Source organism: Chaetodon trifascialis, chromosome 23 (genome assembly GCF_039877785.1).
Source record: "Chaetodon trifascialis isolate fChaTrf1 chromosome 23, fChaTrf1.hap1, whole genome shotgun sequence".
NCBI lineage: Eukaryota > Metazoa > Chordata > Actinopteri > Chaetodontiformes > Chaetodontidae > Chaetodon > Chaetodon trifascialis.
The window spans coordinates 18,463,076-18,518,920 of record NC_092078.1 but is presented as its reverse complement, the minus strand read 5'-3'; the positions used below and the strand labels follow the sequence as shown (position 1 = coordinate 18,518,920).

At 41.3% G+C, this 55,845-nt stretch overlaps 1 protein-coding gene across 1 annotated transcript; it reads right to left on the bottom strand.

The window, feature by feature from the left end:
- Positions 1 to 17,401: 17,401 nt before the first annotated feature.
- htra3b (HtrA serine peptidase 3b) lies at positions 17,402 to 50,794 on the bottom strand. The gene is made up of 10 exons (XM_070993146.1): positions 50,352 to 50,794; positions 29,420 to 29,519; positions 28,792 to 28,924; positions 27,454 to 27,543; positions 19,700 to 19,894; positions 19,469 to 19,501; positions 19,139 to 19,253; positions 19,002 to 19,059; positions 18,003 to 18,098; positions 17,402 to 17,868 (listed from the first exon to the last, which is right to left on the bottom strand). Exons 1-10 carry the CDS (start codon positions 50,764 to 50,766, stop codon positions 17,700 to 17,702), a joined length of 1,404 nt encoding a protein of 467 aa, XP_070849247.1. The 5' UTR covers positions 50,767 to 50,794; the 3' UTR covers positions 17,402 to 17,699.
- Positions 50,795 to 55,845: the final 5,051 nt, after the last annotated feature.

Genomic DNA, 55,845 nt, shown 5'->3' with positions numbered 1-55,845 from the left:
TTCCCAATTTGTGCTAGTGGTACTGTCTTGAGTAAGTACTCACTTAAAACACGATTTTTCACCTGACTTGAACAATTACTCTTTCCGTTAGTAAGGGAGAACAGAGAAGTGGTCATTTTAATGGCGGATTTGTGAACAAGAAGGCTGATTAGCCTATGAATTTGTGTAGGTGGGTGTCCTGGCAGTAGCCACTCAAGTATTAGTGCCTTGACTTTAATGCAAGCAGCTGCAGAGACCAAGTCGAACACAATCAAAAGTGTGTCATGACAAGCTAATAAGCTAAACATTACCTGCTAAACATCAGCACGTTAGCAGTGTCATTGTGAGCATATGAGCATGGTGACATTAGCATTGCTGCACCTAAGTACAGCTTCACAGAGCTGCTAGCATGGCTTGGTCTTGGTCTAAGCTAAATTACAGATTGGCTTGTGGCAGTTGACAAAATTAAGATGTTGCTTGCAGTAAGAGAGGAGGGAAAACAGATGTAGACAGAAGGGGGAATCAGAAAGGATGATAAAGGATGGGGAAAAGTAATGGGCATGTTGACAAATGTGAAGGGGGCGTCAGGGGTGAGGATAATGGCTGAGACAAAACACTAAAGATGATATGAATCACATTGTTGGCTGTGGCTGTGGCAACAAATCATTTATTGCTTCACAATACAAAGTGTCTTAACATCTTGTCATCATTCTGTGGTTTATAGATTTTTTGGAGGGATAGCAGAAAGACAGACCTGGATTTCAAGATGACAATTCCTGGTTGATGAACTTTAAAACATTTACTTTTTTTAATCTTTATGATTTACAACCGAATATCAGGGCTCATATGTGAGAACAAGTGTTGTGTCTTAAAGTCACTGAATCATGACAATAAAATCACTGCAGGAGTGAGGCCACAGACTGGGATGTACTCTATGAGCCCCACGGGGATGACATCAACTCGATGACTGACTGCATACCAAAGTACATTAACGCCTGTGTTGATAACATCATACCCTCAGACACTGTACTATCCTAGTAACAAGCCCTGGATCACCAGTGACCTGAAGGAGCTGCTGAATAGGAAGAAGAGAGCCCTCAGGGATGGGGACATGAATAGTCAGCTTCTCATTTCCCTCTGCCTCCTTTTAGGTTGTAAATCATAAAGATAAAAAAAATAAATGTTTAAAAATTCAACAACTAGGATTTGTCATCTTTAAATCCAGGCCTGTCTTTCTGCCAGCTCTCCAATAAATCTATAAACCACAATACCAGTATGATGAATGGATCTTGACTCACTTTACATTGTGAAGCAATAAGTGAAGAGAGCCACAGCCAACACTGTGGTTCATATAAGATTATTTAATGTGTTGTCTCAGCCAGAATTCTCCCCTTCCCCTTCCCCTTCCCCTTCCCCTTCCCCTTCCCCCAGCACACACACACACACACACACACACACACACACACACACACACACACACACACACACACACACACACACACACACAGTTTTAGTTATGACCGTCTACTGGAATTTCAATTTTGAATGATTGGTTTTGATAAAATATATCTTAGATTATCTGCATACCAAGTTGCTTTTAAAACAGACACCCATGTCTGCTTTCCCCATATTGAAGTTCTTGTCAGTGTTTGAAACTGTGTTTTTAGAAACAAACGTATAATGTCATCTCAAATTAAAGGACATTTACTCATGGAAACAGGGACACTCTTCACTGCTAGGGAAACAACAAAAATAGACTTTTGGACATGTCCATTGTTTATTCATCCAATGGTATCCGGAGATGTCCCTCAGACAGATGGAATATGAAGGAAGGAACCAGTGTGAAGGAACAGCAGCTCTCCTTCTGGATGTCCTACCACATCCTCCGGCTCGCTCTGGGTCCATATGGGAAAAACACCTCCAGTGTTTTTTGTTTTTTTTTGTTTAGATCTAATAATAGAAGCCCAGAATACCTCTATAGGGATGTGTCCTGGATGAATCTGATCAGATGCCTCAACACCTGAATTGGTGTCCGGACACTGTGAAGCAGCACTGGAACAACTCTAAGCTGAGATCCTCACCCTGTCCCTAAGAGTAAGCCAGACATAATGGATGCTAAATTCAGGCACTTGTACCCATGACTAATTTTGACCACAGGTGATGGTTGATTAGCTTGTGAACACCTCACCTTCAAAAGTTAAGTTTAGTCAATAGTGCAAAATAAACAGGGCAATCAATTGCATTCAGCAAAACATTTGATGATATAATATATCCAGAGAGAATGAGGACCATCACTGGCTTCAGGACGAATAGCAAAAGAGTTGAAGGCAGTGTTGACAGGGCCAATGAACTGAATCTGTTTTTTAATAGATTTGACACTTCAGGCCTGGCTCATCCCCCCTCTGACTCCTCTGCTGCCTGTCCTGGATAACCACTATCAACCACTCAAAGCCTGTGCCCCCCAGCTGTGTTCACCATGTCTTCAACATGAGCCTAAGTCTCCAGAGGGTCCCCATGCTGTGGACGACGTTGTGCCTCGTTCCTGTGCCAAAGACATCACGGCCCAGGGCCTCAAAGGACTACAGACCTGTGGCACTGACCTCCCACATTATGAAGACCCTGGAGAGACTCGTCCTGGAACAGCTCCGGCCCATGATCAAGCCACTCTTGGACCCCCTCCAGTTCACCTATCAGCCCAGACTTGGAGTTGAGGACGGCATCATCTACCTGCTCAACCGTGTCTACGCCCACCTGGACAAGCCGGTGAGCACTGTGAGGTGTTACGATTAGTGGTCGTCGAGCAAGAAAAAATAAGGTGTGAACCCAAAAGTGCAGGCTTGACAAAAGATGTTGAGCAAAAAGAGTTCAAAATGATTTATTAACAAAGAAGGCAACCAAAAATCCACCAGTTCAAAGAATTCAAAAACACAACAGGAAAGACCAGCAAAACCAAAATCCATATACCAAAATGGGAAAACAAGGACTAGGCCAGAATACTCACAGAACCTCAGGGACCAAGAAAACCACACGCAAGGGAATGATCCCACAAAGACAAAAGAAACACAAAGACTTAAATTAAGGAGGGAACTAAACAGACACAGGTGGACACAATCACAATAACGAAGGTGAGAAACACACAGGAAGCAAAGAAACCAAGACACACAAGGGAAGGCTACCAAAATTAAACAAGAACAAGGCTGCCAAAATAGAACAGGATCCTAACAGTGAGGGTTTTTTGACTTCTCCAGTGCATTTAACACCCTTCGTCCAGCTCTACTGGGTGTCATCTCTATTTTCTGAGGCGACTGAGGTCCTTCAACATCTGCCGGACTATGCTCAGGATTTTCTATGAGTCTGTGGTGGCTAGTGCTATTCTCTATGCTGTTGCGTGCTGGGGCAGCAGGCTGATGATGGTGGGAGGATGCTTTGTTTTGTGTATACTTATTGTTTCCCGGTATAAATATTTTGTTTTTATATTTTGTCCTTTATATTTTGTTTATATACACATATATATATTCAATTCCAATATTGTTCTTGTAAGGAGCACCTGCAACGAAAACAATTTCCCCTCGGGGATCAATAAAGGAATTCTGATTCTGATTCTGAGAAGGTAGATATGTTTCTCTTTGACTGGGCAGTCTTCAGAGAAACTCATTTGACCCACTACAGGGAGGGGAAGATGGCAGAAAGCAAGCCAGGAGCATTCAAAATAGCCATTGCATTCTTCCACTACAACAGTAGGAAGAAAAGGATATCTGGACACCTGGCTGTGAGCATCCAATAAACTTCACTGGATGATCATTGATTAGAACAGCCTCATCAAAGGCAGTTAAAGGATTGCATTATGTTATAATCTAAATTTATTGCAGCTATATGTGCACTCAGTTTTTCCTGTTGCTATACATTTGGCCATAATCTCTTGTAAAAGATTCAATGCTAAGAACAGGGTACTGAAGGCAATATTGGCTATGACTAAACAGCAAATGCTAGACTGAACTCTGTCATTGCAGTAATGCTATTTATCATGGTATAGTAATTTCTTTGAAATAACCATACTGTGCCATACTTCTTCACATTTTATTATTTTCTTCTTTTACTTGTAACTTCCATAGAAACAAAAACAACTGTCTTACAACAATTAACAACAATAAACAACAATTGTGTTTAAAAACAAAAGACTCAGAAACAGCAAGAAAAAGTAAAACTAATTTCTTTGAAAATGCAGGGTGCATCATCACCATCCACTTTCACTCTCAGGTCATGTGACAATGTATTAAGCAGTGTCGCTGCCAAAATCACAAGACCTTCTGAGGCAGCATTGCTACATTGATCTGCCCACAGAGACACTTAAGCTGTTGCCTAATATGAATTCCAGACAATGTCTGCAGATACCACAAAACCAGAATGACGAATAGATTTTTTACTCACTTTGCACTGTGAAGCAATAAGTGGCAGCTGCCATAGCTAACAATGGAACAATGCAACCTGTACTATGTCACTGATGACATGATGTTACATCTGCTGACAACAGCGACTGATCAAGTGAATGACATGATTTCTTGTCATATAGCTTGTTATCTAGCTGCTATACTTCAATAATGGACACAGTTTCACTGAATTTTATAACAAGTATTTACTTTTATCTAGCCAGTGCGAGAAAGGCTACTTATAATCTGAATCTAAATTTCTTGTCACATTGTAAGATAAATGCTCTCATCTGGTCAGAAGCCACTTCAATCTCTAATCACAATGTTAACTTCAGAGCTAAATTTTATTAACAGGTACACTGCGTAGTTTTAACAGAGTATGCAACTGCCAGACAAAATATGGAGATAGCCCCAATATGTAAGGACAGACAATGACTTCTACAGCTGTATCTGTATTTTTATTTTTTTTTTTAATTTAAACTAGGGTTCGGTACGGATAAAGCATTTTTGACGAGTACGAGCATGAACGAGGAAAAACTCGTCAATATCCATGCTCGTGCTGAAGGAAAACCCTCATTGGGTAACTGACTGTCTTCACGCTCTGTGATTGGCCAGTCTCACACAGCGCCCGCCCCTCCCTACACAGACATGTCTCTGCAGCTAGAACTGTGCCCCATTCTCGCACACACACAGACAGTAACTGATTTTTCTGTGCTTGGCTTGACTCTAGCCCACGTTGCTCTCTTCAGTACTCCTTAGGTTTTCTTGAGCTCGCCTCTGTTTCGGTTTGTACCATACCATATACCATATATATATATATATATATATATATATATATATATATACCATCTTAAGAATATAGCCAGGGTCCGCCCGTTCCTCTCTCAGGCCAGTACTGAGGTGCTGATGCATGCTTTTATCTCTTGTTGTTTAGATTACTGTAATGCCCTGCTCTCTGGTCTTCCCAAAAAGAGCATGCATAACTTACAATTATTACAAAACTCAGCCGCACGAGTGCTGACGAGGACCAGAGGGCGGGAGCATATTACACCTGTTTTAAAATCGCTGCATTGGCTCCCCGTGTGCTTCAGGATCGATTTTAAGGTTCTTTTACTTGTTTTTAAGTGTCTTAACGATCTTGGGCCTTCTTATTTATCTGCCTTACTTTTACCCTATCAACCCTCGCGGACCCTGAGGTCCTCCGGTGCTGGCCTTTTAACGATACCACAAGTTAGAACTAGAACACACGGGGAGGCGGCATTCAGTTATTATGGTCCCCGATTGTGGAACAGCCTCCCAGAAAGCCTCAGGGCCGCAGACAATGTTGATGTTTTTAAAAAGAGGCTCAAGACCCATCTTTTTAATCAGGCTTTTAACTGACTCATTTAACTATTTATAATTTCTTAAGCTGACTTCTATTCTTACATTTTTTATTATTATTTCATATAAATTTGTCTTTTTTCTTTTTATTTTTTATTGTGTTATGTCAATGTTTTATTTCAATTGTTTTAATCATTATTTATGGTCTTTTTTATACATTCTATTGTTTTATCCTCAGTTTTAGCTTCTATACCTTTTATCTTATTTTACTGTTCTAGCCCCTCGATTTTCCAGTGTTTCCTCCTGGGGGCCTACCACACCGGGATTTGATTCTGGTTCACCGATGGGAGTGCTGTTCCATGGATGGCCCTGGCCCGGGTAGCTAGAGAGCTTTACACCTTGATGTGGAGCCTCCTGTCTGCCTGGGCTGGGGTGGTCCCTGTGTTGGGACACCAGCGCCCCCCCATGACTGCGGGGGCGCTGGTGTGCATGGCCTCTCGGTGTGCATGGCCCCCAAAGGTAGCTTCTTCCTCACCTCAGATTTCGGTGCCCAGCCATGTCTCCTCAGCGACAGATAGTGTATGTATGTGGGTGTGTGTATGTTTGTGTGTGTGGGTATGTATGTCTGTCCATATGTCTATGTATGTGCGTGAGTGTGTATGTAATTGTGTATCTGTGTGTATATTGGGGGGGGGGGGGTTTCGGGTTCTCACAGTGTTTTGTATTGTTTTGTTTTTGTTTTTACCCTCTGTGAGGCACTTTGTGTTACTGCAATGTATGAAAAGTGCCATATAAGTAAAGTTGATTTGATTTGATTTGATTTGTATGATATTTAAAGTTACTTGGTGAACTTGTTTCGTAACGTACGCAGTGCATATGACAAGGCAGAGCTGAAAACGGCTCATGTCGCGCCGGTCACTGCCTCCTTTTTTGTTTTTTACCGTCTGCTTGCTCTTAGTTTGGCTGGTGATATAAAGTAAGTTGGAAAACTTTGCTCGTACTGAATGCGGTGCTTTTGAGAAGAATACAGTGAACAAGGCTGACATATTATTTCCCTGTTTGCCATCACTGGATGTTTGGATGAATCACCAAGTTCACACAGATCATTAAAAAAGAAACAGTCTTACAGACCACTTACACACATATTTTGTGATCAAAAACAAAAGATTTGAATCTCAATTTTGAGGCTGTTCTGTAAATAGTTTTCAAATAAACAATATATATAGCAACTTCTGATCAATCCATATCAATTTCAGACTTAAAATAATATACCGATTTAAGCCCCACCCATTTTAGGTCCCGCCGACTCCGAGTACAGATACAGTTACAGATAATTTAGATGGTTGAACAGATACAGATACAGATACAGATACAGATACAGATACAGATAGTGGTGTACTCGCCCATCCCTAGTTTAAACAGTAACCACAATGACACAAAAAATGCTGGCTACGCCCCTGTGTGAGAGTGCCCACTGTGTTAAAAATACGCTCATGATCTGTCAAGAGCTGGGAAGGAGAGAGTGTTTACAGCTAAAAATGATTACCCTTTGCAGTGACTTCACTGAACCCCAAAGAGAATTTCCTTTGTTTTTTTATCCTCTACATCCAGCGTAGAAGAATTATTTTCATTCAGGAATGTTTGTGACTGATCATGAGGAGAGTGCAGCCTCACTGCCGTACTGCATTACTGTGCTGAATACCTCCAAAATGTTTCCCACAAAAACGGCACATCCACACCATCAAGATATTATAGATGTAATAAACAAAGTCCTAAGTTTGTGAAAACTTTGTGGAAAAATTTGCTGGCTGATGTAGAGTACTGCTTTGTTGGCAACTTATATATAAACATTTGGTTTGGTCAATGCGATAAAAGCATGAGTCTATTCATACTAATAGCACAAACAGTTATGAATCAAAGCAGCAGTAGTGGTGAAACTAAAAATCTGCTTGTATTTTATGCTCTACATTCCAACAGAGTGCATTGTTTAAATTTATTCAAAACGCATGTGGATCACATTTAGTTATGGAAAGACAATTTACAATATCAGAATCAAGCCAACCATAAACCAGAGATACATGACAATACTGAACATCTGGTTAAACACAGATATGATCTTAATCTTAATCTTGTTGTGAGCCTGAGGAATAAAATTTGAGGGAAAAAAAACATTAAATTTGGAAATTGCCCTCAAATTATTTGGCACAATCAGCCCATTAAGAATCCACCTCCTGAATTTTTACCTTGGCATGTGCATATTTGAGGCTTTGCAGCTGTGGTGCAGTCTATCACCTGCATGTAGTGGTTATTTAATGATGCTGGTTAAAGGAAAGGTCTGATATAAGGGGAAATGCTTTCTATCCTTCTTATTACACCAAGCAAAAATGTTACAGTTACAGTGTTCCCTTTCTCTCAAAAACTCTTGAGAAAGCAGTTGCCAATCAGCTGTGCGACTTTCTAAACAACAACAAACAGTTTATTCGAGGATTTCCAGTCAGGATTTAGAGTGCATCATAGCACAGAGACAGCACTGGTTAAAGTTACAAATGACCTTCTAATTGCATCTGATAAAGGATTTGTCTCTGTACTAGTCTTACTGGATCTTAGTGCTGCATTTGACACCATTGACCATGGCATCCTATTGCAGACACTGGAACATTTCATTGGCATTAAGGGAACTGCGCTAAGCTGGTTTAAATCCTACTTGTCAGATCGCTCTCAGTTTGTACGCGTTAATGACGACTCCTCTGTGCTCACTAAAGTCAGCTATGGAGTTCCGCAGGGTTCTGTGCTTGGACCAATTCTATTCACCTTATATATGCTTCCTTTAGGTAAGATTATCAGGAAGCACTCAATAAATTTTCATTGCTATGCAGATGATACCCAGCTATATTTATCAATGAAACCGGAAGAAACCAGTCAGTTAACTAGACTACAAGCATGTCTTCATGACATAAAGACCTGGATGACCTGCAATTTTCTGATGCTAAACTTGGACAAAACTGAAGTTATAGTAGTAGGCCCTAAACATCTTAGAAAGTCACTTTCTGATGACATAGCAGTTATGGATGGCATTGCGCTGGCCTCCAGCACCACTGTAAAGAATCTGGGAGTCATCTTTGACCAAGACATGTCCTTTCACTCCCATGTAAAACAAATTTCAAGGACTGCCTTTTTTCACCTACGTAATATCGCAAAAATCAGGCATATTTTGTCTCAAAATGATGCAGAAAAACTAGTCCATGCATTCGTAACTTCCAGGCTGGATTATTGCAATTCTTTACTATCAGGCTGCCCAAATTCGTTGCTGAATATTCTCCAGTTGCTCCAGAACGCTGCAGCACGTGTTCTGACAAAAACCAGGAAGAGAGATCATATTTCTCCAATACTAGCCACTTTGCACTGGCTCCCTGTAAAGTTTAGAAAAGATTTGGCGCTATACAAATAAAATTGAATTGAATTGAATTACAGCTGTACCAATTAATATTTGCACAGTTAGAGGATCAAATGCCTGTAATGTAATTTTCTGTGACTGTCACTTCTAATGACCCTGTTCCACAGAAATCCACAGAGAATTATCACCACCTCTGCAGTTCACTTCTGCGCTAGTTTTGTGGCCTTTTTCAGCACATTGTTTTAGTTTTATTTATTTTTTAATGGAGCAGTATACAGTGCTTGTGTTAGAAAACAGCATCTCAGCAGCACGGTGGCACAAGTGGTAACACTGTCACCTCACAGCTAGAAGGTCCCTGGTTCGAATCCCACTGTGGGCGCTGGTGGTGTGTCCTCAACCATGCCTTCGGTGCCTGCTGCTCGAGGAAAAAACGGGGCCTTTCTGTATGGAGTTTGCAAGTTCTCCCCGTGTTCATCTGGGGTATCCTCCATAAAATACCCCCACTACATGCAAGAAGATCCCCACCACCTGACCAATGGTGACAAAAGGCCCACCGCTCCTGGTCTGCCACGGAGGAAGGACTTACCAGGATGGGTTAAATGCGGAGAAAGAATTTCACTTAAGCATGGCGTGTAGTGTGCACCTAACTCTGTATGATGTGATAATAAAAAGTACGTTTCTTCTTCTTCTTCTTCTTCTTCTTCTTCTTCTTAAAAGGGAAGGCCCTCCAATAGTCACTGAAGTGCTAGGTGAGGAAGCCCACTATATCATGCTCTATGTGTACTTAGACAATTGTGCACTTTGGAATAATGCCTTATAATGCCTCCAACACAAGTAAAGTATTGTATATTGCCCACTATTTTAAGGAGATGTCAACAAATCAGTCATATACAAATACAGCATGACACAAGAGGTATGTTTTTGGTATTAGTGGCGCCCCCCATGGACTGGACTCAAAATGCTGCAGTATGCCTCTTCCCAAACAGGGCATTAAGATATGTCGTGTATTGATGAGGTCATCAACCGGAGACGACTGTGTGTATACGAGAGTTCAACGGGCGGGGGCGCTATACGGATGTATTACAGAGCAGCAGTTCAATAAAAGTGATGGTTCACTATGAAGCTGGAGTAAATTTATTGACTCCTGTACAGTCAGTATCGAACAATGGCGATGAGGATGACGGCGGCCGACTTATAGTTAAATCTGAAGAGTATAGTTAGGTCGTCGATGGAGATGGACAACCTGTTGCCGAAGTTTGACTGTTACTCCGAGCCTGCCACACTGGGTCCGCGGTGGACAAGATGGCTAACTGCGTTCGAGCTGTATGCGGACGGGAAAGGCTTAATTCTGGGGGACGACGCGGGAGCTTCGGTGAGACAAAGACGACGGGCTTTGCGTCTACACCACGCCGGTACCGATGTACAAGATGTATTTGCAGTTCTGCCTGACACGGGAGGACCGACGGAGTATGGCGCTGCGGTCGCGGCACTGAACGCCTACTTCGTACCGCAAGTAAACACCGCCTTCGCTCGCCAATTCTTCTACCAGACAACGCAGAAACCGGGAGAAACGGTACAGCAGTTTGTAACCAGATTACGCCAGGCTGCTAGAGACTGTGCATTCGCTGCAGACATGGAGAACCAAATCAGAAATGCAGTGCTGAGCAGATGCACGTCGGATTATGTGAAGAGAAAGTTGCTGGAAGAAGCCAACCTGACGCTGGCCCGCGTCCTGGAGATAGCGGTGCAGTGTGAAGTGGAGATGCAGATGGCCGCGATGAAGGTGAACGACAACGTCGGCGCGGAGGGCGGTGAGACAGTGCACCGTGTTTACAAGAAAGGGGGAAAGTTCCATCGGAAAAAAATAAAAGATTGTGGAGATGAGACAGCGAAAAGGGAGAAAGTGTGCTTCAGATGTGGACACGGAGGTCACTTTGCCAAGGATCCTGCCTGCCCAGCTAAAGGACAAGCACGCAGGAAGTGCAACGGAAGAGACCACTTTGCCAAAATGTGCAAATCAAAAGGTAATGACAAAAAGACAGTGAGATGTGTTGAAACAGAGAAGCAGGACAGAGACTATACATTTGTAATGAGAGATCGCTCAAACACTGAGAGAGTGACATTTAATGTTGGTGGAGTAGATCTGCTCATGTTGATTGACTCAGGTGCATCAAGTAACATAGTGGATGAAAGCACATGGGAGATGTTAAAGAGTAAAAGAATAAAGTGTGTGTCTTCCAAGGCAACTGGTAGGCCCCTGTACCCCTACACTTCCAAAATGCCTATACCAGTAAAAGGTGTGTTCAAGTGCCAAATAAACATAGGAAAACGTAACACTGAGGCCGAGTTCACAGTAATCCAAGGACATGGAGAGCCACTACTCGGCAAGGAAACGGCTATCAAACTAGGTGTACTGAGAGTGGGTGCGAACATAGCCGCTGTGACAGATGTTAAAACAGAAATTCAGAGACAATAGTCGGAAAGCTAAACACTACGCAGATACGTTTGCACATTGATGAGAGAGTGACTCCTGTGGCGCAGCCCCTGAGACGTGTGCCATTTCACCTAAGAGAGGCAGTGGACAAAAAAATAAATCAGCTGCTAGAAATGGACATTATTGAAAGAGTGGAGGGACCTACTCCGTGGGTGAACCCGGTTGTGGTTGCGCCGAAAGCAGCGGAGGATGACATCAGGATGTGCCTCGACATGCGGAGAGCAAATGCAGCTATCATCAGAGAGAGGCATCTGATTCCTACAGTGGATGAGCTTCTACAAGGGATGAATGGATCGTCCATCTTCAGCAAACTGGACTTAAAGTGGGGATATCACCAGCTGGAGCTCACACCAGAGTCAAGAGGTATCACCACGTTTGCTGTCCACACAGGTACGTTCAGGTACAAAAGGCTCATATTTGGTGTTTCCTCGGCAAGTGAGAAATACCAACACGAAATTGCAACAGCCTTGACTGGCATTGAGGGCGTAGAGAATATTTCTGATGACATCATCGTCCATGCCCCCGACCAAGAAACCCATGATCGACGGTTGCATGCAGTTCTATCAAGGCTGGAGAGGTGCGGACTGACATTAAATGCAGACAAATGTCAATTCAATATGGATAAGCTGATCTTCATGGGCATACTACTATCACAGAAGGGCATTGGCCCCACCGCTGAAAGAGTGAGAGCTGTAGCAGAAGCACGAGAACCTGAAAACGCATCAGAGGTACGCAGCTTCCTCGGTTTGGCTGGCTACAGTAGCCGGTTCATACCCCAGTTTGCCAGCATATCAGAGCCGCTGCGCAGACTCACTAAAAAGGAGACACCATTCAATTTCGGGCCAGAGCAGAAGCAAGCTTTTCAAGTGCTACAGAAAAAACTAGTGGAGGCTGGTACTCTGGCATATTTTGACAAGGATGCCCCCACCAAAGTCATAGCGGATGCGGGACCAGTTGGCATAGGAGCCGTGCTAGTGCAAGAGCAACAAAGAGAAATGGTACCAATATGCTAAGTGAGCAGGAGTCTTACAGACTGTGAGAGGAGATATTCACAGACTGAGCATGAGGTGCTAGCACTGGTCTGGGCCTGTGAGAGACTGCACCCCTACATATATGGAAAAAAGTTCGACTTGGTGACTGATCACAAGGCGTTGGAGGCAATCTACAGTCCCACATCAAAACCATGTGCACGTGTTGAAAGGTGGGTTCTGAGACTTCAACCATATGATTTCAGAGTGGTTCATATTCCAGGAAAAGACAATATCGCAGATCCACTATCACGGCTGCTGGGAAAGAGCGCCACTGAACAGACTCATGAACATGGAGCAGAGGAGTACGTGAGGCTGGTCGCCAAAAGTGCCACTCCCAGAGCGTTGACTACCAGAGAAGTCGAGGAGGCTTCAGCAGCCGATGACGAACTGAGAGAGGTGAAAAATGCTGTACAGAGCGGCATTACCAGATGGGCCCTGGCAAGATGTTGCCACTGACCTACTGGGTCCATTACCAACAGGGCATTCTATCCTAGTAGTTGTAGATTATTACAGCAGATACTACGAATATGAGATCTTGCAACAAACCACCACAGACAAGGTGATAGACAGTCTGGAGAACATTTTCAGCCGTCATGGGCTCCCGATCACCATCAGATCTGACTGTGGCCCACAGTTCATATCTTCACAGTTCCAGGCATACTGTGAGGACAACGGAATACAGCATGTGAAAACGACACCCAAGTGGGCACAAGCCAATGGTGAGGTGGAGAGGCAAAACGCTTCACTGATGAAGAGGATACGCATTGCACAGTCTGAGGGACTGGACTGGAAGAGAGAACTCCGGAGGTACGTCACAATCTACCGATCTATTGACCACTCCACAACTGGAAAGAGCCCGGCAGAGCTACTCTTCAAAAGGAAACTAAGAGGAAAGCTCCCCGACATAACGACACCACAAAGAGATCTAGAGATGAGAGACGTAGATTCTGAAAGGAAAGGAAAATCAAAAATCTACGCCGACAACAAGAACAGAGCAAAACACTCGGATGTGACAGTTGGAGATCAGGTTCTACTGAAACAAGATAAAGTAGACAAATTCTCCACTACATTCAACAAGATGCCATACAAGGTAATCAAGAAGGACGGTAACAATGTGGTTGTCAAATCACCAACTGGAGCCACGTACTCCAGAAATACCACATTTGTGAAAAAGTACTACACTGAGGACATTGCTCCACAAACAACTGACAAAACACACATGACATGGACTGAGAAGGAGGGGCAGGGAAACAAACAGGCTGCAGAGTCTCCAATTCAGACTCACAGTGAGGGGATCAGGACCGAGCCTCTCACACCCAAGCAGGAGAGACCCCACCGGCAGATTAAGCTGACTTTATTCACTGACTTTATCCTCAAGTGAGCCCCCCAGGGTTAAAGATGAAAAGTTGAGAATTGTAACATTCACCTGCATGTTCTAACATTAAGTAATGTGCCTCTCATTCAAATCATAGGCTGTTTGATAGAGAAGAATATATAGATACATAAAAGGATAAAGTTCTGTCAGGAATAAATATGCTCTGTGAAGATAACGTTAGATAGGCTGTGATGAGGGTATTAATGACTGTTTATGCGTAATACTCTGATGGGGAAATGTTTCCAGTTTATTGATACAGAGTAATGAGTTTAATTCTAAGAAAAGGGGGGATGTCGTGTATTGATGAGGTCATCAACCGGAGACGACTGTGTGTAATATGAGAGTTCAACGGGCGGGGGCGCTATACGGATGTATTACAGAGCAGCAGTTCAATAAAAGTGATGGTTCACTATGAAGCTGGAGTAAATTTATTGACTCCTGTACAGTCAGTATCGAACAAGATACACTATATTGCCAAAAGTATTCACTCACCTGTCCAAATAATTGAAATCAGATGTTCCAATCACTTCCATGGCCACAGGTGTATGAAATCAAGCACTAAGGCATGCAAACTGTTTCTACAAACTACAAACTCGAAACAATTGGGAATGAGAGCAACTCAGCCACGAAGTGGTAGGCCAAATAAAATGACAGAGTGGGGTGAGCAGATGCTGAGGCGCATTGTGCGTAGAGATCGCCAACTTTCTGCAGAGTCAATTGATACAGACCTCCAAACTTCATGAGGCCTTCAGATTAACTCAAGAACAGTGTGTAGAGAGCTCCATGGAATGGGTTTCCATGGCCGAGCAGCTGCATCCAAGTCATACATCAACAAGTGCAATGCAAAGCGTTGGATGCAGTGGTGTAAAGCACGCTGCCACTGGACTCTAATGGCAGTGGAGACACATTCTCTGGAGTGACGAATCGCGTTTCACCATCTGGTGATCTGATGGACAAGTCTGGGTTTGGCAGTTGCCAGGAGAACAATATTTGTCTGAATGCATTGAGCCAAGTGTAAAGTTTGGTGGAGGGGGGATTGTGTTGTGGGGTTGGTTTCCAGGAGCTGGGCTTGGCCCCTTAATTCCAGTGAAAGGAACTCTGAATGCATCAGGATACCAAGAGATTTTGGACAATTCCATGCTCCCAACTTTGTGGGAACAGTTTGGGGATGGGCACTTCCTGTTCCACACACTCCTAAAAGCTGTTATAGCTGCAAAGGGTGGACCGATGTCATATTAAACCCTATGGATTAAGAATGGGATGTCACTTAAGTTCATATGCGAGTCAAGGCAGGTGAGCCAATACTTTTGGCAATATAGTGTAAGTATCCGCATTTATGATTGTACCAATGTCTAATAAGCTCTGACCATTTTCTGGCTAAGCTCCACCTACTAAGTTTTTTGCTCAATGGCAGCCATGATTTTTGACAGACCTTGCTTATTTATGATAGAAATGTATATCTTTTTACACACCAATTTGGTGTTTATATCATCAAAATCTGACATGTATTTCATATTCATATTACTGCATTGTATTTTTCTTTAAAGAAAAAAAAAAAGCTGAGCTGGACTGGTGTGTTCAATTTCAAGCCAATCAGTCTTTCTGAACTGAAGGTTACTCTGACAGAACATTCCAAACGGAAAAAAAATTTGGAGGAGCATTGTGAATTTTGGAGGAGTAAACAGTTGCTGAACAGCAGTTGTGTAAAGGTTTGAAAATTTTATAAAAACAAGAGGTACACCAGACTGGATTAATTACATCATGGATCAAATGTCTGTTGAGGGGTTTTATACCATTCTGCCCTTCAATGCCAGCCTTAGTGTATTTAAAGATAATATGAATTCAGTAACCACGTGGATTTAACACAACATATTGATTTCGACGATCCATTGCAGGTAGCCTTGATGGAGATTTTATACCCACACACCTGGTTTAATACTCCTCAAGAGTCTGCCCATTTTAAATGGAGGAAAAAACCCAGAAAACATGGTCCACCATCAAAGCTTTAGAGGAGGTTAATAACAGCAACCTGAATCAGCTCAAGGCAGAGCTGGACACCTTTCTTGGAAAAACTGGATCAGATATTTATTTACAGTCAAGTGCCATTCAAAAGAGATTTGAATTTCAGGCAGGCATTTCAGGTTAATATCATCTATTCTTTTTTCTGAACACGGCTTTGATGTTGAGCATGAAAAGAGAGTGAGTGAAAGGATTGTTCCCTATCTGGTGGATATAAAGTGGGAATTGATCACCTCTACCGCTATAGCTACATAGTACATCTTTAGCTGCTAAGTGCTGCTTACGCTCCTCACTTGAATGATGACATTATGCACTATTTTAACCCTGCCTACTATCTACCTATACTCAAGAAACAGCTGGGGATAAGCTGGGGATATTGATCTAGTGCATATTTAACCATCCCGGGAGAGGGATCCCTCAACAATGCATTTTTTCAAGAGCCCCACAGCTGTGTGTGTGTGTGTGTGTGTGTGTGTGTGTGTGTGTGTGTGTGTGTGTGTGTGTATTCCTGCAGTGTGTTTTTTGTCTGCCCCTGTGTCTCCTCCCAGTTGGCCATGGGAAGAACACCTCTAAAGAGAGGCGAACACAAGGTCATCCTAATCAGATGTCTGAACCACCTGAACTGACTCCTTTCTAATCTAATCTGAGCTTCTTGTAGTTGTTTAAGCTCCTAACCCTGGCCCTGCAAAATAAATTCTGGGTATTTATATCCACAGTCTTTCTCTTTCAGTCATCACCCAAAATTCAGGCTCAGCTCACTCTTAACCAGAAATCCCTATGGAGAAGCAATTTGGGAAGCAAGCTGCATCACTTGGATTAAGGAGACCAGGGACTCTTGCTGGTACCAGGTTTGGGAGAGAAAGTTGCTGGTGAGTGGTTTGGCTCACTTGCAGGGCAGAACATAGAGGTCAAGTGAAGGGTTAAGATGCAGATCATGAACTGCAATGTCCTTGATTCAAATGTAGCCAGGGATCAACCAAACCTTTGCTGCATCTCAGGTGAACGTCAGGTCAATTGCCATATGAGCGGTGCGTGATTGCCAGGGCACCAGAGGCTAAGAAATCACTTTTACCCCCAGTCAGAAGAAATTTTTGGGGGGAATACAAAAATGCTGAAGAGTGAATTTGTTAGTTATCAGCATACCATCATCGCGTTGTTTTAAAAATTTTACTAAAATTGAATAGCAAATGTTTCATTTAACTTTACATTCATCAATTTTGCTTTTATCTTGTAATTGTTGTAATGTACACCATAAGATGCTGCGTAACCACCATTCTATTAAGAACATATTTTTTTAAGTATGTGTACAGTAAATTTGTCTACAGGTTGAAAATGTATAATCAAAGTCAAATTGAACACATATTAAAGGGATTTGGGCTTATGTGATTCTGTAGGGTGTTAATGTGTGCATCTGTTCCAACATTGACCTAATCTGAGCAGATGGAAGGCACAGCTGCAAATCCTTGATGCCAAAATTACTTCATACCATGTTACCCATGGGCTCCTTTTACTTTGGTACAGTAAATAGCCAGTTGTCAAAGTATCAGAAGATGTGTGCGCCTGTCAAATATTCCACTGCACTGGTGCAGAGCTTCCACCATCTGACATGTTCTTTCACAAAAACAGGATGGTCTAACTCTGCAAGCTGTGCTTCAAGTGTCTACTGCATGATAATGTCAGGCTCAATGTTAAAGAGAAGGTCATCATTGTCCCTTCTGACTTCGAGCAGCAGCGCTGTCTCCTCCTGCAGTGCCCCCTGCAGGTCAGCTGTGGTCATTAGAGGTCTGCCATTCAGTTTCACAATAATGTCACCATCTTTGATACCACCTCTGGAGACAAAGAGAGGGATAAAGAGAGAGTGTTATAGGTGAACCATTCATTTTACTATGGAAATGAGAGACAAGGTCTCTAAATTAAAGTATACTGCTTTTGTTTGAGGAATTAATGAATAAATTAAACCTACTTATGTGCAGGTGAGTGAGGAACAACCTCATGAACATAAATCCCACTGGGAACATCAGGGAAGTCTGGGTTGTGCTGTTTTAGCTCTTCAATTAACCTGGAACAAAGAATTACATGTTTTTTCAAGGAAAGTCCATTATCCAACCCAAAATTTGTGACTTTTAATTCAGAAACCAAGAGGTGTATAAGAAATAAAACTTACTGTATATTCTTATTTAACCTTTATGTAACCAAGAAAGCCTCATTGAGATTTAAAAAAAACAATAAAACCATTTTTTAAAAGAGGATTTTTTTACGAGCAAATCTTTTGATCAAGACAGACTGCCAAATGTCAAAGTAAAATAAATAGATTAAAAAAAAACACAAGACTAGTTAAATTGGGAAACTTTTACAAAGTTTACAATACACATAATCAAAAACATGTAAGCACTGATAAGACGCATGCACTTGGTCAAGCAAAGGCAAAAAAGTTGCTGACATCAGCTTCTATTAAGCTAGTCTCCTGGCTTTTTCACAAGCCATTGAATATGGAGCTTAAATAAAATGCAGTCATCTAGCATCAGCATTCAAAACACACACACACATATATACATTACAATGCTGAGAGGAAGAAATCTAATCTAGAGTTTTCTATACAGTACATTGTGAATAGAAGAGGACTCAAAGTAGATCCTTGTGGGCTACCTTTGCTGCTTTCAAGAACTGTTGAGGTACTTGCACAGTAAATGTGTCTATGAGTTGAAAAATGTATGATCAAAGTCAAACAATTATGTATTTAACATAAATTAAAGGGGGTTTTGGGTTTATGCCATTCTGCAGTATCTGACATGCTTTGAAAAAGGCCAGCAGGTGAGTATTTGGACCATATTAATTAGTAGAAATTAGTTAGAAATTAATTAGTATTAAATTAAGAACTTAAAAATGCCTTCACTCTCTTCTTATCTATTCTCTCTCTTTGCCATATTTACCATCAAAACAATAATTATCAAATCAGACTTACGCTGATGTGATGGTCAGCATCCTGATTCCAATGAAACGTTTCTTTATTGACCTCACATCTGAAAGAGACTCCAGTTAGTTTCTGTAAATTCAAGAGGACACTCAGAGGTTTAATCCTAGCCCAGTGATGTCACTCACCTTTACTGTGCTTGTCGAGCGAATCATTGAGGAAGCGAGTGATTCTGTCGGAGGGAATGGCAAACGAGATTCCTGCTGCAACCTTCAGGGTGTTGATGCCGATCACCTCCCCATCCTCAAATACAGATATATAACAGGGCAACATCAAAATTGGCTACTCACATTTCTCAGGGAAAATTACAGGAAGCACAAAAGTAGAAAGGGTTTCTTAGGTTATCAAGAATAAGATTTCAGTGCAGTGGGTGTGCAATTTATGTTTGTTTAGTTTAACAACCAGACGTAAGTGGAGAAAAGTATTGTGCTGCAGTCATAACATCTTCAAAAACTTACCAAATTGACAAGAGGTCCTCCTGAATTCCCATACTGTGAAGGAAAACACAACAGTACTGTGATGTACAAACTACACAAACACCTTACAACATGGCATTTTTTACAATGTAACCAATTGAAACAGACATGTTCCAGACTGGCTCTAGCTGTGTACAAAAAAACATCTACTGTGTTGCTTAACAGTAATTTTGACTGAAATATGACATGTTGTCTGCCTTGCTATATTCTCACATTGATAATAGCGTCCGTCTGGACATAGTCCATGTCAGAGTCCCTGAGGCCCAGCTCCTTGCCATCTCTCTGAGCGGTGCTGACAATGCCAGTGGTGACGGTGTTCTGGAGGGCAAATGGACTGCCAATTGCAACCACAAACTCCCCAGGCCTCAGGTCTGCACTGTGGCCCAGAAACAACACAGACAGCTTTGTCTAGGAAGAAGCAAGGAACAGACAAAGGGTAGGATAATGCTGTAGTAGGGTATTTGGGGAACCACTTACAAGGACGTACAATCATTCACACTCACATTCACACCTACAACCAATTAGGATTGTTCAGTTTAGTGAACCAGTAATTATGTTTGTGAACAATCCAATCCATCTTTTTATTGTTGTGCACAAATTTCATAACCTAAAGTGCCATATGGTTTCTTACAAAGAGCCATCTGAGAAATCATCCTTAGAAACAGTTTGGAAATGGGTAGGCACTTTCAAAAGATACTTGGCAGGTGATTGGATAAACCAACCTTATCTATCATGGGCCATCTTCAACCAATCAGATAAACAAACCATCTGACAGTCCATCAAACTCTTGCTGAAGCCACTCGGGAGAAGAACAAAAACAGGCTTTTCCATCAAGAAAAGCCTTCTGAGCCATCCTGTGCTGTTTACTGAATAGCCTGCCTTTGCTTGACCAAGTGGATGTGTCTTATCAGTGCTTACATGTTTTACAGACTACATAATAAGCTAATCTGTCCGGCAAAGTGAGGTTAGCAGTGCAATATGCCCTGGTGGATGTTTGGTACCATGTCACCTTCAGCAAGAGAATGTGCAGCACTAGAAATGTGTAGTTGCTTATAGATAAGTTGGCATTAACTTGAAATCTAATGTTGATTGTTGTCCAAATTCTGAGGCAGCAGTCTATTACATTGCTGGCTATTAGAAAGTGTTAGTCACTATGGTTATGACAGAATGAATACATCACTGTTTCATGCAAATACAGTTCAAAATAAAGGTATTTAACTAAGAACATGGAAGTTTTCATCAACTATGACGAAGAATCAAAAGTATTCAAAACAAATGCATGTACAGACAGTGAGGGCTGAAACCAAAAAACATATATTTCTCTCCTTTCGGATACTTTTCGGGCTGCACGGTGGCGCAGCAGGTAGTGCGCGTGTCTCACAGCAACAAGGTCGGTTCGATTCCCGGGTCAGGCTAGCGAGCAGGCAAGACCAAAACATGTGTGGGGCGTACCTATTGTTTTGCTTCTGATTTACAACCGGATCCTGTAGTTTCTCTTACGTTACTAGCAGTGGCCACAGCTTTGAAAAAACTACAAGTTCACTAGGTCACAGAGAGCGTTAATCTCTGTAGTGCGCGTGCCTCACAGCAAGAAGGTTGCCGGTTCGATCCCCGGATCAGGTGGGGCCTTTCTGTGTGAAGTTTGCATGTTCTTCCCGTGCATGCGTGGGTTCTCTCCGGGTACTCTAGCTTCCTCCCACAGACCAAAAACATGCTCATTAGGTTAATTGGTGACTCTAAATTGCCCCTAGGTGTGAGTGTGAGCATGAATGGTTGTTTGTGTATATATGTTGCCCTGCGATCGGCTGGCGACCGGTCCAGGGTGTACCTCGCCTCCCGCCCGTTGACAGCTGTGACCCCGAAAGGGATAAGCGGCATAGAAAATGGATGGATGGATACTTTTTCTCAAAGTACATGATTTAGATACCAAGTTAAAATGACATTCATTTTAATTTCAATTAAATTTAATTTCAAACTCACAGGTGGCAAATAGAGCAAGTACAAAAGTATGATCCTGGTTGTAAAAACTTGACCTTAATGTGTACTGCATTTCTCCTAATCCAACTTCTTTCACAGCTCTGCAAACGATGCTCCTCTACTCTGTGAATGTGAATCTACCACACACAAAAAAATTATTTTGTGCCAGAAGTTTATACAATTACACTTTGCACATTGTGGGTCTGGGAAACAGAGCTCAATGTGTGTTAAGATAAAACTGAATTCTTCAAGAAACTCCAATGTTGATGACTTTAGTTTGTGACACTTGAAATCTTTAATTGCTATTTAACAGTCCCCAAATTACAGCCTCGTGATGATTGTAAAACAGCTGTAAAACATAACAACTCACTAAATGTACCAGAACATTTTAAAAGTCAAAATATACTATACAAAATATAGAAAAAAAAGTTGTAAAGAGGCATGTAAGTAAGTGTCCACAAAGAAACACAGAGGGGATATGATGCAGAGAACGATTGAGGAGGTGAAGGGAAAGGGTGGAGAAGAATGGAACTGAGTATAAACACATGCTCAACAGACAGATGGTGTGACAGAGGGAGAGAAGGAATAAGCTAAATCTGCTCTGTGTAGGATTTTTTAAGGAGTGTTTTGGATTGTGTTTCCTTCTCTCAACTCTTCCCTTTCTTGGTCCTGATCCAGCTCTCACAGTTCTGATGTAGAGATGTCAGCCTTCGGTCATGCTGGGACCTGAGATTCAACTGATATTGTTTTTTGAAAGCAGATGCTGATATTTGTGCAGTGAATCACCCACCCATCCACCCAAGTATTGCTCAAACCCACAGCGATGTATTTAATTTCTCGTGAAAATCCCCAAGTTTCCAAAGATACCAAATCAGGCTCTCCAGATGAATTCTGGAGAAATGTGTATAAAATGAGACACAAGACATCTTAGAATTTGGGACAAAAAGCAAAACTAAACATGTATGTTAGGTTAATTCTACCATCAGTGCCCTTGACCAAGGCACTGGCTAAGAACTGGAATTGGTCCCAGCACAGCACAGCACAGCACTGCACAGTGGCTGCCAACTGTCCCTTTGTCTTAAACATCGGCAAGACTGCAGCCAGTGTCTCTGCTACAGATACTTTAACAAACTTGAATACTGTGAGTTGTGTGTCTGGGGGGATGAATGGTTACACCTTGCATGGTGTGCAGGACGCTTCATATTAGGCTGGGCTTCTTTGCCCATGATGTTGCCTGATGTGAAGAGACTAAATGAAGACTCCTTTTTCATTAATTCAAAATGTAATAAATAATTAATAAAAATAAAACATGCCTGGTTACTGTAGCCAGTATCAGCACAGTAAATCAACAAACTTCTACAACTCCAGCTGGAACTTTGCAGAGCAGCACACTAAGAAAATCCCCTGATAAACCCTGAGGCAGTATGAGCTGTCAATGTAATATGCGCCTGAGCTACAAGTATTTGGTGTCATCCCAGGGAAAGTTTGGATTCTGTAGTTCATTACCCCATCTTATTAACACCACTGTGAACCATGACACATGACACATGACACATGACACACTGTCAACACATTTAGTCTGCTGACCTTCATGAAATGACCATCTGCAGTTTTACTGCAACAAGGAGTACTAGTGGAGGTAGAGCAGTCGTCCGCTTATCAGATGGTTGGTGGTTTGATCCCTGGCCTTAGCATAGGACATGTTGGAGTATCTCTGGGCAAGATACTGAACCCTAAATTGCTCCCAATGCTGTGCCATTGGTGTATGCTCATAATGAGCAGGTGACCATGCCATTGTACGAATGTGTGTGTGAATGGAACATTTTGCCTTTCATCCAAGAGCCTTCTTCAGTTCTAACTGACAAGTGGGGAGTCCCACGCATTTATCCTCTTTCAAGATTGTTCACACCTTCAGAGTTGTTGAGGTCACATTTGAGTCGCTGACCCACTGGGCCATCATGTGAATTGTGGTGTTAATAGGTGTCAAGTTGCCTGGGGAGGGATCTCAGGAGTGCATTGTAAGTGGCTGACAAGTGGTGTCATAGACCACCTCCTCTGTTCAGTGATGGCCATTCCAATTTGATGTAGATGGGTTCTTTCACTCCTCAAGGGAGGAGAATTGTCTTTTGCCCGCCTGTTGGCATGTTATTTTAATCTTTTGTCCACTTTTGCTCGCCACGTTAAACCGCAAAACTTTTTCAAAGTTAAAGCCGAACTCTTCTTTTCTTTAACAATTAAGGTAATCACATAATAAAATTTTTGTGGATATTTTCAACCGGCCATTGAAAGTATTCTCAACTTTATTATTGACCGAGAGTTTTGCCATACGGTTGTCCACTTCTTTGGACTTAAGTCCTGCACCCAGCCTCAAACCATCTGTCTGGGTCAAATAGCCATAGAAAGGGCCACTCTTCGTCTGTCACTGACACCGAAGGGCCAACCCCTGAAGCATCTCTGTCCAACATTGGCTCTCAATACCGCGGTTCGACTGGTTCCCCCCGTTGGACCACAGCGCAGATCAGAGCCACAAGTGACAGCCTGGGGCCCCCTCCCTTTGTGTCAGTTCGGGACAGGTCATCATTGGAGCGCCACTGACACAGAAGTAGGCATTTTCCATGCTGCATTGGATTAGAGTTGGTGTCATAGGCTATAACGATCTCAAGTCTCATTAGACTCGATGAGTCATTAATTCAAGAAATGAACACTACCTTCGCGTCCTCATTTTTCTTCAAACTACTGCTCACTATTGCCAAACTCATTCCTTTTATTATTTTGCTATAGCTTCTTCATCCAATTGTTTGTGTTACATCATACAATGCATATTATTTGTCGTATCATTCATATCCATTCTCGTTATTGTGCAAAATAAATAATACTTTCCATTTAAGCTGTTGTCAGACAGTGTCCTTTTGAGCTGGAAATAGACAATCACTCTATCGAGAGCTTATGCTTCAGCTGATAAGACTGATCTACCATTAATTCATTAATTATTATTAAATCAGCATTAAAAGAAAATAATAAATAAAATCCTTCTGAGCTGAGGAAGGTTGGTGCCCCCTTCTATATTAATGAGTGCAAACATTAAACCCAAAGGTTTAATGACCTAATTCCCCTACATGTCACAACAGCATATCATTCTGGGGGCTGGTGGTCATAACATGGGCAATTTAAGGGCAAAACCAGAATTTAAGAGGTAAATGAGCCCTGCCAGGATTCTGAAAGAAACGCAAGCACTGTCTCAAAAACTATAGGAACAGCATTAAGTATGGTGCATTTATATAGCTGTAATGAGGTGTTTGCAGTCCTCCACCAAAAATGTGTTTCTCATGTCATGTCTGCTGCATGATCATCCTAGTGTTACCAACAGACACCACTCCGGCCTGACAATGTCTTATATTATAGATGTGTGTGCGGTGTTCTCATCTGGATCCTTCATTTAAGTCATACCCCAGATGTTCATCTCATGCACATCTGGTTATATGCTTGTAAAGATGAAACAGTTTTGTAAATTATGCAGTCTTGTTTTGCAGTACTCTTGCTTCTCTTTCTGTTGCTAATTTGTCTTTAGAAATTTGAAATAAATAAATTTGACTCATCTCTCTCTCGCTCCTACTGTATAATACATCCATCCATCCATTATCTATACCGCCTATCCCTTTCGGGGTTGCGGGGGGCTGGAGCCTATCCCAGCTACAATGGGCGAAAGGCGGGGTACACCCTGAACCGGTCGCCAGCTGATTGCAGGGCCACATGCAAGGACAAACAAACATCACACCTACGGACAATTTAGAGTCACCAATTAACCTAATGAGCATGTTTTTGGTCTGTGGGAGGAAGCCGGAGTACCCGGAGAGAACCCACGCATGCACAGGAAGAACATGCAAACTTCACACAGAAAGGCCCCACCTGACCCGGGGATCGAACCGGCAACCTTCTTGCTGTGAGGCATGCGCACTACAGAGATTAACGCTCTCTGTGACCTAGTGAACTTGTAGTTTTTTCAAAGCTGTGGCCACTGCTAGTAACGTAAGAGAAACTACAGGATCCGGTTGTAAATCAGAAGCAAAACAATAGGTACGCCCCACACACGTTTTGGTCTTGCCTGCTCGCTAGCTGTAAAAAAGTAGGCTACCGGTTTGTGTGAATGTCAAGCGCAAAATGCCGAAATGGATGCGAACAAGATTCTGAATGGAAAGTTTAGTTTCTAAAAGTTGCCAGATGGGTCGACTGACAAGACCAAAGTTATCTGTGTGTATTGTCGGTGTGAACTGAGTTATCACCATAGCATATCCAGTCTGAAATACCACTTGATGGCCAAGCACACGGCAAATGCGAATTCTCCGCCGCCTCCTTGTCAAAACCAGGCGACTATGGATGGCTTTCGACAGAGGCATATGGATGCTGTTATGTTCAAAAGAAAATTAAGAAAGGAAAGTTTAAGCCATGGTTTAACTGCACTATAGCCTGAGTCCTAGTTTACAATGATGTACACTTTGTAACATTATTTTGGATCACCCTGTTTTGATCCCTTAGAAAGGGTTGTTGAAGGGGCTTTTTTGTAACCAAGTATTTATTTTTTTGTCATCTGTTTGACGGTGTTAAATTGTGAGATTTGATTCATTCAAATGTGAATGACTGCTCAAAGTGAGAATGTTAGTGTGAAATATAACACTACACGTTGTTGTTTTCAATTAAAAAAACCTAAGCCTATCCACTTTTCCATGTTAACAGCATTAAAATGATAACTCACAAGACATTTAGAATAGATAAAAATGTGCGATTAATTTGCAATTAATCACGAGTTAACTATGACATTCATGAGATTAATTGCGATTAAATATTTTAATCAATTGACAGCACTAGTCTAAATGTTTAAGTAAAAAGGCTGAATCATAGTAGGCTGACAAAAATGTGAAAGTGAAGACCTCATGTCTTTTATGGATAAACTTTGTAATTTGGCAATAGTGGCCAATAGTGCTTTGCTCTGGCTTGGTAAATTGCCAAAGCCTTTTTGTTATCAGGTCTGTTATTAGGTAATTTCATTCAGTATTGTTCATGAACAAATGCTGTCAAACCCCAGAACTTCCAGAAAATTGTAAAGTGCCCAAATATTCAGGCACACTCTATAAAATGTGATGCACAAGGCATTCAGAATATGACTGGATGACGATGCAGCCATAAAAACATGGCATCTAAGAATTGTGGTATTTCACTCGGTGTAATCAGTTCCTTTCCCTTTAAAGCATCGTTAAGGAAATTTCAAAGTGGAGAAACAATGTTTAAAGGGAAAAATCACTCAGATGCATATCAGCACTTTACTTTGCCAAAAAAAATTGGAGGGGTTTTAGTGAAAGGTTCTGTTTTGCTGACTTGTATGTAGTCGATTTTCATGTGACTACTATGGTCTGGCTCAAACTGGTGGCAGAATTAAAACAATTTCATTCAGAATCAGACAACTTAAATTAGTTTTTACTGTTAATTACCTATATCAATATCCACATGTTAAGATACTGTATATGTAGAGGTAATTCATTTCAAACCATGAACTGAAAGTTCATCATCATTGCTTTGCATTCATAAAATATCCATATAAAATCACATAAATAGTTTGAGATGTCCTTAAGAACCAGAAGGACCCACCATAGAAATAACATCCATCCATTAATTTTCTATACCTGGTGCTGGAGCCTATCCCAGCCGTCAATGGGCGAGAGGAGGGCAGGGCACAAACACACAACCATTCACACCTAGGGGCAATTTTACAGTCACTAATTAACCTAATGAGCATGTTTTTGGTCTGTGGGAGGAAGCCGGAGTGCCCGGAGAAATCCTACGCATGCACAGGACATGCAAACTTCACACAGAAAGGCCCGACCCAGGAATCGAACCGGCAACCTTGTTGCTGTGAGGCATGCGCACTACCTGCTGCACCACCGTGCAGCCCTAGAAAAAAACATACAAACTATTATCCAGTAGAGCTGTGGACTCACCTGTGGATTGATTTTGATGGTCGCAATGTCAGACTTTTTGTCAATATCTTTGATGTTAGCTTCATATACATCACCATTATGCAGTTGGACCTTCAGGAAAGAACAGAAGAATGAGATTTCAACAAATTTTACATTTCAAATGAAAGATAATTCATTCATAGGTTTTGGTTTAATCCATTTCTGTAAAGTTAGTTTTATAACAGCTCCAGTATATCCAGTACTATTTCCTAAGAACTAAGTTTGTCAATTTTAAAGGTCACTGCCAGTACAATGAATTTCCAAATAGCCAGTATTTGGTGGCAATACTTTATTACACATGCCACATCCACACACAGCACAGAATTGGGAACAATTTGAGGTACAGTATCTTGCACAAATTGCTCCTCCAGTGGACATGCGGACCACAGACTGTCTGATTGGTTGACGACCCGCTGCTCCTCCTGAGTCACAACCATCCATGATAAACTTCTTTTCATTTGTTCATTGAAGTACCAAACATTGGCAAGTATTTAAGACTCAGCATCAAACTGTTATTCTTGGTGTGGTGGATAAACCTATGAAACAATACTGAAAACATTTGTTGACTTTGAAATACTCCACCCAGCAAAAACAATAAAAATGGCAAACTTGCAAACTTGTGAAGAATCTGTTACTAGGGTCTCAGTAAAATTGGTTGAGGTTAAAGTTATCTCACAGACAGGTCTTCAATCAATATGCCCGTCTAAGTGCATTATAAGCATTGTGTCAGTGTTGTATAACAATGACTGCACCTGAGCCAAAGGAATCCTTCCACATTTTGGGAAATACACTTAATTGCTTTCCTTTTGAGTTTTAGAAGACAAAACCAATAATAATCTCATGTTTGTGTGTTATGTACAGTTAGAGTAAGGATGTGGTTAGCCTAGCTTAGCATAAATACTGACGGTGAGGGGAACAGTAAGCCTATCTGTGTTTAAAGTTCAAAGATACACCTGCCAACACCTAAAAGTTCACTGATTAACATGCTGTTGTTTAATCTGTATACAAACACAAATGTAAAATCGCAAGTTTCAGTTTTACACTGAGTTAGGTGCCGTGACTGTGCTCAACCTCCCGTAGTTATTACAGTGAGGTTGCCAGCATTGGTCTCTTCATGCTGAGCAATATGTTGCACAGAGGTGCAAAAAACAGTTTCATCATATAAATCATCCTAAAGCCAAAACTTGTTGTTTATACATTCAAGCCTACTATTGGCAAACCGGTTTCAATGAAATGCTTAGCATATGATTTAGATGAGTAAGCTATGAATATTCAAAGTGAAACATAAATGATGACTGTGGAGAAACGGTATTTCTATACCTTGAGGTGCTGTTGACCAGACACGGGTGTGGTGCTGGAGACTACATGGGCATTGGTAACAATCAGGCCGTTCTCTGACATCACAAACCCCGATCCACTAGACAGAGGGACAGTCCGACCAAATAGAGGATGCCTGCAGTGTGAATAAAAACATCAGTGAATTTAGCTGGACAGAATTACAGAGAGCAGCCATGATTGATGAGAATTCTGTTAGTTCCATTATTGCAAGTTCGAGGCTTGAATAACTGTCATTTCAAGGTAATATTTTGAGTAATCATGACTAAATATTGCACTAGTGTTGATAATTAGAGTCTATTCAAGAAGCGTCACATGATTGAATGGCAGCTAAAGGATCCTGGCAAAGTCGCTTTCTTTGAAACTAAAAAACTTTAGTTTCTCAGAAAACAGAACGTTCTGCATTTGTGTGGTCATGGCCTTTGTCCCAACATGCTAGAGTACTTTGATAAGATATACAGCAGTATCCAAAGGATAGATTCAATCTACATTATGAAACCCATTAAATCTAAAAGTGCAGCTGTTTTTCATGGAATCTAAAAGTTGACCTTTGAACGAACCCAACATGATGTGATAACATAACCCCTACAAACACACACACACACTCACATACCTGAGGAAGAGTTCGATGTGGACAACAGCAGGAGCGATTTTCTCCACCACGTCGGCTATGAAGTTGAACTTGTAACGTGGACTTGCAATTTGTGAAGGACCTATACTGGCAAGAAGAATTATGTATTTTAATAATCAGTCAGCACTTTGATTTAGCATAGAAACAGAAACAGAGGCAACAGTACAGCAAAAGCAGACTCCCCAGATCACATGGAGCTTGTAAAGCTCCATCTTTACAGGCTTCTAACCAGATGTGCGTGAGATGAACATCTGTTGGTATGTTCTGTTTTGTCTGTTGGTATTACTGCAGGGTGATCATGCTGACTGGATGACTGCCGACACCTCATTGCAGGTATAAAGATAAACACACCATATTTCCTCCTTTATGTCGGCTAGGAAACTGAACTTCTTAATGCAGACAAGTGAAAGACTTACACTGGCAAGAAGAATTCTGTTTTAATAATCAGATTACCGTATTTTCCAGACTATAAATTGCTACGGAGGATAAGTCGCATCAGTCAAAAAATACATCATGAAGAGGAAAGCCCAGGGCTCTCAAGTCTCATGCATTGGGCATGAGACACACGCATTTCAACCTGTTAACATGCTCATACGCCACACCCTGTATTTGTAAATACCATCCATCCATCCATTTTCTATGCCGCTTATCCCTTTCGGGGTCGCAGGGGGGGCCGGAGCCTATCTCGGCTGTCAACGGGCGGGAGGCGGGGTACACCCTGGACCGGTCGCCAGCCAATCGCAGGGCACAAACACACAACCATTCACACTCACACTCACACCTAGGGGCAATTTAGAGTCACCAATCAACCTAATGAACTTGTTTTTGGTCTGTGGTAGGAAGCCGGAGTACCCGGGGAGAACCCACGCATGCGCGGGAAGAACCCACGCATGCGCGGGAAGAACACGCAAACTTCACACAGAAAGGCCTGACCCGGGAATCGAACTGACGACCTTCTTGCTGTGAGGCACGCGCACTACCTGCTGCGCCACCGTGCAGCCCTGTATTTGTAAATACTAATAATAAAAATTAATGTCACTGAATCCATTGAAATCTTAATCCTCTGTGTCGCTCCTGAACAACTTTGCCAACTCCGGAGGAAGATGAAGCGCCGTCTCCTCTTCTGCAAGGATGTCGTCAAGCTCCGCATCATTTCCAGTTATTCCGGCCTTTCTGAATCCCGACAGGATGGTTTCGGTTGTCACTGAAGTCCATGCTTTGTGTTGCATGGCGGATCCTCCCCGTTGCCGTGAAGCTGTGCTCTCCATCCACCATCCACTCCTCCCACAGGTGATGCAAGGCTGCCTTAAAGCTCCGGTTCACAGAGTTGTTGAGTGGCTGGAATACTTTGGTTAAGCCTCCAGGGATAATGGCAGTTATGGAGTTGCAAGCTTATATTTTATTTTTGAATTGTGGCGTTATGTGCGCTCGCATACTGTCCATCACAAGCAGGACTTTGCATGTTTTAAAGAAGCCATCAGGACACTTTGTAAGCCAAAGGCTCATCATTTCGAGTTTCATCCACCCTTTCTCATTCACAGCCATGACAACTTTGGAGGGGAGGGATTTGTGTTTTGACATGGTTTTCCGTTCGAAAATGACCATCGGTGGCAGCCATTTAAATTCATCTCCTTGGCAAATGCCTGGGCATGGAGACGTAACTGCACCACTGACAAGCCTCTCCCAGCAGCACGTTGTTCAAGCACCCATCTGTGGACTTGTTTCTCCATCTCTGGCCATTGTGCTTTGAGCCCGCAGTTAGCTTTCTTTGTTTTTTTCTTTGCAGTAAGAGAAACCTCTGCTTTTCGCCAGTCCCTCACAAGTTTCTCACTCAATCCAAAGTTTCGTTCTGCTGCACAATTACCGTTTTTGGCTGCATATTTTACTACCTGCAGTTAGTAACCTGCAGTATAGGATGTTCTTTTTGGGGGCATTTTGTTTGAGTTCAGTCTTTCTCAGTTGCCTTTTTTTCAGGAAATTTGTGGTGCAGGAGTGGTACAGGTGCAGCATATAGTTGTCACAAGCCTAGAGCGCCCTCACGCAGCTGTAGACGGTAATCCGTAAACTGTGACCTCACCTGACTATAAGTCACAGGACCAGCCAAACTATGAAAAAAGTGCGACTTACAGTCCGGAAAATATGGTAATCAAATCAATTTAAATGACCTATTATCCAATTAAGGACCATATTTTCCCATGTTTTTTGAGTCCAAGTATTTGTCCAGCATTGAATGAGAGTGCATCAGCTGGCAGCCACGAAATGTGCTCCAGTTTAATCCCTCTGGGTGTTTGTGCACCATCAATGTACGTCCACTAAAAGTGTTTGTTTTTGCCACTTACAGGCTCAGATTTTTATAATAAATGTTTGACAGCATTATGGAAAGAATCCTTACACAGATAGCTTTTTGTTTAAGAGTAAAATCTGTTTTGATTAACCAGAAACAGCTGTTATGTCTCTCACCAAAGACGCTAGACTCCATTCAGAAAAACAATAATTTTATCATTGTAAAACACACTTCATTCAGACTCAACAAAAAACAAAATACGACTCAACAACAGCTTCTTTGTTTGTCTTTTCACTCTTCAAACAATTATCAGTTATAAACTCTCAATTCACTAAACCATGAGAGGAGCGAGAGAGAGGGTGACACATGGATCCAGAATATTTTCCCATCTTCATTTAAACATCTATTGAATTTAGAGTATCTGTTGACAGTCCTGCCTACAGGGACCAGTCTGTCGTAAACCATGAAGTGACACAGAGGCTTTTGTCTGGGCAGAACACGTTAATGACAGTGTGACTATGCGCTTCATTGTTGTGAAATGAACGGAGCAGTTGCCTGTGATTATTTGTGCATATGTGTTATGGCTGTATGGGTCAGAACTGAAAAATCAACCCTTCGCTGTTCTAAACATTAGCATTTCAAGTGAATTGAAGATCTGTTTCCTCCCCTTTTTCTTTTGTGTCTTTGTGTTTCCCTCTGTTTCCTGTCTGTCTCTCCCCTGTCTGTCATGTTTGTGTATGTTTCACTGCAGGTCATGGCTGACAGGTTTGGCCCGGCCTTCTCCTCTCCTCCTATATAAGCTTCCACCCAGTATTCGTCGAATCGTCAGTTTATCCACGTGGTAACGACCAAGACTTGAAGAATCGCCTGTGTATATTTGATCTGTTTTTCCTGTCTGCTTACTTGCCTTCCTGACTCTTGCCTTTTTTTGCTGGGGTTCCTAACCGCCGCCTGCCTCAGTCCATGGTCTGTCTGTCTACGCCTCATGAAATACTGGATTTGGACACTGGCCTGTTCCTCCTCAGTCATCTTTCCAGTGTTTTGTGACGCTTCAGAATCCGTCTGTTACGCATTCCCTGAAACATTTATCATAACTTTTTACTTGTCTCCAGCCTCCCCTGTCTGTCTGAGTTGTAGTATTTTGGGTCCTTTTGCACAAAAACCCGAACAGGAATAGTCTATCTGGGTCATGTTGTGACCTCCTGCACTGTTCAAGCAGTAATAATAAGTTACACATCATCGCTACAGCTGCACTGTATGCTGCTGAGCCAAGTCAGCCTTTGAGGAAAATGTGGTTTGTTATTTTAGACTGAAAAGAGATTCTCCAATGACAGAATCCAACCAAAGGCTGAAGTCAGTGGGTTTCAGTCTCAATGTTACTAGTTTTTACAATCAGCATGGAAAATGTTTCTAAAAATGAAAACACCTAATTAATAATTCTTGTTTGCTCAAATTTATGATATCAGAATAATTTCTCTTTAGAAGTCAGAAGAGTGATGGAATTACATTTATTTCAGTAGTATATAAAAAGAAAAAAAATTCATTCAGTGTGAATGTTGTTAGCCATAAAAAAGGGCAAAGGACTGAAAGCAGTATGAATGTCTAATTCCTTGTTTTGGGTGCCTTTTCCGATGTATATTTAGTATTTTTAATGGCTAGAGCTACCTGGGACAATGGAACAAGCTGCAATGACTTATCACCTCAAAAAATTGATACGGTGAACAGTCACACATCCAAAGACATAAATCAGCAATAGAACTCATTTCATTTGGAGTTGTGTTTGTGCCCACCTCACTTTCCATTCAGCTCTGTTTTGGTCTCCACCAGAAACATCTTGGTCTTTAGCTAAGTGCTTGCTCATGAGGGAATTGTTGGGTCTCTGTAGATAAAAGAGCTCGGCCTGTACCAGCTCTGTATGGAAAGTGTCCTGAGACAACTTTTTTTGTGATTTGGCGCTATACAAATAAAATTGAATTGAATTTAGCTGTTAAATGCCCCACAGTGTTCACCAGCAAGTCTCTGGCAGTGTCTGTCTGCTGTGTGCAGTGCACAGTGAGCTTTTTGATCTTTTTCTCTCAAACAGCCCCTGCTGCTAGAAAATAGGTCAATGAGAAAAGAAAAACTAAACCAAAACAATGAAGTCATAAAACCAAAGGAACTGAACAAAGGTGAACTAAAAGACAGTAAAGAGCTCCATAAAGCAGAACTGCAGAGTTGGTGATAATTCTCTACGTTAATTATATGAATTCACTACGAGCCACTTCTTTTGCATTACACATACTCATTTGATCCAAGTTCAATTCTCAGTCAGAATTAATTTTAGCACCTTCACGTTTTCATATCTGAATTAACATTTGAATTTCATCACATGGTCCAATGTCACAAGCCATGTCTTTAAATATGTTTAGCCAGAATGTTTATCTATTAACAAGATAATATACACTTTCATAAGAAACAGAGGAAATGCTTCTGTTGCTTCTGGTAGAAAGCTGAAAGAAATGAGCTTCTCTGTGCAGAAGGATTTCTCCCCAGAGAGACTCACCGACCAGATTGAGGGTGTTTAAAACAGCACATGTGAAAGCTTTCTTGAGCACTGAGTTTGAATCAGTTAGATTGGGAAAAGATTGAAATGTAAACATGAAATATGTTATATGATCATAATTTGTTTATTAATCAAGCCTTTAAAGTTGGACTAGTTTTACTTTTTGATTTTTTTTTCTCATTTGTGCCCTGGTAATTAGGGCAATTTTCACTCACTTCTACTAATCTAAATGGGCATGATGGATGAATTAGCACGACCAATTTGGGAGTTGGGACTTTCAGGTCGGTCAGCCATATATTTTTAGTTTACCACACCCATAAAGATGTAATGCTCCAGTGCTAAAGTGTGTGTGTGTGTGTGTGTGTGTGTGTGTGTGTGTGTGTGTGTGTGTGTGTGTGTGTGTGTGTGTGTGTGTGTGTGTGTGTGTGCCAGCCACATATCCTTGAAATCCAGACATAATAAATGGTTTGTGATCAAAGGGAAATATAAATAGAATTTGCTGCAACTCTGGCCTGCAGTTATTTCCTGTTTCCTCAGTTGGTATCTCTCATTGGGATGGATGTGCGTGCGTGCGTGCGTGCGTGCGTGCGTGCGTGCGTGCGTGCGTGTGTGTTTCAGGTGATTGTAAACTTGTGAGTGGGGATTGAGGTGATGATTGTAGCAGTCAGCAGAACAGCAATCTGTTTCATTCATCAGCACAACAAGTCTGTCTGTCCGCCCAACACTTTGTTCCAGATAAACTTAATGTATCTCAACAGCCACAGCTTGGCATGAAATTTACTGTGAATATTCTTGGTCCTTAAAGAATGACTCCTGATCATTCCTTCAACATCAGCATCAGGCTAAACTTTCCACAATCTAATCTACCATGTAATTTAGTGAGCACATTCATGTTCCCCCACAAGATGAACCGTTTCTGTTGTGGACACTCCATCACCTTAAGACAAGTCATGCCAGCATTATGTGAAAATGTCAACTTTGTACTTAAGACTGAAATTTGCTTTCAATATTCATGATCCCCACAGGATGAATCATACTTGATGTGGTGACCCTTGTCTTTTCCTGTGTCACCCCCCTGTGGCCTAAATCTCCACATTATGACCATTATAGAACATGACCTTTCCTCTGGTGCCAACGTGATTTACACATTGCCCCTGGGGAAGATGGCAGCAGTGATACAGTACTTCAAGTGCATTCTGTGTAGATTTTGTCCCTGGTAGCATGGCCATGTGTTCACTGAAGCCATTTTGAACAATTTAAACTGAATTACAACCACACCTTCTCAAATATACACAGGGGTATTAAAATCTCTGGTTTATATAGACATCACTGATGATTTCATGTGGTTGATGGGAGCAGGGCCGGAGTGGGACTCATTTTCAGCCCTGGAGTTTCATGCCTCAGACCAGCCCACTTTAGATCACGACCCATTAATATCAAAATCATGTAATTACAACCTTACATTTGAAGTCCACAATAGCGCACTGTTATGTAAAGTCTTGTAAATCAGTGCATTTTCTAAAATATTTCCAATTCAGTGCAAGTAAGGGTTGCTTCACAATGTAGATTTATGTGCACAACCTCAACATTCTTTACAACACATGCTTTTCAACAATATCTGAATCTATATTCTGTTCAAACAAGTGTTCGTTTGGGCATAGAAAGTGGTTATATTGGAACTAATGCTTGCTTGTTCACACACTCTGTTACAACAGCTCACCTATTTATTCCATACTGACAGGAGCAATCCCCTCATTACCACTGGCTCCTGGCTCTGCTTCCGACACTAAATCACATTTTAAAAATGGTCATAATTCTCAGCACAAAGCCTTCTGATCAATTCAGGTCAGTCTCATTAATGTAGTGCTGAATCATCTAGCATCTCAGGGCACTTTTCATATAGAGCAGGTCTACACTATACTTTTCATTCTATTAATTATAATAATATTCACTCAACGAGCAATCCTACCTGCCCACCCTGGACCTGTGGGCTCATGGCTGGTGCTTGGTGCTGGATCTTGCTTCTGACTCTGTGGGGCTACAAGACAAAGTTTCCCAGTTATGTGGCGTCGCATCATACTATAATTCAAATAACGTTATATGTTATATGCCACAACGCTACACAATTCACTGACATGATAATTAATTAACTTGAACGGTGGTTTGCAGGCAAAGTTTAACATCTTGCGTGCCCGTTTCATTGTCCTCATTTGTCGTTTCCAACCGTGAGCTTGTTTTACTGAAAAAGTTGCCAATTTTAGCACATTTGGCTGCGTCTGTTTCCAAAGCTTTCATTTTTTTAATTCTTGCCTTCTCCGTGCCACTCTTGCTCTTCCTATTATCCATCTTTCAAACACCACTGACAGAGTGCACGGACGTGTTACGTCAGGGTGCATCTGTAAAAAAAAAAAAAAGCGCTGCCAATGGAGGCGAAGGCAGCCCAGGGACAGCGGTAGCAGAATACATGATTAACCCAGTGCCATGACTGAACACCGGCCAAAAAAAAAAAAGAAAAGTCAACACCGGCCCTGGCGGCCCAAACATCAGCCCGGCCCACCGGGAATTGTCCCGGTCCTCCTGATTAGCCACTCCGGGCCTGGATGAGAGTAGGGTAGGGTAGAGTAGGGTAGGGTAAATATTACAATAAGATGAGCCAATCTTTTCAGAAGCTGTCTACCTGACGTGCACTGAACTGACCATGACCAAATGTCCATGGAATACTTGTATTCAGATTACACTAGGAATACAGCACCACCAGATTCAGTCTTTCATGACTCATGTGTAAGGAATATGCAGTGCACAAGGAAGTAAGGAAACATCTTTATGCCAAAAAGATTAAGATGTAAGATGATTAAGATGGTCAACTTAGTGCACATGTAAAGCAGCAATGTCGTTATTACATTATTGATTACAATTGTAGAAGTCTTTATGCAAACTGTATTGAGATCAATGAATATTAAAATATATATTAAAATAAGTTCATATTATTAGCCTTATCTGACACACTGACAAACATTAGTTAAATCAAGGTAAAAGTGTGAATTTTCATATGGAAGGTGGCAAACGCAGACCATAGGACTGTATGGTGACTGTTACTGATGATCAGCTGGAATGCACAGCAGGACAAATTGAGATGGGCCCAGTGGAAAGCATTGGCAGACCATGTGCGTCAGACCATCTGAGTTGCTTTCATTATACTTTCAGCATTCACTGACAAAGAGCTTTAACTTTAACTACTTTACAAAGCTTCAGTCTCTGCAAGTGGATGTTAACAGTGTACTGAAATAAACTCAACTCAAAGGCTGGAGGAGACTGGTTGTCTACCTTTGTTTGGAACAATGTGGTAATGTGTTTGGCTGCAGTCTGTATGAAAGGCTTCCTCCAATCAGCAGTCATGCTCTACTTTTACAAGTTCAGCATACAGCAGGAAGGTTCAGACTGCACACTGGGAGTGTGTGAAAGAGAGACGGAGAGAATGTGGGAAAAATGAAGAGAGTAACAGAACATAGTGAATAAAGGATAATTATTTAATGGGCCGTAACTTTTCGACCCGTATGGTTTGGAATGGTATCAAGGCTAATAAACTGGAAGTGAATGCAGGAGCATGTACATCAACAGAGGGGATGAGACATGTATGGAATGGTGGACTGTAAAGCAACAGATGCTGACATTGTTTCCAGAATACTGGTCATGTGTATGCATGTAATGCATATGTGTTTGTGCCAAACATTTCTAAGGAGCAGAGCTAAAGCTACCATCATGGTCACTATTTTGGTAACAATTTGTTTTCAATTGAATCTTACTAGGTATTTACTGTACTTGGACAGAGTTGAGTTCATTTCAGTGCTCTGCTGCTAATTAACACCTGATGCTGGGCTGGTTCAAATGGTTTCTTCACATGGCTAGAAAGTAATGGAGCAAAAGATAGTGACAGTTCTCTGGTACTGAGCTTGAAATATTGGTTGTAGGAACCAATAGAAATATGTCAGAGCTGCAATAACACAAAGGGCTCTATTTTCGACTCCAGACTTTGGTATTTTCGTGAGCTGCGCCGCCGGCGCATCTCCTCCTCTTTCTCATCTCAGTCCCACCCAGCGGCGCAACTCGGAAAGAGGGAGGGGAGAAGGCGTGGAGTGGGTTTGGCACAGCCGAGTCAAATCTTCACCAATCACAGCAGCTCCTCGCCTCACCTTTAAGAACACCGTTGGCCAGGCGCATGGTAAGTTTCCAGGAGACTGACGTCACTCATGTCTCCTGACATCAGTTGGTATTACTTTGCACACCTGTTTGTATATACTGTACTGTTTATGCAAGGTTTATGTGGTGAACTCAAATGAAACTGGTTCCCCAACCATTCTTTCAATAGCAGCTCAGAGATGGGGTGTTGTGGTGTGTGCTGGCACAGCAGCAGCACCATAACAGTTCAGTTCAGTTGGGTACTGGACGCAGGCCGCAGGAAGCAGCCTCTATGTCCAGCTCCTATATTTTGTCTTCATCTAGTTGGCTAGTGGGTCGTATGGGTCTTTGATGAAGTCGTATCGGCAGGGGTGGTCCTTCCAATGCTTATCCAGCTGTTGCTTGAATGCGTTGACATCCTTCGCCATAACAACTTCCTCAGGTAGTTTGTTCCAGATCTGGCCCATTCGCAGGGTGAAATACTTCTTTTTTAGGTTGAGTCTGGCCCCCCTTATGAAGATCTTGTCCCCTGGTGTAGGTGCTTCCTTCAGGTATTTTTGGTGTAACCTCATTATCATAAATTCCAGACATTGTTTTGAATACTTCTATCATGTCACCTCTGAGGTGCCTGAATACCAATGTCGGAAGACCAAGCTTCTTGAGGCGCTGCGGATAGTCCAGATGTTTCATGTCTGGCACTTGCTTTGTGGCTCTGCGTTGCACTCTCTAGTTCAGCTATATCTGATTTCTTATAAGGCGCCCATACCGATACTGATGTCTCAATGAGAGGCCGCACCAGACTTTTAAAAACTGCAAGAACATGGTATGGTCCAGGTAATCGAATGTTCTTCTGATGACTCCCATAACAGCATTGGCTTTTTTCGTTCTGATACTGATGTGATTTCTAAAGCTGAGATTATTGTCTATGTGAACACCAATATCCTTTTCACATACTGTGTTTTCAAGTGGGACTCTATCTGTGGAGCCGTCATCTGACTGTGTAATCATATTGAAGATTGGTGGGACTTCATCTTGCTTACAGCCCAGCGACATTACTTTGCATTTATCAGGGTGGAATGTGAGGAGCCATAAAGACGACCACTGGCAAAGACTATCCAAATCTTCTTGTAAAGCCTCTTTCTCTTGAGCCATGTCCGTTCGTGCATACAGCTTTGTGTCATCAGCGAACATAATTGCTTTAGATTTGTTCCAAAGTGATTGTGGCAGATCATTAATGTAGAGAACAAATAAAGTAGGCCCCAGGACAGAGCCTTGTGGTATGCCGCTGGTGACTTGGGCCCATCTTGATGTCTCATCCCCCACTCAAAACCTTTGTTTTCTTCCAGTAAGGAAGCTTCTTATCCATCCTAACAGGGGCCCACCTATGCCATAAGATTCAATTTTTCTGAGCAGATGTTCGTGTGGCACTTAATCAAAGGCCTTCATGAAATCCATATATATGGCATCTATGGTTCCACCATTATTGATTGTTTAGGTCCAGTTGTCCAATACATAAAGTAGCTGTAGTGTAGTGGACCTTCCATCCATGAAGCCGTATTGATAGGGGCTGAAGAGTTTGTTTCTTCTCATATGAAATATGATTTCTTCCCTTACTAATGACTCTAATGACTAGTTCGTTGGTGATCTTCTATTGCCTTTTTTGAAGATTGCTGATATTTCTCCTAATTTCCAGTCTTCTGGTACAGTAGTGGTCTTCAGGCTCTCGAGAAATTTTTTTTCCAGTGGCTCCGATACCAATTCTGCAAGTTCTTTCAGCAGCCTTGGGTGCAGTCTGTCATGGCCTGGGGATTTTGTTATGTTGAGTGATAATATTTTTTCTTAATACGATCTTTTGTTATCTTCCCATCTTTCAACACTGTCTCAAGATTCTTAAATGGTATATCAGGTATTCCATAACTTCAGCTTGTCACTTCTCTGTCCCTCCTCTCTCTCTCTCTCTCTCTCTCTCAGCCCGTTCTAACCCCAGCTGACAAAGTTAGGTTTCTGTATATTCAAGTTCATAAAGGTATCACACTGTCATAGTCAGACGTGTTAACATTAACTATCCGAGCAGTAAACACTGTGAACAGGTGACGGAAACCTGCACAGCTGTCCAGAAGCGGCAGCGCACAGTGAAATGAATGGAGGGAGTTTGAGGTCTGACTTTTTTGAGGAGAACAGTTTTGTGATGCAAATATATCACTCTTTTGAACGCATATTGTTTTGAAAAGCAAAACACTTTATTTTCATGACCCCAGCCAACTAGCCGGACTACCTTCGTCAACACCAAAACCAGGCCAGAACTCCGCTCACAGGACGCAGTCGGGGGGAAGTCACTGTTGATGCGCTATACTGCTGATGAGGATGCCATACACATTCATGTCAAAAGACCCGAACTATCCCTTTAACATTTCTGTATGCTGACCCTTTCTCCTAACCTCAACAAGGTGAACACAGCAGATTCCAGACTGGTTGACCTTGATTTTAGCAATTCTCCAGACAAGGACATGTGAATTGAAATTACGTTACTCTCAACCTCTGTGGTTTTTAGGAGCAGTATTACAATCCAGTAGATGGGAGTGGATTTCTTGCATGGAGAGTGAAAACGCTTCAAAAAGAAGCCTCAGCGGGACAAAAGAAAAGAAACCCTCAGCAACTGACAGGTACATGATTTTGAGTGTAGTTAGATTTTTTTTAATGAGAATTCACATGTTAAATTCATTTTAAAGGGAATTTTCAGTCACAATGGATGTTTACCTCGGATATCAGGTCACCTTTGATCATTTAATTTCATACCATCCATACTCCCAACTGCAGCGTGCAGACGTTATATATTCTGTTTTTGTTGGAGAATTTACCGTTTTTTTTTTAATGTTCATTAATGAGCTCTGGACTAATTTTTAAAATTTCCTGGGGTCGCAAGTTATGTCTTGTTGCGATATGTGGTTTCATTGTTACAGGTCACTGTTCACTGATCACTGTTACAGGTGGTCCAGATTCTGGTGACAGAACCCCCTTCAGTAAGGAAACCAGCTAACCACAGAAACCCAGTGTCGTGAGGCCATCGCACTCATGCAGCATACAACTGATGAAGCAATCATCAAGGAGAAGATGAAACAGACCTTCACCCATCGCCAAGCAATGGTTCATGACCCAGTGAAGTCCTCTGAAGTATTCACCACCTTTCCAAGATTTCTTGACATCACGGGAATGGTATGTCGCTCTTAAACTGCCTTGCATTAAAATCGAGCTGAAATGAAAAATGACTTTAAACAGATCACATCCCTGGTCATCCCTGGTGCACCTATTAACAATGTATGCCATTTTGTCTTCTGTATTCCATCTTGTCTGCAGATAGAGCAGGATTTCAGTCTGATGTTTGGTGATGATATCTCTGTTAAGTTCCTGGAGAAGTGGCCTACTCACTACAGGCAGAAAGTCCTTGAACAAAGCCGTGGCCTCACCCAGACAAGCGACCTTGAAGATCTCCTTCATAATGCTGAATCCACAACAGAAGAACTGGAAGATGGTACACGTGAATTAAAGAAATAATAATAATGGATGAGGGAAATGGTTTTGAAACAAAAATATAAACATTTTAGTAAAAATGTCTTTCCGAATTTTCTTGTATTTTCAGGATGGGACATGAGATGTCCTCCATCTTGCTCCTTATCCACCTCATGCCACCATCACCTCATGGCCACAACAAGAGACCAGGAACCTGTTCTGTCCGTAATATTAAACCTTAAAACTATACTCTTGTGAAATCATGCAATGACCATACTCATCTGTAATCAGTGAGGGCCCTGTGATATTTATCTGATTTGGCCCCCACAGATCTATCATCAGCCTAATATGAAAAAGTTTATTTCTTTTACATTTAGCAGAATAAAAAATATAAGGCTGAAAATGTTATGGTTCATATTGCGTTTTGTTTCAATAAGTGATTCTGGTGGTGATGATGGGGCCCTTAACTGCAACAGATTAATTTTAATAGCAAGACTAATTAAGTTTTCTTGTCACAGACTGGGACCAGTGTTGAGGGACATCTGGACAGCATCATAGAAAGCCGTCAAACCTATCTACTGGCTGTGGGGACCCAGAGGAGCGCCGTACACAAATATTTCATTGTGATTGACAAACATGCAATCCCGTGTCAGTCACCAGATTCTCTTGCCTCTTTTGATGAGCTTTTTAAAGCTCATTTTGTCTTCGCTACCTCATACAACAGGGATCTGGCCAATGTCTACCACTTCTTGCAAACCGCTGTTTACCGGATTGATGCTGCTACCACCAAGGTGAATCCCAGGGTCAAAGAGATGAGAGCTCAGATGCTGCACGGATTTGGATGCTTTGGTTTAGAGGGTTCTGATACTATACTGCAAAGATGTATTTTGAGGGCTCTGATGCTGCACTGATTGTAATTGAGATGTTTTGTTTTATTTGCAAAGGTCCTCAGGCAAATGCCAATTCACTAATTAAGTACTTAAAGTTGATCCACGGACTTTCTGTTCAGGAAAGACACTTCGTCTGAAATGTGGTCAACCTGGTTGTTCTCATTTTCTTGATACTTTTTCTGGGTTTCAAAAGCATCTTAGAGCACATGAACCTTATGATGATCCTGGTGAAGGCCCCTCTACAGCTGAAGATTTAGCCGGAAGTTTTGTGGATGACTTTCCATCAAACAGGGGCCCTTCTGACCCTGTCCTTCCTAATAAGAATATTGTAGACAGCTGTGCTGCAACGGTGGCTGAACTTAAAGTGGCAGGTGTAGGCGAAACAATCATTAACTCTTTGGTTACTTCAATGGAAGAGGTTGTTGATGATATCCATAATCAAGCAAAAGAATCTGTGAAGCAGATCAAAACTGAGGTTGAGTGTAAAATTGATCTGTGCTTTGGAAAAATTGAAAATCTTTTTGGTATCCTAAATTCTGAAACTAAGAGAAGGCAGTATTTCACAGAGAAGTGGGGAAGGGTGGAACCCGTTGAATGTGTTCTTCGTACAAGATTTGATATACAGCGCAATCGGACTACTGGAACTTATGATCCAGCTGTTGTTACTGATAAATTTGTTTATATCCCATTTTTGAAAACATTAGACTTAATTTACAAACACCCAAAGATAAAAGAGATGATGCAGAGTCATTCCAGTTCAAGAGAAGATCTTCTTAATGACTTTTTTGATGGAGATCTTTGCAAGAGCCATCCTTTATTTTCAAAACAGAAGCATGCAATTCAGTTGCAACTTTTCTATGATGATTTTGAATGCGCAAATCCATTGGGCATTAAAAAGGGAATACATAAATTAGGAGCAATCTATTTCACCTTACACAATCTTTCTCCAAAGCACAACTCAATGCTGCTTAATATTCATTTGGTCACTTTATTCCATGCCCAAGACATTAAAACATATGGCTTTTCTAAAATACTTGATCCAATTGTCAAAGACATTAAAGAGCTGGAGACTAAAGGAGTTCGGGTCCCACTGTATGAGGAAAATGTGTACGGAACTATTGTCCAAGTTACTGGTGATAACCTTGGCCTTCATGGTTTGTTTGGTTTTGTAGAATCATTCAGTGCCAGATATTGTTGCCACTTTTGTCTTGCTGAGAAAGAGGACTTTCAGACAGAATTCACAGAAGATTCACCCAAGATAGTGATGCGAACTCAAGCACTTCACACAGAACACTGCCAAATGATGGAGAAAACTGCTAGTCTTCCCTATGTGATGGGTGTTAAACGTTCTTGTGTTCTAAATTCTTCAATACATGTGAAAACTTCTCTGTAGATATCATGCACGATATCTTGGAGCACGTGGCACAATATGAAATGAAGCTGCTAATACTACACTTGATCAAAAACTACACAACATCAAAGGAAATTGACAGAAGAATTAAGAACTTTAACTATGGCTACATGGAAAAAAAAACAACAAGCCACTTGCATTGAAGTTAGTAGTGGACTCAAATGACTTGGGTTTAAATGCAATCCAATCTTGGTGTTTACTTCGCAATCTACCACTTATATTTGGAGACTTGGTTTGTCGAGATGATCAACACTGGTATTTGCTTCTGTTGTTGCTTCAAATAGCAGATGTTGTATTTTCTCCTGTGTTATCAACTGGCATTACCATTTATTTGAAACATTTGATTTCAGAGCACCATGGGTTATTCAAGCATTTGTTTCCCAAAAAGAAGCTACTACCAAAGCATCATTTTATGGTGCATTATCCTACATGTATTCGTAAAATTGGACCACTTTTGCATACCTGGTGCATGTGCTATGAAGCGAAGCACAATTTCTTTAAAAAGCAACTAAAAGGCTTCAAAAATATAACTAAAACATTGGCAAAGAAACACCAGAGTCAAGTAGCATATAGTTGGCAGATATTTGAGCCCGACAGACTGGTGCTTGGTCCAAGTAAAATGGTAGCTTTAAACGTGATGGACAGGGGCTGTGAGATAGCAGAGGCTCTTCAGGTAGCAACTGACACTAAGGTGTTAGATGTTAGATGGGTCAAACACCGTGGAAATATGGATCGTCCACGGTTAGTTGTTTGTCTGAAAGTGCTTAATGAGATGCCAGTTTTTCACAAAATCCACCATGTTGTTCTTAAAGATGAGAGGTTACTGTTGTTTACATTTGCACTACAAACAGTGTGTATGGATAAGCATTTTTATGCATTTAAAGTTGTGTGTACTGCAGATGGACTTCATGTTGTTGACTTCAAAGAGCTTTTGTGTTACAAAGCATTCGATATGCAGATGTCATACAGTAATGAAGAGCACATTGTGTCCAAATTGTGATGGCCCACCAGTTGGGTGTGAATGTTTTGGCTGGGCTGATGGCTATTGCAAGAATTTACAGGCTTATCTGCAGCTACTGATGGTGTGGCGATAGTGTGCATACCTGTTTGCAATACTCTGTTTTTATTATGAAATTATAGGGATGTGTCACCCTGAAAGACTTTTTTTCCCCTCATATTGATTACTCATGGAGATTTTTGTTGCATGTATTATACAATGCTGTCATATTACAAAGGCCAAACAGTATTGACATGTATATTATGGGTACTCAGTGCATGTGTTATGCATTTAAGAAAAATACAAGTGCATTGTTGAATATTCATTTCTGGTCTTTTTTATTTCAAACATTTTAATCCAGAGTTATTATTATAATCAATATTGAGTAAAATACAACTCTTTATTGAGTGAAACAGAACTCTATTCTTAGTAGAATTAGACCTCTGTTTTGAGGCAGTTACTACTCTGTCTTTTACTGTACAGAGTAAAATACAACTTTATTAATAGTAGAAATAGAGCTCTTATGAGGCAGTTACTACTCTGAACAGAGTAAAATACAACTCTATTAATAGTAGAAATAGAACTCTATTATGAGGCAGTTACTACTCTGAACAGAGTAAAATACAACTCTATTATGAGGCAGTTACTACTCTGAACAGAGTAAAATACAACTCTATTAATAGTAGAAATAGAGCTCTTATGAGGCAGTTAATACTCTGAACAGAGTAAAATACAACTCTGTTAATAGTAGAAATAGAGCTCTTATGAGGCAGTTACTACTCTGAACAGAGTAAAATACAACTCTGTATTGAGTGAGTGGTGAGTTGTTCTCACTTTATGCTAAATTGAGTAAATTTTAATCTTGCGGAGTAAAATATGAACTCTAGATAGAGCAGAAATAACTGAAAATTTAACTCTTTGACGAGAGTAAATTTTACTCTTTTTGGACTGGGACCAAATACTATTTTTTTTGGGAGTAAAATTTTACTCAAATTGAGTAAAATTTACTCAAAATTTTCTGTGCACTTAAATAGAAATGCCCAAATCTCAAATTATAAGATTGTTAAAGGCTGAGGTTCAAAGTTTGTTTATGATTATTAGTGAAGTAAAGCCACAGTGAAGTAAATGTAAAAATGGTAGTGGCTAGTGGCTGCGAACATGCCCAGCATGCTAACACTTGCTAATTAGCTCTAAACACAAAATACATTTGAAGCTGATAGGAACGTCATCATTTTAGCAGGCATTTAGTCATAAACCAAAGTACTGGACAGACTGAAGTTTTGACCTGATGATGGCACTAGATGTCAGGGGCTCATCAAAGGATACATTGACTGGGAACCATGAATGTCTGTACAGAATTTTGTGCCATTCCAGTAGATGTTGAGACATTTTAGCCAGGATGAGTGAAAGATTTGACCTGCTGGTGCCGATGGAGCAAAAGTCATGAGATCATGAAAGTCCTTAGGATTCATCCTCTGGGAACAATGCACATCTTTAAAAAATGTCTCGGCAATCCACCTGGTAGCTGTCAAGACATTTCACTCTGAACCAAAGTGGTTTAATGGACCAGATGAATAACACTGTCACCCCCTGAGCCGTGGTGCTGTGTGGCTAAAAATTGAATTAGACATCAAATCAGAGACCTAGAATATTTTCATATTCTCCACTGATAAACTGAAAGTAAAGCACTTTTATATACACGGTCATTCACTCATCTTCTATCAGCACCAGTACTAATCTCATAGTAGTCTGAGAGCAGTGTGTCTCAAAACTGCTGTGAACTCACAGTTTATGGAATAAGAGCCGTCCCCCTGAGAAACAAATCCAACTGTCTGACCACCACCAGCGCTGAGGCTGGATCTCCTCAAGCTGCTTAAAGGAACAGCATTTCATGAAGCGACTGCACTCTCTGACTGAAACGTTCATGTTTATTGAGGCCAACTCATGAACTGTGGGCCTGGGTTGAGGAACTTTCTCGGCCAGTCTGCAGGACAGAATAACAGCCTAATTACTTGAGGTGTGGTTAGTTCTCACTGTCCACTCTGTTTCAAATAACTGGCTCAGGTCTGCTTTAACAGTTAGACTTGCACCTGCCCTATAACAAGTGTTTATTGGTGCTGTGACGCATTACTGTGGTGAGTCAACATGATATTGTAAGAAACACTTTCTACATTTTTACCTCCCACTTTTCAGAAAAGCACTAAATTGACTTTGTAATGAGACTATTTTGCCACCCAGTGTCACACTTAACTAGTGTCAGTATTTCAGAATTAAAGACCCCATTTACACTTTGTTTGTCTCGTACAGGTCAGACAGTTATCGTGTCTAAGGTCATTTTCACACCCGACCAAGCGGACTCGGTTCGATTGGGGAGCTGAAAGTCGCAACATTGTTGCATTTATCACTAGTTTCGGTTCTGCTTTCACACTGTGATTCCTAAAGCGCACCGAACTTTCTGAGCAGCATCACGTGGTTGAAAGGGGCGCTCGGCGATTAGACAAAGTACGAGGGGAAATCCCTCCCTCCCAGCCCAGAAAACGACAGTGAATGCAACTGCTCCTATAATGCTATCGTAGCTTGTCAGGGATTGATTCTGTTATTTTTCTAACTTTGACGATCTGATATGTGACAACATATGAGCTCAGAGTTTAAGGACTGTGACTGTTGGTAGTTGTGATTTGATTTTGTTTAAATATGCCAAATTGTGAATTTACAGGTTATTGTTGTTCAGACAATTGAGCTAAGCTAGCTAGCAACTGCTAATGTCAGCGGTCACTTGTTGCCATTGCGACAGTAAACATTCACGTAAGGATGAATGAGCTGTAAATAGAGATGCAGAATATAAATAGAGATGAGATACGTTGTATTTTAGCACAGTATACATGATTTTAGTAAACCTATAACTGCGTATGCACTGCGTACAGCGTCACTACGTACATTTGGTCCCGTGTTTGGTCCGGTGAGCTTTCATACTACATACGAATCGAACCAGGGTTCACTTGCAAGTGAACCGAGACCCATGTTTTCAGGTGGACTAGAGTACGCCTGTTTGGTCCGCACCAGAGTTTGGATGAGCTTTCACACCTGCCCAAACGAAGCGGACTATCCGAGGAAACGATCTCTGGTCCGTTTAAAGCAGACCAAACAGCTCTGGTGTGAAAGCGACCAAAGAAACAAAGAAGCACTCAAGATGGATTGAAATCCCATTGCTTAAATTGCCTTCAGGCATGTGTAATCTTTACTCAGCCCGTTGTGTAACTGTGTCAGTAAGCAGTCTGTGGAAACAGCCACTCACTGTCTGACTTTCTTTAAACAGCCAGCGTCCATCTCCTCTGTCTTTGTCATAATGACATAATGACTACAATGAAAAAAACACTGAAATTAGCTCCAGCCATTTCTACACGTGGTCAAATACAAGGCACATTGAGCTGTTGTTGTTTTCTGATCCCTGATCAGATCAGCCACTGTGAACTGTGTGGGTGAGGGAGCACTAATCTGTGTGGGTGAGGGAGCACTAATCTGCGTGGGTGAGGGAGTGGGATGAGTTACTGTTAGCCGTACAGATCTGTCTCACTTGTAGTTTCTAAACACAAGTCATTCTTTTGTCTGTGTCAGCATATGGCTCAAGCTAACTAACCTGTTACTATTATAGTCCAACTCAATGGATGTACTTAATAGCCTCAAGTGGATCACCACCTCCCTCTGGCCTGGTGGAGGGACAGCCCTATCATCTTATAGTCAGGAAAACCAAGAGAAATTCCAATCAGATTTGTGATCTGCCCAACAGAGACATGTAAATACGTCTAAATGAAAGAGTCTTAATTCTCATCATTTCGACTGGACACAGGAAACGTGAAATGAGGCCAAAAATCTAAAACACGTTGGTGTTTTAACGGACACATTACATAAAATATTTTTGATAAGGATTCCTTCTTTGTCTCTTTAAAAATGTGTTAGTGCTCTATGGTGGACTAACTGTGTAATGGTCATACATGCATATAACATTTCTGTACTGACAGGAACTGCTACTTAGTAGCCAACATACACACTGATATAGATAAATCTTTGAAAAGTTTTGTCAATATATAAGCTGCACCTATTCAGTAGCTCTATATTATACATTCCAGAGGGGTTGTCAAAATTTAAATTACAATTCAAATGTGGAAAAATTGCTTGATCTGCAATGATCTGTTCAATTCATTCATTCTTTCATTGAGAGACAATGGGCCATGTCTTGACTTCCACTGGGGGGCGTTTGTAAAAATGTACATAAAAATGTAAAAATGTACATTCAATTCAATTCAATTCAATATACCTTCATTTGTCCCGCAAGGGGAAATTCCAATTTACAGCAGCGCCAGTAAAAGATAGAATTAGGTAAAAAAAACAGCAAGTATATACAAAAGAGTGTAATAAAAATAAGCATTATATATAGTACAGGCGGGCAAGCCTATAGTACTATATAGTATACATAGTACAGTCTGATCCGGTGATGCCCTTTTGACTTATGAGTAAGTGCAGTACTGTTGTTGCCTTGTCAGTGTCAGTGGTGGAGAAAATTAGTGAGTCATGATGAAAAGATGTTCATACACCAAACCAAGTGAGAAATAATGTGAGGAAGCATTTTGGTTTAGATGCTGGAGTTGGAAAAATTGTAGATAAAGGTGAGGCTGTTGCTATTTTTCTACAACATATGTACTATAGGATTTGGCTATACCCTAACTGCTTTCCAATTCATTTGAATAACTGACCTGCTAGTTCTCATTCGTCCAAAGTCAAATCAAAGTTGTTGTTTTGTTTTTTCCTGTTTCAAGACATAAACAAACTCCAGTTTGAATTTTCAGAATGTATAATACATTAAGAAGAACTAATAGTAGATGTTAAAACTACTCAAGTTTTACCCCCCCCCCCCCCTTTTTTTTTCATTTGTTTGTTAGTTCGAATGCCTTGCCTAATGACTTGACCTTTCAGCATAACTTAAAATAATATAAGACAAAATGAAAGAGGGTGGATAGTTTGGGAATGGGCCCCGCTTGGGTCCTACAAATACTTGGTCCGGCCCTGTGAAGTGTTTTACCAAATCATGCCACCATTGCGTAAATCGTACCTGTGCTGGTCTCGCACGGTCCTTTCTGGACCTGGGTGATGCCTGACAGTCCCTGCTGCAGAGCTTTCCTGCTGGTCGCCTTCAGTTGGCACACATTGCCGTAGGTCTTTCCGTCGCTGCCGCACACTTCGTGCCTGAACTTGCATTGACAGACGCCCTTGGAGAGCCGCTTGCCCGCCTGGTCTCTGCACTCCAGTCCGTCCCCGCATGGCAGGTCCTCTGTGCGCCCGCACGGCTCTCCCTCTCCCTGCGCGCACACCAGGCAGCAGTTGCAGCGGTCCGGCACGTAGCCGCTCGGGCAGCTGGGGCTCGGACAGCTACTCACATCGCACCGGGTTGGACACTTAGCTTTTGGCTCTGCGCTGGAAGAGTCCTTGAGGTAAAAGAACACAGCTATGTACAGGAGGATTCGCATTTTTGATGGAGGATGTTGACAAAATAGAAGCTAAGAGAGCTGACGAAAAAAATGACGCCCAGATCACAAATCATTTCCTGAGCCCTCACTTCTTATCATTTTGGCTAGACTTTACAGATGGATCAAGATAAGCGAACGATAAATGTCCCCTTAATATTGCAAAACACATCAGAATAAAGCGATCCTGATGTTGGAACTTGTATCTTTAGCAGCGCGTAACTGTGCGTCCAGATGCAGCAACGAACCAGCTGTGGGTTGAGAGTATCCAGTGGAATGAAAGTAAGCTTTCTTTCTCTTCTCAGGCTCAGTGAGCATTTACTCCGTTGGCAGGATGAGCGCCTCTAGCAGTGAAACAAGTGTTGTGCAGACTTCTGCCGACACGTGTCGTGCCAAGGTAGTTTCAGGGGGGAAAGGACGCGCTTCCCCTGGCTACGGGAGCGCGCACGCATTCAGAGAAGGTGGGGTTACTTTGCTCAGCTTCGATTTCGCCTGTAAATGAAAAACATGCAACATGTGGATTGTTTAAATCACCGGTTTAGTCTTGTAATTTTATCATCGAGGTTTTGCAAAGTCCCACGTGGTTGGTTTCTCAAAATTTATCCCTTCACTATTCTGTTTGTGTTTGAACTTCGTATTATTCATTACACAGAAAATTGTGTTCATAGAAATACATGTGTGGTAGACTACTGTAACTACTACTAAGATCACTGTGATCATTTTAAAACTGCTTTCCTCAATTAGCTACATCCACCTGACTCAAGAGTACAGCACTGTAAACAGTATTTTCATGCCTCTAATCCTCTTTTCCATTGCAAATACACATTGTGCTGAATTTTCCCTTGTTAAAGTGTAAACAGTAATAATCATCACAATAATATGTATGGTGTTTATATAGCGACTTTCATAACACAAGGCTTTGTCAGTACTTGTGTAATTGTTGCTAATATACTGCTTCATAATTCATTCATTTGTTTATTTTGCTAAGTCTTATTTAATTCATGGGAAGTTGTCTGAGAATCTCCTGAGTGGGACTGTTAAGCAGCAGCACTGGGGACTTCAAGTGTACATGAAACCTCTGAAGATAAAAGGCAATTTCCTTTTTTGCAGCATGCAGCCAACAAGGTATTTGCTTACTTTTCTGTATTTTACTTGTGGTTAATGTGTGATTAGTTTTCAGAGTGGATTTGGAGAGAAACTGCAAATAAACTAGTAAACTAACGACTTGTGTCTGGCAGTGCCTCGAGGGACTTATAACTTGTCCTGCCAGGCTGGAAGTGCAGTCTATCAAGATATGGAAGGCTCTATACTGCGCAGATGATGCCCTGCAATCAAGTGTTTATTTTGCATGTACTACAGATCATACTGAACAACCTTGGCGAATATCAAGACTTTTCCTGTTTTCTAGGGGAAAGAAATATTGAAGAAATGCACTCAATTTACAGTTGAGATGCAATATGTAACATGTTACATGGTAAACCTTTCCAAATGTGCAAGAGAAAATTAAAAGGATTTAAAAGCAAAATGAAAAATACACATAAGTGTTTATGTAGAAAAAAGTGAAATTATACATGAACTTGTATATATAAACAAGGGACAACAGTAACAATTTCTGGTTTTGATGTCATTCAAAAACCTTTTCATTCTCTAATGGAAACATCCACCAAAAGTGGTACCATTTGTTTTTGTTTTTAGCAGACAAAGTGCACCAAAGAGCAATGCAAGAGGTTTTAAAAAAAAAAGCAAAGACCGAGACATAGATGTGAACAGTTTTTTGGCCTTTCTATTTATTCTTTCCATATCTTTCAGTGACAAAATTATTGATGAGTTCAGTGAAAGATGAAGTATTTTACCCCAAATAATCACAAGATTAACAGCATCTGAAATGTTTGCATTCAGGTTGTACATACAACAAATTATATTGTTATAAGTAAATGAAAGTGTGTTTAATTTTTAATTACAACCGACTACGAATGTCAGAGAAAAACAAATTAGTGTAGGAGCATTTAAGAAACAGATGGTCAATGGTCTCAGCCTGTGAAGAATGCAAGGATCCTCTTCACCAACAGAGGATATGATAGATAAAAAGATAAAGGGGCTTCTACAGCATCCCATACAGAGCCTGAGCTTAAATCCCTCAATGTTTATTGTTTAAAAACAGACTACTTTGTTATCACAATGCAATGGAAATGTGGATTACAGGCATGAAAATATTGTTTACAGTGCCGTATTTAATGTTCCTTTTGAGTCAGGTGGATGTCGCTAATTGAGGAAAGCAGTTTTCAAATGGTTACAGTGATCTTGTATTTACAGTAGTCTACCAAACACGTATTTGTATGAACAAAGGAGATTCTCAATTCAGATAACCTTGATTATTCAGGAGCTTAGAAATGATGATTTGCCTCTTTTGGACCGTGCTTTGATCCCCATGAGAATGACTGGTCCTGATAAGTTCTGTGCAAAATACTGGAAAAGGTCCCAAATAAGTAAGAAGTAACAACAGACCATGGAACTCTCTTTGACCACATCAGTTACAGTAGAGAGTGTCCTGAAATCCTCACAGATGTTGTCTGTGTTGTCTACACTGATTACTTTGATCAGAATCTCACAGTGGTGATGGTTACTCAGGATACATGGACATGTAACACATAACCTTTCCCAATCAATGTAGCTGATCCTGGGTTTAGTATTGAAAGTGTCAATGTCTGTGCATCTTCAAAATATCTTTGACCCAAGCGTTCACATTTCTGTTTGATTAGATTCATATGATTCTTGGGTAATTTGCTAGGTCCACTAAAGAGATTGGCTGCAGCTGTGTTGGGATGCCTCTATCTCTTCCCCTTCCTCGTGTCTCCTTCTGTTTTTCACCAAGTGACTGAACTGTGCTCTCCTTGGGCTCTATTTTCAACTCCACCGCAGCGCAAAGTCAGGTCCGCTTCACCTTTGGTATTTTCATGCACTGCGCCTCCGGCGCATCTCCTCCTCCTTCTCATCTCAGTCCCACCCGGCAGCGCAACTCAGAAAGAGGGAGGGGAGAAGGCGTGCCGAGTCAAATCTTCACCAATCACACCAGCTCCTTTCCTCACCTTTAAATTCACCGCTGGCGAGGCGCATGGCAAGTTTCGAGGATGAATGAGCCCGCGCAGGAAAGTGTCCGACGCCCAAACTTCTCCCAGGAGGACACTGACGTCACTCATGTCTCATGACATCCGTCTGTATTACTTTGCACACCCGTTTGTATATACTGTTTATTTTTTCTCAGTATATATATATTGTTTTATATTCTGTTCTGTATTTTGTGATATATATATATATGTATATATATATATGTATGTGTGTGTGTGTGTGTGTGTATATATATATATATGTGTGTGTGTGTGTGTGTGTGTGTGTGTGTGTGTGTGTGTGTGTGTGTATATATATATATATATTCTCAATATAAATATTTTGTTTTTATATTTGCTTTTTATATATATAGTTTCTTTTCTTTTCTGATTTTATTCTAATTCTATTCTTGTAAGGAGCACTGCAACAAAAAAATTTCCCCTCGGGGATGAATAAAGGATTTCTGATTCTGATGCCTAAATATGAGGTCCTTAGATGGTAAATCCTCAGCCTCCTCCTCATCCTCCTCAAAGCAACGATGTACTCCATCTTTGTAGATAACGTTAAGCATTACAATGATAACATTTGTATTTGGAATGAAATGACGTGGGTAATAGGGGAAAACGATCATGAAAGACTGTAGGGATGCTAGAATTCGCCAGGATGAACGAGTCATCTGCTGACTGGGAAAGTGGCACACACGTTTGTCACCAGGCAATTTGAGTCACAGATCACCAGACATCCCTGTTTCACCAGTGTGCATTCGGTCAGGTTGAGTGACCATTACGCGTGCCGAATGCGCTTGCAATGTGGTCAGATGAGATACAGATCAAAATATATAAATTTAGGTCTGACTGTATGTGCTGACTCAGATAGTTGCATTGAATCGTGGCTGTTGCTAATTATTGATTGCAGTGAAATGCCAGACACTGTGGAAACCTGGCTGTGAGGACTCTGCCGGTTCACGAAAATCCACTTGCCAAATATCACTGCAGTACGCAGCCCCTTGTGTGTTTAGTGCCTGCTCTGGCTAGCTCCAGTCCTCCACCTGTAATCCTGCTGACTCACTTCACCTGCCAGCCCACTCCTTCATGGATCTGCATGGATCATCTCGCCAAGTGATAAATTTACCCTTTTGTGACAATAATTCCTTTTCCCAATTCAGATCATCTGAATCTGTGTCCTACTTTTGGACTCTAGCCAATTACTCAACCTGTAACAAATAGTTATCAGTTAACATTTTGTCAACTGACTAATCAACTAATCGTTTCAGCTCCAATTATGTAATAGTTTAATTGATTTAATCTGTGTATGTCAAAGCGTCATATTTTATTAGCTCTTAACATGTTTTATATACAAAAATCTTGTGAGCAAAATTATTGGGTGGAAGACTGTAAGCCTTCCTAACCAGTGAGAGCACTACTCAAATTCTTGAATCCCACTGTTGGCCCAGTGGTGTGTTCAGGCTTCATGTGCTTGCTGCTTTTTTTCATCTTTCTTTTCAAAACATGAAGTCACTGCAGACTGGGGATATGAGGGCATGCTTTCATTACTGTCCCCTTGTAAGGGCAATTTAAGATGATCAGACCATGCAGTCACACACACACGCACGCACGCACGCACGCACGCACGCACGCACGCACGCACACACACACACACACACACACACACACACACACACACACCTTTGTTTTATTCATATTGCAATGATTTTCACCATCTACATGCATTTCAAGGGTGTGTTTTATGGCTAATAAAACCAGCTTTTTGTTTTTGTAAGATGATTGTTTTCTTTCAAAAGTCACATAGATGGTTTAAGATGGTGTGGCTGATGTGGTTAAACTGTGTTTTTGAATCTCATGCATTCTGTGTGCCTTCTGTATGTCATTCTGTCTGAGTCATGAAGTCTCTACATAAATGAAGCTGTTGTTATCATAGCTGCTGGTAACGACGGTTGAAACTACAAAAACAAGTCTT

Bases quoted from the DNA above. Each gene is read 5' to 3' on its own strand.
- htra3b (XM_070993146.1), bottom strand. From the start codon at position 50,766: ATGCGAATCCTCCTGTACATAGCTGTGTTCTTTTACCTCAAGGACTCT. The intron at 19,060-19,138 runs GTGAGTGACATC...AGTCTCTTTCAG, and splicing joins GCTCGACAAGCACAGTAAAG to ATGTGAGGTCAATAAAGAAA. The intron at 17,869-18,002 runs GTAGGTTTAATT...CTTTGTCTCCAG, and splicing joins CCTCACTCACCTGCACATAA to AGGTGGTATCAAAGATGGTG.